At 45.1% G+C, this 72,089-nt stretch overlaps 1 protein-coding gene across 1 annotated transcript; it reads right to left on the reverse strand.

Annotated features, from left to right (window-relative positions):
- Positions 1–1,743: 1,743 nt before the first annotated feature.
- Positions 1,744–52,105, reverse strand: svila (supervillin a). Its single transcript, XM_071539822.1, has 40 exons — positions 52,048–52,105; positions 48,281–48,344; positions 46,752–46,843; positions 45,638–45,701; positions 45,391–45,533; positions 44,637–44,948; positions 44,222–44,600; positions 41,471–41,554; positions 39,626–40,543; positions 38,911–39,060; positions 38,133–38,167; positions 35,880–35,944; positions 34,998–35,134; positions 33,759–33,854; positions 31,322–31,652; positions 29,292–29,832; positions 27,435–27,618; positions 24,416–24,548; positions 22,149–22,202; positions 19,761–19,926; positions 18,736–18,819; positions 17,730–17,816; positions 17,122–17,299; positions 16,864–17,036; positions 14,261–14,416; positions 12,430–12,566; positions 11,497–11,644; positions 11,262–11,407; positions 10,844–11,019; positions 10,128–10,281; positions 9,334–9,613; positions 7,594–7,748; positions 7,287–7,392; positions 5,992–6,199; positions 5,241–5,374; positions 4,728–4,883; positions 4,445–4,588; positions 4,148–4,269; positions 3,552–3,707; positions 1,744–2,730 (listed from the first exon to the last, which is right to left on the reverse strand). The coding sequence occupies exons 1-40, from the start codon at positions 52,103–52,105 to the stop codon at positions 2,644–2,646; spliced, it is 6,993 nt and encodes a 2,330-aa protein (XP_071395923.1). The 3' UTR covers positions 1,744–2,643.
- Positions 52,106–72,089: the final 19,984 nt, after the last annotated feature.

Genomic DNA, 72,089 nt, shown 5'->3' on the forward strand with positions numbered 1-72,089 from the left:
TACTGTCTTCCTGCTGAGAGAGAGAGAATGAGAGAAAGGGAGAGAGAGACGTAGAGTCAGAGAGAGGGAGGGAAAGGTTGGAGCATCTTGCGCTGAGTGGGTGGGGAGGAGTGGGTGGGCGGATTCACATGTCGCACATCAAACCCCTCACAGGCCAGGGGAGTTCAGAGGAGGCATCTGCAACAGAATAATACACCACAGGCTCCGCATACAACAACTTAGCATGCAAGAGGGAGCGAGAGAAAGACAAGAGATGAAAACCAGCGAGGGGAGAGAGAACCCTCGCATCATGCCAACCCTTTGGAACGGCAACAGCTTCTTCTTCTCCTCGTTGCCGTTTCAGGGCAAGCTGTCAGGAAGGCTGTAAAGTGTTGTGCAACATCCAAGCAACGCCCCGCCTGTTGGATGAACAGAACAGCACTAGACGCCGGACAAAAACCTGCTGTGTATATTGTTCTACAGTGATTGCATGAAATTCCCCTCTAATTGCTCTTGTTCCTCCACACAGTCCAGCGGGTGATATTGAGAACATCTGAGAGCTTTCAGTGTTTCAGTGTGTGTGTGTGTGTGTGTGTGTAGATTTGGAGGACAGCCTGGAAAATGAGGCAGTGAGATTTGACAGGTTGGGCAGGGGGAGTGTAGCTTTCACCTGTGTGCATGCGACTCCACATAGGTAACTGAGCCTTTAAATCCCCTTTAATGGAATCCGCCTAATTGCCTGGCATATGGGGGCCATGCGGACCACATGGTGGCTCGCTGCTGCATGTCAAACCCCATAGGACCGGTGATGATCAGAGCCACTGATAGAAGTGTCTGTAGCACAGGCAATAACAGCTTAGTAGCATAATCACATAGTGCCTCGCTGTGTATGATTGCCACTATTAACGCTGTAGTAGCCAATAGAAAATGAGGAATTACATAATGCTTGGATAAACTTCATTTCTCCAGACAAACATGCAGTTTTCCATCAACACCCTGCTTCAAATTCACACAGTTACACACATTTTCATTGGGAGCTGCCCAGTACAACCACAGCCTTCTACTTGTGGCCACTAAGCAGCTCCATTGGACTAGTTGGGGGTTAAGTGCCTTGTTCAAGGGCATCTCAGCAGTAGTTGTTGAGGGAGTGGACAGCGTTAACACATTTTTCCCCCCATACACAATGTTTTGGCGAGCCTCTAGCCTCTTTATCCTCTTGGCGACTGCCGCCCCACATTCAACATGAGCTACGGCGCGCTCGTCTTTCTGTGTACTAGAATTTCTGTTTTGTCAATATCCAACAGTGAAACAAAAAATATAAAAGAAAACAGAAAGGGGCCTGCATCATGTCATGTTGACGACAGAATACTGGCACAGCTGCAGTGTGTTCATTAGAGCTACTGATAGTAATGTACAGTAATCTAACATGACTTAAATATGACTCACTATGAGTCCATTTGATCATCTGGGTTTCTGTGCCAGTAATGTCTCCAGTCTCCACCACTAGCTGCTTCCCAGCCATGGAAATTAGTATTGTACTGCCCTCTATAGGATGATCTGAGAAGTGTTCATGTTGTGATGGCTGATTGCTTAGTCCATTGTATTTCTGTGGAATAACATGAATTTAAGAGAATCAGTGAATCAGTGAATATAAAACCTAGATTTAAGCACAGTAAGCATGCTGAATTTGTAATATGATGAGATGTGCTCAAGTAAAGAAAAAAAAAGACAAAAAGGCTTTCTGATTTACAACTTTCAGTGTTTATTTCTCTAATAGTTCTTTATATCACAAAGAGTCTTCAAAATGCAGACTAGGATCTGTATATAAACTGTACACAAAAGCAAGGCACTATACACTGTAGGATTTAAAAATCACAATACATTTCCACCGCTCCTCCTCACCATGCCTTAATTCACGCCTGTAAAATGATCCTTCCTTCCATCTGAGCACCTGAACCAACAGTGACACTCGATACACCAGAACGAAGCTGCATCATTTGATCGGTAAATGGCAAATGGTTTACTGTACATGGTCTTGCGGCGAGAGAGTGAATCACCATACTTGTCCACTATTTATCAACATATGACACAAACCTCCTCCACGTTAATTATACAATTTATTTCATCATTCTTAGCTCAGTGAATACTCGCAAAGCTGTTTTTGAAATTCCTATATGGATTTGATATAAATATAAATTATTTGTAACGCACAAACATACATACAAGAGTAGCGGAGAGTTTGATTTGGAGTGTGCCGAACAGGTTGACAGGCCTGCTCCCACTCCAGTGCATGGCTGCATGGCTGACAATGTAAGGGCAATGGCTGGCCTGCATATACATATGTACATACATCAACTACATAGTGTAGATTTAAAAAGCCACATGAACAAACACACATCCACTCAGAAGAGCATCCGCTTACATTTTATCTCCTACCTACACAACCAAAACAACAACACAAAAAGGAGGGTGAGGAAATCGGCGCCGCAAAAGGCCGGCACGCCACTTGTTGATCCGTCTCTTCCACTCCGCAGCTCTTCTCGTCCGTCCTCATCCCTCCATTTGTTTGCTCAGGAGAGTCCAATCCTGAGCCTCTTATTTTCCAGAGGTAAATGGAACAACAACAAAAAAAGTTCTTGGTGGTTTATTCTGTTCCTGCCTGATCTAGAAAAGTCCTTTGGCTTTCTTCAAGTTCACCTGCTTCCAGCCGGGCAAACACTCGTACTCCTCTCTGCTCATCTCCAGGGCTTTCTGTGGGAGCAGCCATGCACAACAATCAACAATCAGCATACAATACTGTTACAGCCATCAGATAGTTCACCATACAGATCAATTTCAGACCCCTTATTTACAGACCACAAACCATATTCTGCCACCTGCAAGGTGAGGAAAGCAGAGACATAAGGAAAACGTAACCTCTGAGCACACACTCATGCATGAGTGAGATTAAACACACAGCCATCATTCTTCACTTTACTTCCCAATAAAATATGGTTTGACAATCAGCTCATAACTCCACGATTCAGTACAAGTGTGCACACCACTTTGTAGATTGTGAGTGAATGACATGCTGAAAAAGAACATACAATAGAGAAGTTAGAAAGGTCAGAACTAAATAGATTATGGAGGAAATGAGAAGAGTGATGGAGTAGAGTTGGAAGGAGGCAGAAGTATGGGTGATGTAGTCGAAGGAGGAGAGAGGATGCTGTGCAGCAGGACTTGTCTGGGCCACCCATGCTCATGTCAGAGGACTCACCTTCCCATAAGCCCCTACACCCTGGAGGGTGGAGTGAATGAAATAGGTAAGTTTACAAAAAGAGACAGATGATGGAGAGAGGATGACTTGAAAACATAATCAAACACTTATGCACAGGGAGAAAGGAGGAAGAGAGGGATGAACAAGAGGATATTCTGAAAAGACAATGGATCAACACAGAGGAGAAGTCAGGATGACCACACAAATCTATTCTATTCCAGACAGTGATGAGAAACACTATATGACTAAAATGCTACACACAGCACTTGAAAGTAAAACCAGAGTCAGTCTGTACACTGAGGGTTCTGGGTCTCACCTCAAAGTCTTCATCAGACAGGTAGACCTCCAGGCGAAGGGGGTCCACTCCCTCGGGCAGCGGCCGGGCCAGCAGGTCTGCCAGGGGGTACGTGGTCTTACACAGCCTGGCCAGCACATCCTCCACCAGAATGATCTGGTTACACACCTCCGCCTCCTGGTAGGGGACACACACACACACACACACAGTTAAATTATACACAGACCAAAATCACTCCCATGCAATTTCACAACATCAAAAACAGAAAAAAATACATTTCACATATACTTCAGGATGTATTTAGAGATATGGATCAATATATACAAAAACTGAAAATAAGTGTATTTGTACCTGTAGATTACACTAATTTGAAATATATTTTGAGTGACCAAAATATATAGTGTCCTATATTTATTTCAAATGAATGTGAATGAATGAAATGTTTCCAGTATATTTTGAAACATCTCTCTAAACACATTCTGAAGTATATTACATGTATTTATTTGCGGTATGGGACATATCAGTGTAGGCTGATGGCTTCCAGTGGAAACTATACTGTTCACTTATATCAGATTACATAGCCTGCAGTATTGAGATAATATTATTTTTCCACCCACCCTCTCAGTGATCTCAGCGATGTCCTCTCTGTGCTCCCAGCTGGGGAACATGTTGGTGAAGGTGAGCGGCTCCAGACCGGCGTGGATCAGATACGATTTGGGAGGCTTCTTCTCATTCTTTTCTGTGGGGAGGAAGCACAAAAGGTTGTTTTACATCCTCATACTACACTACAATCCTCATATTCCTTGGTTTTTGATTTTGTCTCTATTTAGCGTTTCTGCACTGCACTTCCCAGAGATCAGCTGTCAATCAAACAGTGTGTCCAGTACTGTGACTGTGAAAATATCAGACCATACCTCTACAGTACTGCAGCACAGTCTCCATGGCACACTTCCTGTCCGAGTCCCAGCGGATGCGAGCTGAGCCGGTGCTCTCGCTGTCCTGAGGCCACCAGCCCTGCCACAGGTAAACCTCATGGTGGTTGTCCACCAGGAACAGAGCTTCACATAGGAGAGAGACAACCAGAGGGAGATTACACCATACTCATAGTGGGGTTTTTTTCAGGGAAGGTTTCCTGAGCACAATGCAGTTACACAAATTTCTGGCTATTCATTCAGGCCTGTTCATTCATGTGTGTACCTGGCTGGGAGGCTGTGTAGAGGTCCTCCTGCAGGAAGGGCAGGGAGTTGACCTGCTGAGGGTCTCTGGCCGGGTAGAGAAACTCCACGGCTGAAAACTCCCCAGAGCTGCTGCTCAGCTGGTAGAGGCGCGGCGTGAAGTTAAACCTGCCTGGGTCTGAGGGTCAAAGGTCAAGAGAGACGCAGAATTGAAGTCGCTAGTAAATTAGACGGTCCACAAAGGTTGTGTTTTGGTTCAAGACACAGTTGAATTCAAGAAGAGAAAATGTGACCCAAGATGGACACAGGCAAATTGCTTTTCAAAAATGCTTTTCATACAGGATTAGCCTTTGCATGCAGTTCCTACAAATGGTATATTTCCATTTGTTAACCCCTATAATTATCAATTTTTAATTATTGTATCAAAAAAGTGCATTTTGACTAATCTTTTTCTGATGTAAAATGGGTCTCCAGTAAAGTTAAATGAGCATGCCGTCACACATGGGAACAGCTGGTGTCCGTTTGGTTCACCCACCTTGCAGCATGCAGTCATACGCTTTCCTGTCCCTCCTCCCGAGGGCTTCCCAGAATCCCGTGGGCTCGGCGCCTTCGTCACATTCACGGATGGTCACCTTGCTGCTGCTGTGGAGGCCCGCTTCCAGAGGACAACTGCACACAGACAAAGGTGTCACACGGACTGATGATAATGCTATATATTAATATTTCCATACGTGTAATGAGGTTCTGATCAATAGATATCAATAGTGGTCTCAGGAATTGATTTTGTTATCTGTTCTTAAGGTCAGAACTGAATTGGGCATGTCCTCGCTCTTCATGGAACTCACTGCATAATGATTTCAAGTTGAAAGAGCAGGTTTAAACTGCATGATTTAAATAGGTTTTGACCTTGTGAACATGCTGGTTTGATATTGGTCTAGTGGATTTTGGAGCGCTTATACAGAAGATTTTACTTTGTATGAAATCAAAATACAAGCAAAATCACATAAAAGAGAACATTGTTTCACCTTGCTCTTTCTTTTATGTGACTTTGACTGTATTCCCACTTTGTGCATTTTTGTATGTTACTGGTCTGCAGTGTTTGTGTTTGTCATGATGCTGCTTTCTTGGCCAGCTCTCCCTCAGAAAAAGAGTTTCTTAATCTCAATGGGACTAACCTGGTTAAATAAAGAGTTCCACTAGTTTAAAGTTTGCCTAAATAAATATAAAACCCACTGTGTAAATACTGACTATTTTTTGGGGGGAAAAGAAGTTAAGAAGCCACCCACTGTTCTTTGATCTTGTTGGCGGCGGTGCGTGCCACCTCCCGCGTGTGCGTCTGAGACTTGCAGCCGTGCCACAGGTAGATGAGCGCCTGGCTCACGCTCAGCAGCACCATGGAGACCCTGGAGCGCAGGCTGCTGCAGTGGCAGGCCACCTCCAGCAGGTGGCCCTCCACCGCCACCTCGCCCCGCACGCAGTACAGACGCCAGTCGTCTGGGAGGGAGAGGGAGAGAGGGAGAAGAGGGGGAGAGGGAGAGGAGGGGGGAAAGAAGGGTCAGCGTCAGTAAATGCTAGAATCTGAATCTAAAAATGGCTTCAGATGTGTTTGCATTAAGTTTAGCATTCCACAAGTCCTGCAGCCTAAACAACAACAGCTCAGTTGATTCGGAGGTGCGGATAAATACGGAGCGCCTGCAAAATGCAGGGTGCTGAAGAAGAGATTGTGAATGTTTATCCCTCAGGATAGTTTCTATTCTCGACATCCAATTCTTCTCTAAGGTCCTAAGCAGCTCTCAGCGGTGTGAGTCACTCATTATGGGCAGATGATGAATTTACATGGCTTCCGCAGAAGAGCATTCATCGCTGTGAATGCACGGCTAAAAAGCAATTGTGGTAGTCTCCTTCTTTCAGAGCCGGCATAGCTGATGTATCCAATTATAACTTGGAAGAAAAGATGGTGAAGAAAAGGTGTGGGAATTAAAGGGGCGTGAACACACACACACACACACACAGAATTGTAACAAAAACCAAAGGGGAATCCACACTTCAAAAGGAAGTGATTTGTTTAGGGGCAACGAACATTTTGCTCTTCTCTTTGGTGAGTTTGATTTCTTGTGTTTGTGGTGTGTTTAACTTGTCTGTTTTCAGTATGCCCATTTTTCCAATGATTAGATGAATGTGTCATTACTCAATTCACAGTTCTTGCCAATTCCCCCATAAAGACCAAAGTTTGAGCAGGAGAAGAGAGAGCAAACTGCTTTTTTGTCAGCTTGACGAATTACTTTTATGTTAAAGTTAAAGATTAGGTTAGCCAGCGTCTTCTTTTAAATCACTTTTAAAAACACACTTTTACCATCTGGATTTTACTCAAACCTTTTACTGGCTTTTACTTAATGTGTTTATAATCTCTGATGTCTTACCTTTTTATGTAATTTTGCTTTTTATTGTTATGTCTTTTTATGTACCTATTGTTCTCTCTGTTTTGTAAAGCACTTTGTAACTGTGTTTTTTGTCTTTGTAAAAGTGCTATATAAATGAAGTTTATTATTATTATTATTATAAAGTGCAAATCTGGGCTTACTCTGTGAGTTTTCCTCCTCCTCCTCTCTCTTCCCTGAGTGGACCACCATCCCTCCTTTGAAGCACTGCAGGAAACATGGAGGCTCCTTGCCCTGCTGGACCTGAACCTGGAGGAGGAGGAGGAGGAGTCAGGCTCATGCTTTCACATGCATGCAAATGCTTTGAATACCAGCAAACAAATGGACAGACAAAGAAAACAAGCTCATACCCACAGTGACCGTCTCTCTCACAAACACAAGTACACAGATAATGATCAGGATAGAATCTAACACTAACACACACATACACACACACACTCCCAGCTGTACCTGTGCTCCCCGCTCCTCATCCAGCTCCACGGTCATCAGAGCTGACGTTCCCTTCTCGCTGACGGTGGCGTTGCGGCCCTGCCAGAAGAAGTAGCAGCACTTCTCCTTCCCCGCTCCCGCCGTCCTCAGCTGCTCCGGATTCTGTCTCTTCCCAACTAACGGAGACACAAGTAGGAAAGGTTTGTAAGAAAGGCAGAAAGTAGGGATGTGTGTAAAACTACAATGCTGGAAAAAAAATTGTGATATTAGTTATGACTGTTCTGTTGCTTGCCACCTTCAATCAGTTTACCCACATTTTTATTTGTGGAATAGAGCTTAGCCAATTTTTCAGGCTGATATAAATCTTTATGAAGTAAATTCATAGTATACATCTCAGTAAGTAGTATCAAACTGATCCAAGTCATTGGATAGGGTCTTTTAAAGGGAAAATGTGGGGAGGGTATGTTTGGAAATCCTTTTTTATAGGTTTTACACTATTGAATGTTCCTTGTTCCCATAAAAAAAAGACAAAATTATACTATTTCTTCTTTGCCAATCAAAACACGGTTGGGTTGTTATATAGAAAGCTGACTTTTTTGGAGTCGACCAATCATATTATGTTTGGGGCAGGGGGCGGACGCTCTAGTCCTGCCAGCCAATCAGAGCAGTGGCTCTTACTGGCTGCTACAAACACAAACCCAAAAGGTCCTGTAGCTCTTTAGGTGGGAGCGGGGCAGCAGACAATAATTTACTAAAAATATTTACAAATAATTTTCACTTGGAAAAACTTCACAAGTACATTTCTTAGATTAAATTATAATAAAAGCACAGTGGTTGCTCTCCTCCACTGCTCATTAAAGGAGTGAGACAAGCCTTCTTTTCCTTCAACTCACGCCACTGTCTGTTGTCACATGGGTTTCTGTCTGTCTGTTCACTGAAAGACTGTGGCCTGCCATAACCAACTAGTGGGTTGGATTCCTTACAGAACACCTTGGAAGACTTTCCTCCGGAGTTTATGTTGTGGTTGACTACCATGACTTACAAAAACACAAGGAGAAGGAGGGATGGAAGAGAGAGAAGACGGATGAGAGAGAAGAGAATAGCAGGGGGAATCTAACCTCGCATGGAAACATGTCTCCACATGGTGTGTAAACGGAGAGGATTGGTGTCTAAATCAGAGACGGCCTCTGATATTCTTGGATGTGTTCAGAGTGAGTCAACAGAGGGGGAACGCGGTGTGCAGTTAGATTGGCCTAGATCTACAGTAACCCACATAAAATCTAGGTTCAACTAGTGGAACGGCTTCTGAGGAAGAGAGAAACTGTGAGAACACTGCAAAAAAAGTCCTTTAGTGGCATATTCACTCTTAAAATCTTGTTGTTTTTTTTAAATGGTAAAATGGGTTGCCAACATCTTGAAACAAGGAAATGGCAAGAAAATTACATTTGAATCAAGAAAATTCTTGAATCCAAGTGAAATAATCTCACTCCTTCGTCAGATTGTTTTACTTGTTTCAAGAAAAATAAGGCTTTAAGATTCAATACTAGACTACGTGTTAAAAGGGATATTTTTTGCAGTTGAGAGAGAAATGAAAAGCTTGATGTCAGAGGGAAAGGGCACAAGAAAGAGCCAGATGGAGCAAGCCAAAGACTGTGTGAGTAAAGAAAGACAATAAATCATGTGTGTGGTGACAGAATGTGTATAAGGCCTGGTTCATAATAGCCAAAAGACAAAAGATGCAGTGTATCCAGTGACACTAACCCGCAGTGCTGACCATGTACTTCCACTTCACCACGTACGTGTCTCCCTCGTGGAACTGGCCGATGCTCTGGCGCGGCAGGCGGCTGTAGTCGAACTCCAGGATGTGCCACACCTCCGCCGCCAGCGTGCTGACCTCGTAGCTCCGCCTCTCCTCGCCCTCCACCAGGCCGTAGCCCCGGCCCACGTTGAGCCCGTCCAGCACGGTGCGCACGGGCGCCTGGTGCAGGGGCAGCATCAGGGAGGCGTCGTACGCACGGGGCTGGTCTGTGGCGGGCTGCTCCTGGGGTGACGGAGGAGGAAGAGGGAGAAGAGGAGGAGGAGGAGGAGCGGGGATGGAAATAAGAGTGATTGCAGAGAGGGAATATGGGAATAGGAACACAGACAGGCAAGAAAAACATGTCAAAAAATCCTAAAAACAACCAAAAATCAAGTTGCTTTTATCCTTGACAGATTTTATGGAAGGTACTATTCTGTTTGATTTTGCCCACTTCTTAATTGTGTGTTTCTTCTTACGCTTTTGTTTTATGTTTAACCACTTTTCTCTTGAATGTCATCCAGTTTTTCCCCAGTTTATTTTATATTTCACTATTCACCCAGTTTCCCCATGGGGATCATTTAAGTTTCTATTTTTAGGCCTTCTTTTAAAGCACTTTCTATACTCTACTTTTAGGTAAGTTAATATTATTTATAGCATAGAGTGAATTTTTAAAAATGTTTCTGTGTCTGAAACTGCATAGACTGTAGCTCTCTGTGCCATAAGATAGAGGAGCAGGACCCTTTTTTTGTCTCTTTACCTTTTGGTCATTGATGTGCTCATTGCCATTCTTGGTGGGACTGGGGGATTTCCTGGACTCGCTCCAGTCCAGGAACTTCTCCTTGAACAACGTGGTCTCGTTGTGTTGGGTTAGTCTGCCGAACACCGCCCAGTCTGGACGGCCCTGGCCTTTCCTACAGGTGAAGAGGATAAGTCAGGAACAACTGACTGTATACTTCCAATGCTTCAATCTCTAGGATCATTGAAAATGATCTTGATGCAGCATTCACTTCTGTAGTTTTGTGGTATCCATTCAATAATAACAAAATGAGGTAGAAATTGATATTTATTGATACTGATATTTAATAAAAGGCCGATATCAGCTGGATACATCGGCAAACCAATCTATTGATCTAACCCTAATTTGTATAGCTTGGCAGACAATGTGATATCCAAGTTTGTTTATGGAATAAGGAGAGACAAGTTGCCTGAGTGGGGAGATGACAGTGTTGCCCATTTATAGCTTGTGAAATGCAGAGCCACAGCAACACTGTTCACACACACTGCTCTGAAATTGCTGGCTGTAGACTTTGCAGAGGGGAACAACACAATGTGGAAATACACAACCTGTGCTGGCATGAGAAGATCTGATGGGCACCAAAACATACAAGCCTCTGCAGTTCACCATGTAGCTCAGATGATCTAGTGTATATGTGTCTCTGATGCATCTGTGCTGCGGTACGTGCGTTTCCTTACTTGGGTATGAGGGGGTTGCACTCCCCCGGGTCTAGCGGATTGATGTCACAGTTTGTGTAGTCGAAGGTGCCGTTCCACAGGTGCTTGGCCAGCTGGAAGGCCACCTTCCTCTGCGCCAGCGTCACTTCCTTCCCGTGCCATATGTACATCTCACTGCCAAAGTCAAAAACCAAAACCTGCAGAGGAAACACAGAGGGGGGAGAGTTGCCATTTTTCAATCCAAGATGGTTGTAGAGTCTGAGATGAGAAATGAAGCAGATTGTTCAACAAGGCAGTTTGTTTTGAAAGGTGAAAACGGTGGCATGTGTGAAATATTTTTGAAGTACTGATTGATTGATTGACTGATTGATTTTAGATTTTTTCCATGTCAAATGAAACAAAAGATAGGTATCTAACTTTGCGACCCCAGATGTCTTACCTCCTTGGGATTGAGCAGGGAACAGCGGGGGACTTTGGCCCAAAAGTCATCATCAGGGACCAGTTTATCATCCATCAGGCGGTAAATACAGTTGGTCTCCACGATGGCACCTTCATACAGTTCATCTTCATCTGGTGTTCCTGCCGCTGCGAAGGAAAAAGAGACAGATTTACAAAGGTGCCAAGTAGTGAATGATTTATAGAAGGTAATAACATTCCCAGACAGTAATCCTTACACTGGTAACTGGCCTGCCCTCCCAGGATCTTCCAGAACTCCTTGGAGGCGTGGCTTTGTGTGTTGGCGCCCTCCTCGATCACCTGGACGTAGTTGGCACGGCAACCCAAGTCCCTCTTGGTCTGGATGAAGTTGGCCAACTCTTTAGTCTGCAACAAAGACAGAGAGAGACACTCTAAATGGAAAAAAACTCTCCTCATTACATATTCCTGACAAGTTTGTTTTGAATCTGATTGCAAAAAAGCACAGGGGTAAATTAATAGATATCTGTTTTGGGGGGGAAAAAATGAAGTTCATCATTCAAAATCTGTAAAATATAAAGGATTGAGTCTGTGTAAGTGTTACCCTTCAAAAAGTAAATTTACTCTTTTTTTTGTTAATCTACTGTATGTGCCATCTATCATTTTCTACAAGAGTAGACTTTTTTTTCCAAACGGGTGGATCTGTCATTTTGGATAGAAACGTTTTATTTATAACTACAACTGCTCATAAATAATGGCTATGGCTAAGAGCTGAACTAGTCAGATTGAGGTCAATGCTCTTTTCAGCCACCCAGAGGTCATCAGGCCGGGCCGGGCTCTGAACAATAGCCTTGGTCTGTGTGTCAGAGAGAGGCTTCCTGCAGCTGACCCCCCCCCCCCCTACACACACCCCCACATTTCCCTGTCTGCCCACGCACACCACTTCCTGTGCTGCGCCACTGCTACTTCCTCCCAGGGCTGTGTTTACTTCCTGCACGTGAAGCCCGACACTCATAACAACATTAGCCTCACTCGACCTGTGTTGGTATGACAGAGCTCTTTAAAAGGCTGTAAGTAACAAGTTCAGATCCACTCACAAATCTGAATTAAAATGTAAGCGAACCGAAGCTTTTTAAAAATTTTTATTGTAAAACTGTATTATTTTCCATCACGTAACAAAAATCAAGACTCACCTTGTTCTTCTCAATGACGTTGGAGAACTCCCCAGTCCAGATGAAGCAGTGGTGCGGCGTGATGAGCAGGAAGCAATCCCCGCTGTTCAGGGAAGACGCTCTGGGCTCCACCAGTCTGGTCTGGACGTGCCGTCGGCCTGGGCAGGAGTAAACAAACACACAGACAGGTGGCTTATCAGGGACAGTTCTGATTATCGCTGTCAGCATGCCTGGATTATCCTTCTAGGGGCTTCGGGGCAACCATGTCCCCCTTCACTGCCAGCCATCACCTTTTGACCCTGTACATGGTGTACCTGTAAAACCAGTACCGGTAAATCTTTCTAGCAATGGCATTGGCTTGCTAGAATGTAAACAACAATTTAAAAATGTCATTACAAAGTGCAAATAATAATAATTTGAATGGAGAGCTTGTGAGATTGTGATGGGCAAGCCGTCTCATTTGTGATTCCAACAGCAGAATAAAATGGAGCTAATATTGCGATTCATTTTTCTGCCCCACGATACGTATTGTCATATTTTTGTGTTGCGATATATCGAATTTTGATATATCGCATGCATGCAAATATACAATTAAAATTACAGATGTATCTACACAGAAACCCGGGGCATTCGGGGTCCCGTGGCCCTGCAGGTAATCCAGGCATGACTGTCAGAAGCCAGCAGAGCCTCTTCCAAAGAAACGGCTTTAGCACAATGAGTTTGGAATAGTTAACCCCCTAGTAAAGAGGTACCCCTGGTTTAGTGGATTTGGTCTGGATTACAGACAGTGGGAAGGTTGGGAGGGCGGATCAGCCCGGGATAGCGTGAGCTGACCTGGGGAGAATGATTTAGGGCCGCAGCTGTCACCGACAGACGCGTGGAGGAGGTGCAAAGACACCAAAATAGACCGCCTCCCTCTCGTCTCCCATTTTAGATATCCTCTGGAAAGGACACCCTTCAAGCAGCATCCTCCACCGCTTTGTCTAAAATGCCAATTATATTTCCACTCCTCGGACTTCTGAAATTAATTGCTGGTTTAAGAGGTTATCTTGAGTCATCAGTATGATATACTCTTATATTTCGCCAGACAAAAGGAAGATAAGTCTCTGCAGGACAAACAAGCCAATTTAAAAGATTAGCATAAAGTCGACGGACATTTTGTTCACCGTTCCCATTGGCTGGCCTCAACAGGGCTGATGGCAAATGTCTACGTCTGTCCAGTAAACAAGCTGCTTCTCCTGGTCTGTTTCTTCGAGGGGACTGGCCTCAATTTCACTTTTCTAGGCCAGTGCCTTCACACGGGACTGCAAGAGATATTTCTCGGTGCAGCGTGACAGCCGAGGAACGTGCCTTCTGAGGACAAACCATTATCGGTGTCCCAGCAGATAGCACTTTGCTCCCCAGAGTGTTTGTTGGAGTAGCAAGATCTGCAAGATGTCTGCTGCAAATCTGCCCGGTGCACCAGCTCTTCTTTAAACTGTTTTGCTGAGCTCTGTTGATTATATATCTCTAATAAGACAGTCCAGTGGAAAGATGGGCGAGAAGACAGTGGTTGGTATTATGGCCATAGAAGGTAAGATTAAGGGGATCGTGGTTGCCATTATTTATTATCAGTGCACATTTCAGCCACACAACTTTCACTGGGCTTTATCTAGTCTGGACTATCCCCAAAATGGGTTTCAGTGTGTGATTCAAGGTTATTATCATAAACTAAAACTAGGACAAAAACTAGGTGTTAAAAAACAATGAGAATTGTGAAAAAAAAAAGAAAAAGAAAAATCCCAAACTACAATAACAGTGGTGTGAGAGCAGGTGCGGCTGTTTGTCAGGGTGGTCGGCCCACTGAACTGACCTTTGACCTGTAACAGCATGAGTTTCTTGTAGGGCACGGCGCTGTTGTTGGACATCTGCTCGGAGATGTTGACGCTGCGCAGGTTGACGTTGCTGAAGTTCTCCTTGCTGGCCAGACCGGCCAGAGCCACCTCAGAGAAACCAGAGTTCTTATTCACTGCAGTGGACGGGACAGAGGACAGAGAGGGGGGATGAGATCAAACATGTCCCGCCATAATCACCATGATACATTAACAAACGCTCTATCATCCCCAGTGCTATCAAACTACTTAATGGCTGATATTGAACATTTGACTGCTATAGTGTTTGAGTAATGTTTTTTTTAATTTATTTTTCATAATTATTATATGCTTGTACTGTGTTTTTATGTGTGTTGTCATTTTTTATGAAATGCAAACCAAATTGCCCATAATATGAACTGAACTGAACAGAACCAGTTATGCTAATGACAGCATTAATTAAGCAAATTAATGTATTTATCAGCAAATATTTCTGTCAACATAACACATGGAAAGTATTAATATGAACTCTGTATCTTAAAGCATATTATAAGCACTTATAGTAGTTTGAAGAAAATCAGTTTTTCCTCATTAATATGCGGATTTAGGCAGCAATGTGCTCCAAAATTGAATCAGATCATCTACTCTATATGGGGAACCTGTGGTGTATGTATGAAGTTTCTATCATGTGTTGCTCATGAGTTATGTTCACAAGTATAACAACATATTGTCCCACATACAAAGTACCATGGTGGAGGGACAAAGACACACATACACATACAGAGAGACAGAAAGAGTATACAAAGACATGTTAGTAGCTCAGTAGATCCTGGCAAGTAAAATAAAGTTATTGTCACCAGCCAGAATCTGAATGGGGTTGCGGCAAACAGCGAGGAAATGGCACCCAAAACACTGAGCAGCACTACGGCCTGAAACCATTAAATTTTATCCCTGTACACAGATTTAGAATGAGACAAAAGCCAGACACACACACACACACACACACACACACACACACAGGAGCTCCCACTGAGTGTAATGATCTCTCAGGCCTGACATTCAAGGTCGCTGTACAAGAGCAACAGATATAGAACACTCTAGAGACATTTCACATGTTTTTATTGCTGTCAAAGGAGATGAAGGAGGAAGCCGAGTGTAATGCGGCTTTAACTTTGTGGGTTTAGTGACGTCACACTTAAAACAAGCTGCGGACCACGTGCAGCTGACAATGGTAGAAAAACAATGCTGAGCTTTTGAGGATTGCTCTGCACAATGCCAGGAAACCGAGACGAGAACTCCCAAATGTAGGTCAGTTTATTGCCGTTTATATGTCCCAAGTGGTGTGTGTGGATTAATTCATACACGGACAGCCGATGTATAGATTGCATATGTGTAAAAGCGAATGGACAACAGTGGCAAGTCCAGGCCATTTTGATTGGGGTAGCCGAGGTGGGACACAGACTAAGCAAGGGTGGCACTGAGTGTGGCATTTAGGAAGGATGTAGGCAGGTCCCGTTGCTGTGTGGGTGTTGTTGTGTTGAAAGGACGTGTTTTAATCACTTTTTGGATTCAACTGTTGGAGATTGTGTTTGCCTTGTGGGTTTATAGCCGACCTATTGGACAGCAGTGCTCCTGGCTATCTGGAGGTATGACAGCTCTACAGTGATGAAATTTTGAACAAGGCTACGGAAGAGGATTAGGGCCACGTGAAAATTTTTATTAATTTATTTTCATATTTTTCACATGTGGCCCTAATCCTCTTCCCTACAAGGCCCAGGTTGAAAACAACCAGAATTACCAGGCATCACTGTCTACTGTATATGCATATAAAAAAATGTAGGCTACTAACACTACCTCATGGTTTTTATCTTCAGGTGCGTGCTGCATTTATCTTTCAGTTTGGTCAGACATAGTTTTGTTTTTTTTCGCATTAAAAGATCCCCAATTTGGTCTTCACTTTGCTCCCCTTGGCGTGTTTCTTGGAACACAGGTCCGTAGTTTTGGAAAAAAAAATGGTGGTGATGGTCCCGCCTCTAACATGGCCATCAGGCAATCATAACTCAGGATTTTGGGGTGGCACCTGGGGTGGCCAATCAGATTTCAGGGGTGGCCCCCTCCACCCCCTAGACCCGCCCCTGATGGACAACATCACAAACCGCTGTCCCACATGCTCAGCAACTTTTCACAGCACAAACAGAAGTAAAGTGAGAAGCTGACGGTAGATGAATAAAAGCTCAGTGACAAAACAAATACTGCAGTTTATTGAAAATGTGCAAATTCTGTTCCCATGTGACTGGCCATGAGTGGAGGCTGATTGAAAACAATTAGATATCTTACACAAATTAGCCAAATTCAACAGATTGATAACAGAGATTTAATTTGTAAACATTCGAGAATTGAACTTGGTGACATCAAAAATTCTATTCAGTTGAGGCAGCCTTTTATCATGCAAATTTGGAATGTAAAATATTCATGATGCAAAATAAACTGAGCAACTGGTGGCCAAACAGCTCTCCCATTGAAAGAGCCGGTCACATGTCACATCCCTGAGTGTTTGGTCTCATTCGTTCTCCAGCTCCTCATCCATCCATCTATCCTCACTCACTCTTCTCGGCCTTCATCCTCTTGCTCTCCAGCAGGCCGACGTTGAGCCTCTGCTCTGTGTATTCGTGTCTGATGTCCTCCCTGGCGGCCAGCATCCTCAGCGGGTTCCTGGACGACTGGACGTTGCGTGACGGGCGCACCGCTCGCTTGTGCTGCACCATCTCCGAGGTCAGCCTGGGAAGGGGTCAGAGGTCAAAGGTCAGGGGTCAGAGGGCCGTGGTTCACAGAGGGAATTACTGAGGGTCTTGTGATGACTTACTTTGGGATCTGGGGGCCGAAGATGGCATCGAAGTCGTCGTCTATCTCCACCTTGCTGGAGACGGCGGGGAGGTCCTCCACATGGCGGTAGAACTTGGAGAAGGTCTCGTCTTCGAGGGTCATCACTTCCTTAACCTTCTTCTCTGTCACTGTGATGGTAGCCTCTGGTAGTCCACACACTGGGGAGGGACAAGACAGGCAGTGGAATATCAATATAAATACAATCAATATCAGTACAATATCAATTTACGTTGCAACTTTGATTCACTGTCAAAACGTTTTCATCATGAAAACAACATAAAAATGGGGAAAAACAACCTTTGTCTTATTTTATGTATGCATTATCAATCAGTATAAGTAGAAAATATTTAACACATGCAACATGTGCATCCTAATGTAATGCATCTGCAGTGGAATGATGCAACAATAACAGATTCTCTCACATGAAATGAATGAACTTATACTGGAGAGTAACACATTCAACGCATGAAGTATGGTCCCAGGTTTAGAGGGGTCATACTTCATATCAGTTATGAAGAGTATGATTAGTATGATGTACGGTGCCAAGCTGAGGCATGATAAGCTTACAGAGTGCAAAACAAGACTGACCTTTACTGTTGAGCTTGCCCAGGAAGGACTCCAGTTTATCCAGCTTCCTGTCCGTCTCCAGGTTCAGATCTGGTACGGCCTTGATCTCTGCACAGCCACACGCAGCAGTTAGACCCATACAGTTTCAGTGTGTTTGATTTTTGCACAGATCACATCTCTGAACAGGCAGGCAATCTGAGATTCTGTTGTTCAGAAAGTCACATTCAACACCACTGATGACTTTGGGTGACTTGAACAACTATTGAGGATGGGTAGATGCATACAATAGCATTCAAGTTAATCTGAACACATCTATTCATGGCCAAAACTGTCAGTCACAAGCATAGTTAACAGCCATTCAATGGAATAGTGTTGCATAATTGTTGTAAACATAATGTTTCCCCACAGACTCGTGCATTTTCATCCAAGACTGACTAAACACTATCCCACAGCTTAAATTCTATCAGACATTGGTAGCCAGATAGAAGCATCACTGCAACATCAGCCACATTAGTGTTGATGATATTCATGGCATTGATGATGATGATGTACATTGCATACAGTGCAACACCAAAAGAAACGGGAATACACCTTCGATATCAGACATCTCCTCCATGTCTTTTAAAAGAAAAGCAAAAGCAATGAATTACATACAGTAGTGTCCAAATGACATTTATATGAACCACAATAAAGTCAAAACCACAGTAAATTCTGTACCAAAGGGAAAACTATGAGCTCAATGTATTGACAATGACAATCGGAAATCAGATCAGGAATCTAGCTCTGTGCGTACAATTTGTTTGGGCAAATGTGTGTCTGGTGACAGTTGAGCACATAACAAAGTCATGTCATTAAGCCATCCAGTGTTCATTATTGCTGCTGCATGAGCTGAATGGCTCCGCATGACAGTAGGAAAGAAAGCAGAGGGTTCGAGAATGTAGTGAGAGGCAGAAAGGGAATATAAAAAGTTAAATAGGTGTTATGTGTGAGAGACAGAAAGGAGGAAATATAGCGGGACAGAACTGACCTTCATGTGGTTTGGAGATGGCGGGGGTGCTGTTCTTGGGTTTGGATTGCACTGGAGACTGGAGGGCAGAGGGGGACGCCAACCCTGATGCACCAAAACAGACGGGCACAAACAACGGATGATTCAATAAGCGTGACATGGTTACTCTGCTGTATATCCGCTACATCATTAACAAATGATGGAATACCTCAAAAGGTCAATATTTCCCTGAATTTAATTTCACGGATTATGGCACAGGAGAACATTGTTGATTGTGCTAGAATGTAGGTCAAGACTTACACGACAGAGCAGGTCTGTACCCATAATTAGGTCAACTCAAAGACACTTACACTCTGCTAGCCACTACCAAGAGCAGAATATAGTGGAGTAAACAGATTTAAACATTAAGTGGGAGGAACCTCTAGATTATTAAGAATTCAGGAGCATTGGGATGCTAAATGTTTAAGCACCACACCAAATGACGCACGGGTATGTAGCAGTAGTCAAGGTTTCTTTGTGTAGCAATTTTGTAGCCAAGCAGTAGTAAACAAACACTGGAACTAGTGCTGTCAGCAGTAGCTTCAAGGCAGATAAAGTAACACCATCTAGGACGCGCCTGAGGCCGGTTCACTGCCTCACTTCTCTGCCATTAGTCCTGATGCTAATCCTTCCTGCGCCACCCTCCATCAGCCGTAATCTGGCTAAACCCACCAAACAAATACTCCCCTAAACACAAATGAAACCCACCGCCAGCCGCCCCCTCTGGCCTGGCCCAGCGCTAATAGGATAACAGGCCAACCATTAAATCGTTTTCTGCCTGAGCGGAGGCCTCCCAGCGGCTAAAGTGGCCTGGTGTGTCTGGTGTAGCGGCTGAACGGGAGAGTTATTTTCCTTCTGGTAGCTAAATGAGCGGGGGGATTTGGGGAAACAAGTACTGTGATTGAACAATGGACCAAACTCTCCCTACTGTACCACTGCTGATGGAGTGCCTTGAGGATTTCATTTGAGGAGAGAAAGAAAGAGAGAAAGGGATGGATGGTAGATACCTTTCTTCACCATGCGTGCAGCCACAGTGAACTGGGTGGAGTCGTTGGCGGCTCCCTTGCCCTTGGTCTTCCAGGCCTCCTCTCTGGCCACTATCAGCTGCTTCCTCTCCTGGATGGACATGTGAGCCTCGATGCACTCGCTCTCCATCTCGCCCTCTGCAATTCTCTGGAAGAGAGAGAGGGGAGGACAGAGAAGTTACTGTCAGTTACTCTGAATCCTAACCAACTGTTGAAATTTAAAGGAAAAATCCACCCTCGGATGTTCTTCCACTTTTAGACATCATCAATCTGTGATGTATGTTGAGTCTAGCAGAAGTCCTCCCTCTTTGATTCTGAGGGACTGACACCAAAACCTTATGTTTACTGTTGATGTTTTAGATTGCTGTATTTTTTCAGGTATCAAACTCCATTGTAACCACGCTGGACATATTTAGCCACTTAAAGTGTTGTAGGGTGGATGTTTCCTTTAACATATGTGGGCCACATTCATTGGACAACAAAGCCAAGCACAACAAGGACACCAATGGATGCCAACAAATAAACATGGAGCACATCAGTCCTCGCCTTACATGTGAAATAACCCCTTACCAACATCCGAAGCATATGACTGATTTGTATTCTCTGCTGGTAGACGATTATGTAATTCACACCACTGAGGCAAAGCATGTGACATGGATTACACTGAACAACTCACACAGATTTAGAAGTTGTTTTGTTGTCAGTAACAGGCAAGACAAGGAAGAGAACAACATCTTAGTAACAGAGTATACCACAATTCATTAAGTAATAACTGGTGAACTGCAACGCAATGTGCTGCTTCGACTATTGAACATGTGTGCATGGCTGCAATAGGAAGGGGATATATGGGCCCAGTGAAGTGAAAGTGACAGGGCTGGGTGGGTCACCTTCCGTCTCCAGGGGTGTCTCTCATCCACCTGCTGTGGTCTGGGAGGTCTGGTGTCCTTCACAACCAGAGGAAGGGATGGGATAAGGAATGGAGGAGAGAGGGATGAGGATGGAGAGATGAGGATGAAAAGATGAGAGAGCAGCTGCCTATAGAAAACCATAAACTCGCCACGAGCGTCAGAAGCTGCAGGGGCTGCCATGCTGTTTTCACAGGCATGTAAACAGAGCTTTGGAAGAGTGATGAAAGCTTGTGTTTGACAAATATTCAGCGGCATACCACAGGAGGTGGGGGGTTGTGGAGGATCAGTGAGTGCTGCAGACCACAGTGTGCTCTTGCCAGGATGCTTTTGCACCAGCTTGGGTGCAGCTGAGGCAGCAGAAAGGCTTGCATTAGACAGCCCAGCATTTTTGGAGAAGGGGTCTCCAATGTGCAAGTGTGCCAATTAACAATGCAGGTATGCTTATACAGCAACCAGGAAAATCCCACTCTCTATACTGAGTGTTTCAGAGATGCTTGTTAATGCACATTCTCCATTTGCAACTACTGACCAATTGTTTCATTTGTTAAAAAAGGGATTTGTGATTTCAGAGCCTTGCTAGGCAGGCGGGGAGGCGAGCAGGCAGGCTAAGCGGGCAGCAAGACCTGATGCGACTTCCTACCTGGTTGTCTGGCTCATCAGGGGGAGAGGTATGGAGAGGGGGCTCAGGAGGAGGGGAGAAAGTAGAGGCAAAGACTGGCTCCTATGGATGTATGGCCATGGAAAGTGGGAATACACACAGAGACATACAGAGTGAGAACATGATCAAGAGAAGAAGCAGCCGGAATGGAAAGGAAGTAGGAAATAGGAAAGAAAATAGGGAAGTGTGCCAAATTGTTGGGATTCAATTGCATGGATCCACAATTCTGGCAAAGGAATGGCTCACTTCTTGAGTGTTTGGAAGGAGGCGTGTATCCAGTTTCCAACTCCCATACATCCCTCACGTTACCATTAAACATCTATCATCATCTAAGTCATGCCGTTTAGATTCAATGGAAACCAAGGGAAGCGCGTTAAAATTATCCTGAAAGACATCGATTTGCACAATCAGTGTGTGAGACACTGTAGTGATGAGAAAACCCTGAAGCAACCATGATTATGGAACCCAATGAGCAGCAGTAGGATGAATTAGAGTGGCTTTGAGGTCACACACACAAGCGTCAGTGCAACACCGTCACCATGAATGTAAGGGACACACACACACACACACACACACACACACACACACACACACACAGTATCACCACTGGTACCACCACATCTATGCACACACAAACAACTGTCTGTGTGTGTTACACCGGGGGTTGTATTTATCAAGAGTGTGCGTTAGTGTCCAGGAAGTCTGTGTTAAATTTAGATCACTAACCCAATTTTGATAGATTTGATAAATACCACCTCAGTGTGTGAGTGTTTGTGTGATTCTGGCCTCGCACACTGGCCTTACCCATAGCTGATCGGACACAGCGTACTCATCGATCATCATCGGTGCTTCGTTGTCCTACAGACAAGCAGCCGGAGGAGAAAAGGGACACATTGTCTGAAGAATCAGCTGTCCCAACAAACTGTACCATGGATAGCCCAAATCACACAACCAACTCCCTAGAAATCCTCAACATTAACTAACATCTTACCATGAACACTTTGCACCATATGGACATTTCATTTTTAGGCCCCTTAAGTAGAACAGTACAGTACTTATTTTTTTGGGCTGATATGAAGTCTACAGTATGTGTGGTGTAACAAGCTGAAGGATTGCCAATTCCATCAAAAACTGGCATCCTTGGGTTGAACAATGGGAGTCTTTATACGCCTGATTGTTGGCATTTGCTCCACTCTGCTCAGTTTTGTATTTGCCTAATCTTCAGTGTCCCTCTCTTTGATCTAAAACAGGAAATTGACTGAATTGGGCCCACTGGCTCTGGTGAATGGGAGGATGAAAACATGATGAACAACAACAACTGTCCTTCCCCCTGACCTCAGCTAGAACCCTAAGCCAGCCCTTGAACTTGATTAAGGAGTTGTTTTTTTTCATGTTTTGATTAAAGCATCATGCCTTTCTTCTGCTTTCTCAATCATTGTGGGAAAGGCCAGAAAAAGGCCAAACCCCAGTGTGTCTGATCTTTCACAAAGGCATAAGAACAAAAAAAGCCAAACCTCTTCCTGACCTTAAATTAATTGGAAAACCTAAAAGCATCGCTGCCCAGCAAAGCTGAACAAACCCAGATAAGCAGCTGAAAACAAAATTGTCCCGCTTTACGGAATGATAGCCGTTGTGAAAACTTCTAAACAGAGAGGTATGCGTACAGTCCCGCCCCAACCCTCCCTTCAAAAACACACCGTGGATGTCAACACAGAACCACACTCACCATGCAGAGGATGAAATGAGGTTTATTTTGATAGGTAAAGGACATGCAAACAGAGACAAAGGCAAACAGAAGAATGAGAGGTTACATGAAACATGCAGTCCAATGAAAAGAAAGGTTAAAGACGAGTCTGACAGAAAATACAGAGGTTAAGTTGGAAAGGACAGTCATTATACAGTTATGTCAAAAGTGCAAATCCAGTATGTTCCTTTTTCTATGATAAAAATATACTTTTAGTCTAAATAAGTGATTTACAGTTAAGGATGAGGCAACAGATTGTATACTGATGACTGCAGTCCTGTCAATCACAGTAGAACTTGAATAATTTAGGCAAATTAGGCTTAAGGTAATTCTTGATAATAATGTATCTTTCACTAAAACGAATCAAAACCACGGTAATAAATAAACAACATATACCTAAACTACCATAAGTGACATTGGAATATATGAAAGTAATTCCTGATACAATCCAAGCACAAAAACATGCAAAAAGCTGTTCATATGACAGAAGAGAGGAAACGACAAAGAGAAAAGACACAGACACACAAAGACAATACACAACCTCCCTGTTTAGAAATATCCAAAATTACTACCATGTGCCTTTGCATCTATCTACTGTAAAACAGATTATTAAATGGATGATCTTATGCCCCTGTGACTCCAGTGTTACGTGGCAGCAAAAAAAAAAAAGATTAAGAGCCTGACTTCAAAGGCAGACACAGAAAATAGAAGAGCTCAAGGTAAATTGTTATGATAATATAACTACCGTACAGAGCGGATCAAATCTAATTACCAAAGCCTCAGTGGCATGTTGGTGCCACTACTGTATATTAGGGCTGCATTCAAGTCACATGGGAAAAAACGTTGGATGACTTGACAGTTCAAAACAATGCCTGGGAAGTGTTCATGCATTTGAAACTGCCATGATTGGCGGTTTTCTGTAGAATTTGGTTGCTTCTGATTAGCTGTTCATTTAGTAGTTTTCCTGCCGAGACAAGTTTAAGAGTTGTGATCACAAAATGACTTATGTGATAAAAATCGTCCATTTTGTTTATACCATTCCCTACACTTGACTACAGGTAGTTCCTTGTTGGTGACGTCACAGTTCACAATATCAGAGAAACTGGGGTGCATCGCCAAACCCCAAGTTCCCAAGCAGTATTCACCACCTAGAAGCTGAAATTAATGGTATTTTCAAGTAGGAAGCTCCTATCTATCGTCTTTCCCATATGACGTGAATGCAGCATACGATCATAACTGCTTCATAAACATAAGACGCCTGTTGGACGCGGCTGGGCTTGTCTGCCGATGGGTTCTCAGTCAGTGAGTGTGTAGATCAGGTGGTTACCTTCTTCTTGAAGCTCTGCTCCGCCTCCCATAGCTGAGCGTGGCGCTCGCCCACCGCTGCCTTCACCACATCCTGCTTCTTATTGATCCTGTTCCTCCAGTCCTCCTCGCCGCTCTTCTTCAGCAACGCCAGTCTGAGGAGGGGAGGGAGAGATCGTGGAAAGCAACTTCAGTTTCTTATTAAAAGATGAAAATACAGTTCATACGTACAGTCTGCTAAAGCAATAAGTCTTGAGAGGTCGTGCTTTACATTATAATTTAGAGGCATTGTTCGACATGACTCAAACCCATGGCCTTTCATGGCTTATAAAAATCCAAAAATGTATTCATTTTAAATTAATTAAATAATGCTAAACAAATGTTCCTCTTCCACCAAGAAATATAGTTCTATTAGTGGTGCAAGTGGCATTTTTTGCTTAGCAAATAGTTCCAGTCATCACTTCTGATTGGCTGAGTCACTTTTGAAGCACAAAAGTGACTGTGTAACAGTTAATTCAAATATTAATGCGCTAACTGAAAGTGCAGACACTAATGTGATGAGCCAGTAACAGTGCATCAAAAGAACAGACAGCCAGGCAGGTTATCTAAAGGTATTTCTCCAGCCAACTAGCTAGCTAACTTGAAACTTGCTTCCCATTAGCTTCCACCTGGCCCTGTCACAACACTGAGGTGAACAAAAAACAGAGATGGCCCTACACGCCTTGTAGTCTTATCCAAGTTTGGGTCGAATATGCTTCCCCCGCCAGAAGCTAGCAGACACTAAACAGAGCTAGCCAGCATGTCATTTAGCAGCCACAGTTATAAATACTGTACATCTCTGGAACATGGATAAACATCACGGTGACAGCTAGAGTACACTTAAGAGATAAACATTACTTAGAGATGTCAGTCACTGTAACTGGAGCTGGGAGCGCGCTAAGCGTGTTAGCTCTTTAGCTTCTACTGTCTGGGGTTGTTTCCAAAATGGGAGTTAAAACACTAGAAGATGTGCTGACATTTCATTTTAGCTACTGAAGGAAATTTAGTAGAAATGGTGAAACAAGTAGGCTTTAATAAAGTTAGTCACATTGGCTACCAGTAGACATACTGTATCTACCATACCAAGTATGCAGTTTGTGTGTCTGTGCTATATACTCAGTAGTGAGTTTATATATTTATCTTATCATATGGTATTCCTATAGTATTTCTTCAAATCATATTATATTCCTATAGAGATAGTTGTGATATTTGTATGGTATACTTCTAAAATGCATTATAGGATTACATATGCACAAGGAGGATCACAAAAACATACTGAAGCATATTGTCTAAAGAACAGAGGTCCAATTATTGAGCTCTTATGTTTCAGTGGGGAGCGGATGGGCTTTGACAGAGACCCATAAGGGGAGGGGGTCGGGGCGTTGGCAGTGTCCTCTTCCCCTCTTACAACCACCCCTCTGTGACCCAGTGAGGGGACGTCCTGTTCTGGCCTGGGGCTTCACAACAACGGCAAAAAAACAGGATAAAAGTAACATTGAATGGACATCGGCAGCTGGATCGGGGATACAGCTGAAAGAGGAGGCCTCGCTCCGACGTACAGTGAAATCCTTTTAAAAAGGGAGAGGCTCAAAGACATGCGGGCATGATGAAAGAATGTGCGAGATGTGACACAAGTATGTTGAGTACACACAGCTATGGCTGCATACACACAGACATTGACAGAGGCAACACACACACACACATACAGTACATACATACATACATACATACACACACAGTCATTCTCACCAGTGTGTAGAAGAGCATGTAATTCCATTATGTCATCAATCAATTTACAGCCTGATCGCAGCCTGCCGTGTTTACTAGTCAAACCAGCAAGCTGTGCATGTTAACACAGTGAGCTGGCATAACTGGACTTACATAATCATTTCATTAGATGGGGAATCCAATACTGGGCTTCAATCATAAAGTTAAAATGTACTTGAAATAAAATCTAAGTAAATACTAAATGCTACCTTAAAGGACTTATTGATTTGTAGATCACATAAATGATGCACAACATGAAAAAATGATGCACTGTAGGACTAAACTGAATGTTTTATACCACAAACCACATAACTCTGCTTTTCAGAGTAGCTTCGATGATCATCCTATGTATGATCATACATAGGAAGAGCAGCGACAGTTAATAGAACCAGGCTGAGCAACAGCCTAACCCAGATTTCCTGCTCCCTCTTGGGCAAAGGAACAAGGTTAGAAACACAGAATGAGAATACACAGAATGGACAATCACTGGTGTATCACAGTAATCTCCTTCAGTACACCTAACATACCTGAAATGTGATGTTTGATAATGCCACATCATTGTCATGAAATGAGCAGCATGTGTGGGCAAAGTATGACACTAGGAAAGCTGAAATGACTGGACGGCCAGCAGGATATTCAGTGAAATTTCATCTCTGCCATGGCAAGTCATCAGCTGACACAAATGGGAATGCCCATTCTGTCCCTTCCAGCTCTGCGATTAAAGTGCTCCAACCTGCTGCTGCTGTTGATATTACTGTCCGTCTTCTTCCTGGGGAGCCCAGCAGCAGCAGCAGCAGCAGCTCGAAATAACAAACTCTAATAACCCACAAGCTCTCCCTCTCTCCCTCTCGTCCTCATGATCTCATTTTTCTTTCTCCCTCTAACCTACATTTCATAAGGAGAGTCAAAGTGAGTCTCTCTCATCCCTCAACCTTCACTTTTTTGGCTTCATTTACTACCAACTGATGCAGAACAAATGTATTGCATGCCAAGTTGACCTAAAAGGCTTTAATATCTGTTAAATTAGAGATGTAATAGTAATCGCACACATCATCAGTTCAGATTCATGAAATGTGAAAAATGCAACTTTAGCCTTTGCACACAATATTATTACTTATCAGTATAATGGGAAAACAGGTGATAAGATTTTCTCTCTGCCACACACACAGCCAAAAACAGACGTCAACAAAGTCATTAGAAACTAACAAGCTCCAGTGGTCTGTGCTGCGGCTCACCTCTCTTTGATGGACATCTGTCTGGCCATCATTGCTTCGGTCAGCTCGTCTCCTTGCTCAGGCTGGACCAGGCTGGGTGTGTGTTCGCTGCCCTCTGCGTGTGTGTCCACCGCCGGAGGCTGGCACACACTCCTGGGAGAACCAGACGCTGCTCTGGATGTTACCACGCTGAACTCCGGCAGCTCTGCGAGTATGTGCACACACACACACACACACACACACACAGGAAGGGGATGAGAGAGTGCAATCAATAACCGCTTACAAGGCAGCAGGTTGGAGCAGCAGCTGTACAACTCTAAACAGGGTTCCCATTGACTTTCCATAACTATCCATGACCTAAAGATTTTGTTAATGTTGTTTTTCAGCTCAGGGGTAAGCAGTCTGATTTCCACTACAGCTGGACCTGCCGTGGAGAAAACAACTAAAATCCAACATCTAATGTAATCAATGTGTGAAACATGTACAATACATTCTGCTATATTCCTGTAAAGTGACCCATGTGTAATAATCCCTGATATTCTGTGACTTGCCAAGAGAATTCATCAAATTCTATGACTGGAATACACCTCTCAAAATTCCACCATATGACCGGTGGGAACCTCGCATAAAAATACAGTCATCACTCTCACACCAATTTGCTCATACACACACACACACAAACACACACACACACACCAAATGCAAACTCAGCAGCAAAGCTCACAAAGCAGCGTGGGAGAAAACACCCTTCACACTTACCAAGAAGCTCTCATCTGCTGGTGAGAAGCCGCACAGACACTTTTCACAGCACCAAACCTCCCTGCCTCACTTCTCCGTGTTGTGTAACCAACAGTAATCAAATAACTTGCGTTGCTTTGTAGAAACCCTGTCGCTCTCTCTGTGGCTCTGTCTCCGAGGTGCTGCCGCCTGCTCTTTGTCTCTGCATCCCTACTACTCCTCTCTGTCAAGCTTGTGGCATATTTCATCTGACTGATTCTGCGCTAAAAAGGACAAGCGGAGCACGATACACACCGACAAACCAAGTGACGGGCTCAGAGTCACTTCTGCTCAGTCAAACGAAGGAAAGCCTGGAAACCACAACCTGCATGTAACAACATCTTCACAGACGGCACAGGAAATGTGGTTTAATGAAAGGTAGCTGTCGTCTGTCTCCTCAGTTGACAGCGGCGTTTGCTTTAGTCTTACAGTTTGCTCTATAAATACTTACAGAAGTACGAGTGCCATTTCATTCACGTATCCTACATCACAATTGTTTCATGGATGTTTTAGAGTAGAACCAAATAAGTATACTGTAAAATCAAAGTAACTCAACCTCAACCTCAATCATCTCGTTACCAGACAATTCCTTGTATCTTGTTGTGGATAAAAGACAAGTAAAACTTGATTTTTCCAAACAATTCTTCTTACAGATAGAGCAAAAATGCAGCATTAGATCAAGAAGCATTCAATAAAAGTGTGACTTTGACAGTGACTAAATCTGTACACCACAAAAAAAAACCCAAAAAAAACCCAATAGGCTACAGTCTTGTTTTCCCTAGTCTCAATGCATGATGTTGTAAATATGTATGAATATGGTTTAAAGTTCTTGGCACAGGGAGCATGATATTGCGCTAATTGGGTAAATTTGGAAAGAGGACATGAGATTCAGCTAATGTAATTTGTCAAATGTCCAAAGAGAAATTGAGAATACACATACAGTACAGAAAAAGTGAATTAAAGAGGGAAAGCAAGAAAGAGAGAGGATGACACATTAAGGCGTGACCTCTGCAATAGCAACAAAGACATAATTTTATAATAAAAAGAAAGCAGAAAGTACAAAACTCAATTAAACCCCTCAAACTCCCTGTCTGCTCTTACCTGCACTGGTGGCCCTGCTCCTGTGGCTGTCTGGGTAATGTAGTTCCTCCCTCAGAGAGCCCCTCTGCTCCTGCCTCTCCTGCAGCGCAAGGCTCTCTGCGCTCTGCACCGCTCCGTCTCCCCTCCCCCTGGCCAGCCGCTGCTCCTCCTCCTCCTCCTCCTCCCCCCCTCTCTCTCTTCCAGCACGGGGCTGGGGCAGGGCTGCCTGCCTGGCTGCTGCCTCGGGAGAGGGCAGCTTCCTCTTCCCCCCTCCTCCCAGATCGGCCTCCTCTCCCTGGGGTACGGCTCGGCCGGCGTGGGGCTGGCTCTGGTGGTCCGCGGAGCCGAGGGACCTCCAGCCGGGGCCCTCTGTGGGCCTAGCTGGGGGGCTGGGGTGGGACCTGTCGTAGTAGGCGGGGGCAGGGTGGGCCTGGGCCGCGACCCGGGTTAGGTGGATGTCTCCGGCGTGGTCGGTGGAGACTGTGCCTCCTGGTCTCAGAGTAGAAGAGGATGAGGATGAAGAAGGGAGGTGGCCGAACCTGGAGCCTGCTCCGTTCTGAAGCTGTGTAGCAAAGAGGCAGAAACAGAGCGAGAGAGAGGCAGAGGGAGACAGAAAGAAAGAAGTGGGTCAGCTCGGTGCAGGGGAAGCAGCCGTAGCACTGAGGCTTTCCGTCTAACTGAGAGACAGGCCAGGCAAGGTCACACACACACACACACACACTCGCACAATGGTAGAGAATCACGCTGACTAATCACTGCCTGACTCACTGCACTTCCTGAGCATCAAAGGGCAGCCTGTCTACCCGGTCAGTCGCAGCCCACGTCACAAAGCCATGCCAGCACCCCCCTTAACACCCATAGGCGACTACATATAAACCCTGGGCACAATGCATCCAGCTATAGCCAAAAGATTCAGTCTCCAAGTTCATAACCATTACTGAACACCAAATCAATTTGATCTCACATAATGATACAGACTGAGATTTCTGTTGATTAAAGAATAACGGGAAGCAAGCAAATATCCAAGTGCACAACTGTTGAGAACTTACCCAGCCTCATAAAGACATATTTCAGATCGGCAAACTACAGTCTTTTATGTTAAGAAGTTCCATTAACTCCTACTATGTTTGCTTCCGTTTTCTCTCCCGACTTCCCTGCCTCCCTGAAACAGTTGCAGTGAGCTGATGACAAATAGCTGCTTTCAGTCCATTCGGCGGTGAGCAAGGGTCGAACTCCCTTTGTTCTCCTCTCCTCCGCCACAGAGGCTTCTTTCATGCCCATGCCTTGCTGAAATATGGCCAGCAGCAGCATCATCACAGCCTCCGCGTTGACACAGCAGGCTGATGAAGGGCTGACGCTCAGTACAGTAAGCCACAGCAGCACTGAGTCACACTTACTTACAAGCTGGGCCATGCGCTGAATACGGCGTACATACATACACCATGAAATCACACAACATGGACCAAAACTTAGATGTTTTTTGCCGTACAACGCGTCATAAGGCATGTGGCCATTTCTGGGAATAGTTAAGTGTGTCGCCGCAGTTGCATCAGCCTCCATTGTCTCAGGCAAGTGCATGGTGCCACAATGGCCCGACATGGAGGAACCTTACTTGTAGGCGCTCTACCGGGCTGTCGCACAGCTCCTGTTCGTCACTGAGCTCTATGTCTGAGGGCTCCTGGAGCGGAAACACACACATGCTACAACGCACCGTTCATGTAGTTCCCTCTGGGGGAAGCTGGAATGGAATCTATACTGTACAGTACAGCATGGTTTTACAAGTCTGTCCTTAAAACAATATTTTTGCAGTGCGTCTTCAGCATAAAAAGGTTAGACATGTTAACACACACCCTGAAACAGTTGATGAGCTACATGATAAGGAGATGAATTGAAAGGAAACCTATCAGTTCTAAGACTTCAAACAAAAGAAAAAGGGATATGGTAGCACTGGTGTGAGAGTTAGAAAGACTAAGTTTATACGACTTCCAGTAAACCTGAGTAGGAAGAGAAAGTCTGTTTTTCTATTGCACATCATCTAGCTCCTCCCCCACCTGCTCCATATCGCCCAGTGTGATGGGCTGGGTCTGGTAGCGGGCGTTGGCCCTGCGCTGCCGCGTGTCCCCTCTGGTGCGGGTCACCCTGCTGGGAGGCTGGGCCAGCCGGTTGAACAGCGCCATCTTCTCCGCCAGGCTGAGGGTGCAGAGGTCCGGCTCCTCCTGACACTGACCCTGACCCTGACCCTGGCTCTGGCTCTGGCTCTGGCCCTTCACCTCCATTGGCGAGTCCTGCTTGGAGCGCTGGGCCTCCTGGGCGTCCTGGATCTGCCGGGCCTCCCGCGCCTGCTCCCGGGCCGCAGCGCTCTGCTGTGACGACGCCTGCAGGCTGAGAAGGGGGTGGGGGGTGGGGGGTGGGGGGGGGTGGATGACACCCAGAGACAGAGGAGGAGGAAGAGAGAGGGAGAGGAGACTTCTGGTAAACATGGAAGCAGCACATGCAAGCTAGCAAGTGGCATGCTACACACAGACAGCAATGTGGAGCTGTGTGCATCTGAAATCAAAAAGATAAAAAATGCAGGCTGAACAATGTGATCATTATGGTATCAAATAAAAAAAAAGTTATTATTAAAATGGTTGTTAGACATGCAGTGTGAGCCATGCCCACTACAAACAAAAGGGGTTGATAAAGTAAATCCCTATAGCCTTTTGAGCCATTCAATAAAACCTCATATACAGTTAAGCCCAAAATTATTCATACCCATGCCAAATTTTGATTTATAGTGAATTTTTATTTGATCAATAGGTTTCTTCTGGCTGGAAATGACATAAACATGTGACAAAAGACGGTAAGACATTGTGCTGGAGATATAAATGAAAACTTTTAACTATTTCTATGTTTTTTTCACATTTTTATGAAAAATGCCATGTCCAAAATTATTCATACCCTTTCTCAGTGATCAATGGCAAAGCCTTTATTTGCCATAACAGCAATCAAACGGTTCTTATAATTGCTAACAAGCTTTCTGCATGTCTCCACTGGGATTTTGGACCACTCCTCTTTTGCGATGATCTCCAGGTCTTTGAGGTTGGAAGGCCTCCTTGCCATCACTCTGGTCTTTAGCTCCCTCCACAGATTCTCGATGGGATTCAGGTCTGGACTCTGGCTGGGCCACTCCAAAGTGTTGATATTGTTGTCTGTTAACCATTTCTTGACCACTTTGGCTGTATGTTTCGGATCATTGTCTTGTTGGAAGGTCCAATGTTGCCCAAGGTCAAGTTTTTCTGCAGACTGCCTGATGTTTTCCTCCAGAATCTTAATGTAGTCCTCTTTTCTCATGATGCCATTTACTTTGACAAGGTTGCCTGGCCCATTGGCTGAAAAACAGCCCCAAAGCATTACACTCCCACCACCATGCTTGACCGTGGGGATGGTGTTCTTGGGGTTGAATGCTTCTCCTTTCTTTCACCAAACAAAAGCCACGTCCCTGTGTCCAAACAACTAAATTTTTGTCTCATCCGACCACATAATTGATGACCAAAAGCGTTCTTCTTTGTCCAGGTGAGCTTTTGCAAAGGCTAGGCGAGCTTTTGTGTGCCTGTCTTTGAGAAGTGGAGTCCTCCTTGGTCGGCGTCCATGGAGACCAGCCTTGTGTAGTGTCCGCTGGAGTGTCTGCCTTGAGATGTTGGTACCAGAATTGCTCAGATTCATCAGGATGGCCTTGGTGGTGATCCTTGGATTCTTCTTGGCCTCTCGCACTACCATTCTTGCCAGCACAGGGGTCACTTTCGGCTTCCTACCACTGTCTTGTGAGCAGCCACAATGCGCAACCGGAGGTCCTCACTAAGCTCTTTGGTTTTAGCCAGGACTTGCAATTGACTAGTAACTGACTAGAGAACTACTGCTTCAGCTGTTGCTGATGCTCTAGAACATGGTGGAAATTACCGAGACCATTTGGAATGGTATAGAAGTTTGCATTTTCTCAAAAATTTGTGAACATTTCAAGGGGTATGAATAATTTTGACATGGCATTTTTCATAAAAATGTAAAAAAAACCATAGAAATAGTTAAAATTTATCATTAACATCTCTAACACAATGTTTTACCGTCTTTTGTCACATGTTTATGTCATTTCCAGCCAGATGAAACCTATTGATCAAATAAAAATTCACTATAAATCAAAATTTGGCATGGGTATGAATAATTTTGGGCTTAACTGTAGATGTACAAGTCATGTAGTTTCCTCCAATCACACAGGAGGGCACCAAAACGTCAAAAAACATTAAGCATCACTACGTGCAAATCCACCAAGGACTTACATCCATTATTTCCTCCAGGGTAAAACCCACTAACACCATCAAACACACAGACTATTTTAAAATTGCTTCAGTTGCCACTCTGAGATGACAACGGTGTACGGTGTTCATGCCATTGTGTTAGTCACTTGTGGTCGGTGTGAGCCTTCATACCCATGCACACGCGTGTGCCGTGTACCTGTATGGCGGCAGAGTGCTGCAGACTAGGGTGGGGCTAGGCACGCGTGCTACAGCAGTGTGAACAGTCACTGCTTGTGGCACGGGAGTAGGGACACTACAGAGTGTAGTCAAGGACAGGGACACAGTCACACACATAGGTGACAGAGGAAACACACAGGTGACAAAGAAGGAAAGAACCAGATCACTCCCAGGTGATAAAAAAGGGGTTATTCTTTTACCACTGTGAACAAAGTATTGGATGTTGAATTGGTAAGAGACCCTCTGATAGCAATTCTTGGGATGAAACCGGATGTAATTCATAGTAGGAAAAGGATGTATCTCTTACAGATATTACTAACAGCAGCAAAGAAAGCAATTACAATAAGATGGCTTAAAAAGGATCCCCCCATCTATGATGAGTGGTTAACAATTCTAAGAAACATTTATACAATGGAAAAAATTACATATATGCTAAGATTACAGAGGGACATTTTTATAGAAAGATGGACACCATTAATGGAGGCAATAGGGGACCATTGGGATTGATAATGGAACGACCATATACTTTTATTTTTAGATAAATAATATGGATATCTTTCTGTATATTGGACTGAATATGTGTGTCTATGTGAGGTGAACTTGTATATAGCCCATGTTTAGTTTTGTTTTGATATGTTTGTGTTATTTACGTTAGTTATTTTCAGTATTGTTATTATTATTATTTTCATTATCTCAATTGTAACCCCTTGTAAAGGAAACTGTCAACCTATGTTGAAATATTTTTGATGTAAAAGGGGATGTGAGAAATAACCAAATAAAAAAAATAAGTTTCAAAAAAAAAAAAAAAAAGGGGTTATTCAAACTATAGGTGGGGAATATCTAGTATGCTGAGGGATAGACAGTGGTGATATCAATGTAATCAGTGAGGGTCTAATGCTCCAGGCAACACCAATGTTTAAAAGCATCAAGGAGGGTGGATGGAGGATCAATCCAAAATTTCATTTCATGGAGAATTTTGCACAGAAATGAAATTTCAGTTCACTTCCAGAACGGAAAAGGTGATGGATTAGGTTCAGGCTGACAAAGTGAGAAAATGTTGCTAGAGCTTAGAGCTTTAAAGTTTTCAGTTTCTGAAGTACTTGAGGTGTGCTGGATTTCAAATGGAGTTACTTGAAAAAAATGTGTCAGATAAGATAAATCAAGATCTTAAAATGTGCAGTATTTTGCTATGGTTGGAGGGTCTGGAGTAGAGACTTACGTGGCGGCGATGACCACCTCCTCGGTGGTGACTGGCTGGGTTCTGGAGCGGTCCTGGGTGCGTCTCAGCCGCCTCTCCACCGCTGCGTTCCTCGACCGCGGTTTAGGAGCTCCGCCATCGATGCTCTTCTCCAGCTCCTGGATGGGAATGGCGGGGCAGATAAGGAAAATCATTATGGATAAAAATCTAACTTGTTTATATTTCTCCTCACTGCAAGCCAGGTGGGATATCCCAGAGCGGAGTTTACTCAAGTGTTGTGGAGTTGGAGCCGAAGTGACTGTTAAAACACGGGGCTTTCATAGACTTATTTACATTGAAAGCAAGAGTGGATTGATGACTGAATAGGCTACCAGAGTAGATTAAAGTAATATATGGCTAAAAAAATTAGCATAACACTGACTGACCAAAGACAGACGATGATTGAGTGGGTTAAGATAATCTCTGTATGACAATGTGCAATTAGTAACTGCAGTATTCAGCGCCTTAAGCACAAGCAACTGAGACTACAGTGCATGTTTGGGGTGAATTCCACAAATGTGGATTGAAATGTGCTCCATTAAAACACTTGTTCCAGTGGAATTATCGGTCTCGTCTGATTCATGACTGTGATGAAACCGAGTCGAGAGTATTTCCAAGAGTCCGGCTTCGAAAGCCTCATTGTGAGGAGAGGACAGACTGATTTTCCATTTGGATGCCTCTGTCTGACACGGTGTCAATGTCTGTGTCCTTGATTGGAAGCACATTTCTCTGTGCTCGCTGTTCAATACCAGCATGTAATCCGCAGACATATGTGCAGAGTCAAAGAGGAGGAATGTTCGCTCACTGTGTGCATAAAAGGTCAAAAGAAAATGGCAGGACAAACAGGCGGGTGTTGAACTTTACCCTGAAGAGAGAGCGCTTGGCTGCTACACTCAGCTTGGCCCGATCATCCAGCTTCTCTTCATCGGCTACAGAGGGAGAGACAGAGAGGGCACAAAGACGTTGGAAACACTGGATGATTTCCTCTCCAAAGCACACGACTAAAACTAAGAAGTGCAAAATAATGTAAGCTTGGAGTTGAGGAAAAGCTTATTGAATGATCTGTCCATCACAAATGAGGCCAATATTACTTGTTTACAATTAAGGAGCAATATGTATGTGTACATGCATATAGTATAGAAAACAGAAAACTTCGTATTAGGTGTATCTCAGTCTTTTTAGTTTAGTGTTGATGTCTAAAAAAATTTAAAAAGGGAAAAGCTGTTTTTCAAGAAATTCAAAAGGTAGAAAATCCAATATGGTGTGCAACAATAGTCCTAGAGCAAGGTCAGCTACATGTTTGCACCAAATTTCATGGCAATCACATTTACAGTGTGGAGATATGGTTTGTTAAAATATTTTTTTTGATCTGCAATTGTAGCATCCCCCTTGGGTCAACCACTATACTTTTACAAATGCAGAAAGGCAGTGGTTTCATCAAAATTGGACCTGTAGTGTCCGAGATATCGCACGTTATGGACTATCAATTGGAATACAATAAGTGTTTTTCTTCTCTAAACAACAATGCAATGGTGTACTGTACTTCAATGTTTTTGTTTACATTCATCATTACCATCTGGCTTTATACCTGGGAGCAAAGATAAACCACGTCTCAACACTTGACTGGCGTCATTGGGAAGACTGTGCAGAGCTAGACAGGTGTGAGAGGCATGGCTACACACACACACACACACACGCACTCTGCAAGACACATGACATGACATCACCAAACAACTATTCCCTTTGACTGACGCCGCTGTGCTGAGCTCTGCTCCCTCTCACTGTAGTCAGAATAAAAAGCGTCCCGGGTGAACGTCTGCTTATAAGAAGCAGATGAGCTGGTTCTGCCCTCGCTGGAGCTGCTGTGCTGTTTTGCTACTGTGAGCACCAGTAATGACTCTATAAACCCCACTTCAAAATGTTGTGCTTTCCTATTAAAAAATAAGACCTTGCACAAAGAGTTTTGAGTCACGTTGCCTCCACCCTCTTGTCTATTCTTGGGGCTTTCATATAAACCCACTGGAAAGTCGCATTTTATTTATTTGCGTTCAGCCCCACGGCAATATTTAAACCCTAGATAACCACGTAATTCATGTTGTTTTCATTGGCAGATGAATAAATTAAAAAGGAATTCTTGTACTTGAGTATATTGGCCATATTCACAGACTGGGTGTGGTAACAGCATTGTTTGGTTAAGTAACAGTATTTGGCTGCTGAATGATAATACCAGCCCTCCAACACTGAAACACTGCAAAGATTAAGTTTAGTTCAAATGTAAAGCAATTCAGCTGATACAAATACTGAATTGGATGCTTACATCAGCATCATTAATGCTGCCAATCCCAAACTAAAGGACTGATGAAATTCAGTTTACTTAGATCACTGCAGTGATATGCACATTATCTGCACTGTGTGTCCAGTCTGTTTGGGCAACAATCTCACCCCTTAGAGCACCGACATACACTGTAAATGTTTGCTTTTGATAGCAAGTCAATCTAGTAAGATTTAAAATGTACCATATGTATTGAAAGCTGAAGCTAAAAATATAGTCCCCATGTGATAGAAATATTCACAGTGCTGCAAATGTTCCATCATACATTATGCAACAGGTTAGTCTCAGCCAAGCAATCTGATTGGTCAAAGGCGTGTCCCAACTGTGCTCATAGTTCCCATAAAGCTATACTGGTTGCTATGCCAACTCTTGCAGCAAGAAGGGAGCTAGTTATTGGTCTTTAATTTCTCTTGATGTATGCACACGTGTTTGTAGAAAACCTTCCAGTCAGCTCACATGTTGGTAACTCTGCTCTGCCTCATACCTGGCCACATTACAGTTCCTGGCCATTGCAACAGTAAAGAATGCCCTCTTGGATATTGTTAAGTGCTCTTCTTGTTTATTATATAAGCTCTCAATTATTTAGAATATTTTATGAGTGCAATACCTCACGGATGTTTTTAACGGTGTTCATAAACAAGTATGACTGCATTCCACCCATTTATGAGAAGACATTAAATCATTAATGTTCCGAACAGTGTTACAGATAGCTGTGAGAACCAAATTCTACCCTCAGGTCTAAAACACACAAATCTTTGTCAAGACATGTTCAAAGCACTACTTACCTTCAGTGCTGGCAAACTCTGAACTCACACAGGACCTTCAGAGGCACAGAAAGAAAGACACAATCAGCATAGGTTACTGATATCCATGCAACAACCAAAAGGTGATCAGTGGTTTAGGTGATCAGTGGGAAAGGAAAGAGAGGACTACGCACAGAGCCGGTGAGGAGAGTGAGTGAAAAGGAGCAGAGCAGAGGTATGTTGCTAATGTGACGGCGTGCGTTAGGGGAAGAAATTAAGGGGAAACCGAGTCTGGCAGAGCGGACTAAGCTGGAGAATTAGACGGCATTACAGAAGTCTGTGCGGTTCCACGGTCTCAGAGAGTGAACACCAACAAAGGCCGATTCATGCTTCCCTGGTACGGTCACATGTGATGGCTGCCAAGGCCCAATCAGCGGGACCTTTGGCCTTTAAGCTGCCCTCTTAGACTGACTGAGGGACAAAATCAAGGTGGAAGTCTACAGGAAAGTGAGTGAGAGTGCGCTTTTGCATGTATGTGTGTGTGTGTGTGTGTTCCTTCTTATGGCATTCATCAGATTATGGACTTACCACATACTACAGAATTATTTACAGTACACTACGTTAATAGTTGGGTTAGGTTACTGATTATTGATCGGCTTAGTTCAGCAAAACCTAATTTTTCCCCTTTATAAAACAAATATTACACAAACCAAACATTATGTAATGATTTTCTTTGACGTGCATGATCATATGGACATTTCCCAGCCTTCTTCGCTCTCTATGCAAACACAGCCATGCATACTTGAGTCCAGTGCAGTACCTATCGGTCTCCTGGCGCTCAGCAGAGGTGATGGGCTGCGTCCTAAACCTCTCTGAGGTCTTTCTACTCTCCCCGGGATAGATATACTGCCTGGGCCTGCGCCCCCTGTCCCTCTCCCCTCTCCAAGGGGCCTCGTAGCCCACGGGCACCCTGTCCACCTCAACCTCGCTGGAGGGCCACCCAGCAGAGGGACCAAGGTGGGCAGACAGATACCCAAAGGAAAGAGAAAATACAGTGTGGTAAGGGAGAGATAGAAAGGGAGTAGCAAAAATGGAATTGTTTAAAAACAGAGGCGTGGGTTAGATTTTGAATGTTCTGAATGTACAGCAACCACACCCCTGGTTTTTAAATTGAGTATGTGAGCAAGGCTATGTCATGCTAATTTATTAGTGGTTAGAGCACAGATTACTCTGGTAGATTGGGCACGCACAAACAGTTTGACTGGCCCCAGATGTGGACCAAACAAGACACAGTGCCAATACGCTACAAGGAATCATAGGAAGCTTACTGTTATGCGATTAATGCATGAGTACCATTTCTACAGATTAGAAATAGTGCAATAGAATCATTGTAGGCTGAGGTTATTATCACCCTAGCCTTAGTTGTTTGTTAGTCATTCATTAGCCAGGCGATGTTAGGTAACAAGCATCAGTGCGAGCTCCAGAGCAGCCAGCCAGCGGGCAGCACCAGTGCAGCGTTTTACTGTACCACCTACAGCTCAGGCCTGCGGCCGGTCGGGGGGGTGGTGGTGCTCTCCAGGTAGGAATGTCTGAGCTGGGCCACGGAGATCCGGGGGTCCTGCTGACTCTCTCCGTTACTGAACTCCTGTTTGCACATCTGGACCCCGTCACCCTCCCGGACCTCTCGGGGGTCCTGGGTCTGGTGGTGCAGGTGCCTTTGACTGGGCCCTCGCGGAGCCCCGCTCTCTGACACGGAGCGACTCAAGGCTGTGCTAGAGCTGGAACCTTCTGGCATCGCTGTATGTGGCATCGCCGCTTTGGGCTGGATGTGGGTGGCGGCCGGGCCTCTGTGGATGTAGATGGCGTTCTCCCGCTCCCTGGCTCTGCTCTCGGCTGCCTGCAGGCGGGAGACGTGCTCTGCGTGTCTGGGTGCTTCTGCTGCATCTTCCCACCTGCGCCTGCCTCTGCCTCCGTGGCCTCCTCTCGTGGGGTCGTCTGCCTCCACCTCTCTGGCCTGGCCGAGGCTTTGGGCCCTGGGTGTCGCATGCTCCTCTTCCCCCCGGCCCCTCCGCGGGTCCTCGGTGCTCCTCTCCCTGCGGCGGATCTCTGAAGGCAGCACTGCTTTCCTGCTCTTCAGAAGGCCCTCCGTCTTCACGCCCTGGGCCTCTTCCTCCTCTTCCTCCTGGGGCTGTTGCAGCGCTCTGGACGTGGGACCAGAGGCCATGGACAGATAACTGGGGTAACCGCTACCTTCCTGGCTTTCAAGTGGCCCAGATCGGGTGAGCTGGGGCTGGGGGTGGGAGTAGGCTAGCTGAGCGTCTGTGTAGTAGCGTGTAGAAGTCTGGGACTGGGGTTGAAGGTGTCTGCGGTAGACCGGGACTTCTGTTACATTTCCCAGCTCTGGGCTCCTCTGGCGGCCCTCCTCCCTGGCAAGCCTCTCCCTAACTCTGATTCTTCAGGGAAAGAGAGGGCCGGTTAACATTTGTAGCACAAGCGCACACACACACACACACTCGCATCATTTACAACTGTAAAAAGCTGCTGCCAGTCAATATGCACATCTCTTTATCTGTACATAATCAAAAGGATGATTATCAGTACCTTGGTTAAAAAAAGACAAAGCACTGCACTCAATTCCTGCTCTAATCTACATGATTTTTTGTATGTAGGCTTGTCAGCATGAAGACAGAAAGGGATTCTTTCCTTTGTTTAATATAGCATCTACCTCATCTTTTTCTTGCTACATCAGCAGAGAGAGTGACAGAGAAAGAAATAGAAAAGGACAGAGAGAGTGTGAGAGAGAGAACAAAAGAGAAAGGGATACAGAAAGGTGCTTACTGTAAGCAAAGCACATAGTCAAATCCATAGTCATCGATATAAAACCAGAGTTACTCTGGGAAAAGAAACTATACTGCGACATCACTGCCATCTATCTTATCCTGCGTTGCTTTTGTCTGCTGCATTTTTTCTATATAGTTCCTCAAACATTTGTTTCCACGTGGGGATTAATCTGAACACAGCAACATGTCCATGACACATGATGTTATGGTGCGCACCCAAGAGAACTGGGGCTTATGATGACTGATGATGATGAGGTGATGTCAGGTGACTCAATACACAAAAGCAGGGGTTCTTAAACTTTATCAGCCTTGGACCCAAACTGAGTAAATGTAGTTTCACCCTACAAAGACAGATCATTAAGAGATGTTAGTATTGGTGGTCTTCTAGGGAACGATTCTGGGTCCTGTCCTGACCCATAGTTTAAGAAGCACTGCTCATAAGGGTCGATGAGTTAGGGGTAGTCCAGATGAGTGGGAGGATGGCGGGTGATTGGGGGGGGGGGGGGTCAGACACAACCCCACGCCCCAGCCTGGGTGTACCTCGATGGCCAGTTGATAAGGGAGTGGGTGTCGCCCTCAGCATCGGTCTGGAGGAACCAATCGCTGCTCTGTTTCGCCCCCGCACTGCACCAATGAGAGCCCGGTGGGAGACAGCATGTGAGAGAGCGGGTGGGTGGGCAACAGTCTAGACTCAATGCTCACTCGTCTTCTTGGAGCACACACGCAGACAAGCACACACCATTGACTTCACATCGAGCTTGACCAGAGTGAGAATGGGCTGGGCGAGGAGCCGGATCCTACTTCGAATGCATGTTCAACTCCCCGGGGAGCCGTTTTATTGTTATTCTGGTATTGGGAGCGGCGTCATGCGCCATAAAATATGAACAATGGATCTCCTTTGTAACGTTTGTTGAAATGAACTGCAATGGCTATAAAATGCAGTGACCCCTTTGTTATATCAGAACGCACATGGCTACATACTGGTATATAGACAAATGTGTACAACTGATGAAACACTAAAAGTCAACCATGCATCAGTGAGTCCAGAGAAAAGCTTCACTGAAGTCAGTCCTGACTGTAACTAAGGCCTTATCTACTGGAGCAGATATTCAGAGGAAATGCCATCTCCCTCCACCAGAGCCAACAGGCAGGTGAGTCATGCTGGCCCTCTGACGCTGAATAACGACAAATAGCCGGAACCATTTCATTTAGCGCAGGCCCGAGCTAAACAGGGAACACGCCCCACTCAGAAATACACAAAGGGAGCCCATGATACAAAGAAAGAGAGAGAGAGAGGGGGAGAGAGACAGAAAGCCAAGTATAAGACTTTTTGAAACCTTTTTAAGGCTGCCTGGAATTGAATTTAAGAGCAATTTAAAAAGCAGAACAGAAACAAAACCAGCATATTTCCGATTGAACATAGCTAATGAAATTTCTGAGACTAAACAGGCTGTATAAGAAAAACAACAACAGGAAATTAATTGTTAAAGGAGAACAGCCCATTTACTGCTGTCTGTCTAGTTTACCTTTCCCCAATCATTTTGCAATGCATGTCGTATGTAATGTAGATTTTTTAAACATTTACTCATTTATTTACATTTACATTTATGGTGTCAAACCTAGCTCAAAATTAGCAATTGTTAATAACATTTTAATATTTTATAAAGCCTTAGATTTTAGCTAATTTAGTTTAAGTTTTCTTCTCAGACTTTTTAAGGGCATGCGGATACCCTGGAAAGACAAACAGAGGGTAGAGGGGAAGGTCTCTGTAACTCTGTGTAAGTCTTTCCCCTCGGGCCTCGCCGGTCTTGATCAGGCCCAGCTGTGGGTCACGGTTCTGACCGTGGAGTCACACTGAGCCGCCCAGTAACACAACACCCGCCCCCCCCCGCCACAAACACACACACACACACACACACACACACACCGGCCAAGTTTTGAAACCCGAGAGAGGGGGGACGGAGGAAGAGAGAGAGGACAGACAGAAACAGAGACAGATAGGGAATGACGGCCTGGTAGGGTGTGGAGTCGGAGCATGCGTCTCCAACTGTTCACTTAGCAACAGCAGACTGCAGGGCTGCAGCCTGGCCGAGACCCGGGCTGGGCTGGGCTGGCTGTTACATCAAAACTGAGCAGGACAGGATTATAACATGGGTGTTTAACGGTGTGTGTGCATATACACAGAATGTACAAAGCATTAGGGACATCTTCCTGATGTCGAGTAGCAGCCCCTTTTGCACAATCCACATCTTAAATTGTCTCAATTGTCTCATTCCTCTCTTTATCTACATCTCCTTTGTGATTGGTTTAGATTTAGTAAGGGAAATCAATAACGGATAAAGGTTTTACCTGGATCCACCTCATCATTGTACTTCATGGAAAGAGTAGGTGTCCCTAATATTTTGTACAGTCAGTGTATCTTTTTCTGTGATGTGCCATTGATCCTCAAAGGAGCAATTCTCTTTCAGGTCAGAGGTCAGAGTGCAGGCTCAGCTACAGAGCAGCAACCCTAACCCTATATAACCAAGTGTTTATCTCCATCTTTAAACGCCATCCTGGCATCTTGTGAATAACATCTAAAAAAGTAAAATTTTGCAATACGCTAACTGTGTAAAGATGGTTTACTCCGTCATCCAAGCAGCCCCCAAAATACAATCCCTTCCAATCAAAATGACAACAGCTTGGCCAATGACTTAAGCTTTGGGAATTACACATTACAGCAATTTGCTGTTCTAAACAAAGCCACCTGAAACCTCTGGAGCAGAAACACAAACACGAACAGACATTTTGTATTAATCTGTGTGCAGTGTGTTCAGTGGGCCCAGCTGTGGGTCTCAGTCGGACTTGGTCTGAGTTCAAAGATCATTCCAGAACAAGCTCAGGTTGCCTGACCTGGTATGAAGCCGTACTGCTGCCAAGAGGACGACCTTGGACATGAATTGAGAAAAGGGACAGAGACAGAGATGGAGGGAGGGAGAGGCAGCCTGATGGATAACGCTGTCACAGCTTGTCCATCTAATGGAGGGAATGATAAAGTAGTGTTCTGTCCCAAATGGCAACCCTCCATTGTGTATATAGGTCTGAGGGGAAGCTGGGATCTGGGGTTTAGAGCAGGTACGGGCATCAAAAACACTGAGAGAAGTGGAAGGACATAAAAGCTAATCTATTTTGGACAATTTCGCAATGCCTTTCCAATATATTTATGAAAGAAATGAGAGAGAGACAACTGAGGGGATAAAGACAGATTAAGAGATTTGAGGCCAGAGAAAAACAAGCATCAGGACCACTCACCCCTGTCTGCTGAGGATGCTGTGGGCCTGCTGCTCGATGAACAGGTCCCCAGGAGACGTTCCATGTTTAGGTGAGGGGAGGGACGGGTGCCTGCTCAGCTTGGGCGAGCTGGGTGGCACTCCTGTGACCGCATAGTCTTTAGCGGGCGCCCTGGAGGATGAAGACAGCGATGTCACATCCATGTAGGAGGAGGAGGACGGTGGCTCAGGAGGGACGGCCCTCTCCTGCAGAGCCCTGCGCTGATTCTCCAGGTTCATCAGCCTCTCCCTCTCGGTGAAGGAGTCCAACCTGGAGCGGCCCGGCTCGTAGCCGAGGTCGGGGTGGCCGTGCTGGGACGCCGCGCGGCTCGCCCTGGGGCTCGTGACGGAAGTGTTGGCGTCTCTCCCTTCCTCCCCCACGGACCCCGCCCTGCCGCGCCTCTCCGAGGCGTCCGACTCCTTCCGGCCACGAGCGTAGCGCGAGGAAACGTCCGCGTCCGGCTCCTGGTCCAAAGAGATACCGTAGCGCTCGGCCAGCTGCCGGCGCCGCTCCGCCTTGTAGCGGGCGATGCGCTCGGCCTTGGACTCCAGCTCCGGCGCGTCGGTGGGGGAGCCCGAGCTGTAGACGGGCTCGGTGTGGACGGAGGACTGAGGCTCGGGTCGGCATCGGGCTCTGGACTGACACTCCGGAGTGCTCAGCTGCAAGTCTGGGCTTTCCAAGCCCTCCAAGCCATACCGCTGGACTGTAACTACAGGCCAGAGAGAGAGACCGTTACTTCCACAGAGTGAAACAATCTATTCTATTCTCTATGTGTGTGTGTGTGTGTGTGTTTTGGGTAAGCCTGTACGATTATCTTGGCCAAAACTACACACACAATAAAAAATTATCTCGGTAGTTATTAATAAGATGAAAACCTTAACAGTACTGTAATATGTCTTCAATTACTTAAAAAACAATTTATCATATCAATCACAAGTAATAAAAATTAGTGGCGGTAGGGTTAGGTTAGGGTTAGACCGCGATATATAGTAATACCAGTTATTGTTCCATCCCTAATTTTGGGTAAATTACTTGATGTGAAGTGTTGATATCCATGTCCATCTACCTACATACATAAAAGCTCTATATGCACTTTCTCCATTTATGTCTGTGCTGTAACACTAATGTAAGCCTGTACTGTACTGTCTCACCACCACAGGGCTCACAGGGGTCGGAGGCCCTCGTGTAGCGCGGTGTGTCCTCCTCCAGAAGCCGGTTGGCCACCAAGCTGGGCAACAGAGACGGGTGGACCTCACCCTCTATTCCCTCCAGCCGCCGGGCGATACGCTCCTTCCTACACACAGACAGGACAGACAGGAGAAGAAGTGGTTAAGAAGTGGGCAACCTCAGACATGCCATCATCCTCCTCAACATTATCAATCATCATCATCTTCTCACCTGTTCATCTCCCAATCACTTGCGCTCGTAGTAATGCCTTCAAATCGCTTCCTCAATTCAGAGACTAGAAAGGAAGAAACAAAAAAAAGAAAGACATGAGAAAGCTGTTAGAGCTCAACAAACAGAAAACAAATGCATCTGTTCTTGCGTTGCTGACTTGTAAAAATGTGACAACCGCGACTGTGTTCCTGCCAAGACAGTGATAAATAGTTACGGACATTCATGGGTTTTTTGTTTGCACTCTTTTTAATCACAAAATGTATTGTCTATTATTTAGACTTTAAGTCTTCATGTAAGGTGAATACAAAACAAGTCTGACCACACTCCAGAGCATAGGAACTTTAGAAATTATTAAATAAAAACCTCAAAAGCATCATACAATATAGGACGATAAGTTATGTTTACATTATTGAAAAAATACAATGAACAGTTTATATGGATATATGGATTGCCTACTGCCATTACGACTAGAGTATAATGATGTACAATAATAGTGTCTGAACTGGACTGAGCTGAATAACTCCTCTACAATAGAAGAATCCTCTCCATTAGTGAGGTTACGCAACACACACAAGTCTGTTCCACTGGGTTTACAGCCCTGCAAAACATGCTCTGCAATGCCCAATTCTCCTTTCAATCTGATCCAACTCAGTTTTACAGAAGATTTAGAGACTTCTACACTACAGCGAAGATCATTCCTGCTCCATGCCCAACCCACAGTATGGATTTAGTGGTCTGGACATGTCAATAACAACTCAACGAGTGGCCTTCAGGGCCTTAAACAGCTCATCAAGTCATTGTATTCACCATCCAGTGGGACTTCACAAACAGACCCAAGGACCTCTAACAGACTGTATGTCTTTACTGGACTTGGATGAAATGGAGACTGCATGAGAAAATGGAGATTGCAGCACTTGATATTATATGATATGTGAAGATTCTGCTGTTAGAAAAACTAGTTTTAGCCAAATCTGGACTCGAATCCACCTGGCAAAGAGGCTGCTGTTGCACAATAGCAAAACAGAGAGCCTACCCCAAACCTCCCGAAACCCTGGGAAAGTGGACATTGCAAGGGTCGTTTGCAAGCAAGCAGAAATCAAAAACCCTTACTCACCTTTGGGGAGATTGGCCAAGAGACTGACATCTATATCCTTGGTGCTTTTGGCTGGGTCGTCTTTTTCGTCAAATGAGAACTCTTTCTGGAAGCTGAGGGGTGCAGGAAAAATATCAACTGTTATTGAAACAGCGCTGAGCTGCGGGGAACAGGATTTGTTTATAGACTGGAAGTGTAAGCAATTGTAAGGGGCTCATTGACTGAATTTGAATTTCTCCAAGATCAGAGGGTCATCCAAGTCATAAAAAAAAAAGAAGAAAAATGTTGCTGGAAGCAGGATCGCTTTTGAATGATGTTCAAGAATCTAGTAAATCAGCCAGCGGATTGCGGATGGAGCTGCAACAACAAGCAATTAATCTTCCAAACAATATATTCGCTTCTCAAATCCCGTCATACATTACTGTAAATTGCATCAAGTCTTGAATCCCCCAATATTTATCCAGATTTTATGAGAAAGCCTTAAACCCCCCCTCCCCCTCCACCCCCCACACACACTCACACAGAAAATCTCTCTCTCTCTTGCACAAATATTCTGAAGTCGTTCGTGGACCCGATTCAAAAACCATAACCAAAGTTATGATACAGCTATAAAAATTTGGCAGTGGATTATCAATGGGAAGAAACAGTCAAGAATTGGGAAAACATGATTTTGCGGCTTTGTCCGTTCCAACACTCGTTCACCACAGAGTAGTGAACACACTGATATGCTGTACGAAGCCATGAGTGAGGACAAGCATAAGCCTTTCTTTTTTTATAATAGCAGCATCTATTTTCATAGTTGAACATCTTATCTCTTCCAACATATAACCCCCCGATTCCTGAATGCACATTGTTTTCTAGTCCAAATCACACCCATGCAGTTTGGCTTCAGCTTGGTGTCAGTGTGTCCGTGGTTCTCACTGGCGTAAAGGAAACTTTATATATAGAGTGGAGGCTATGTGTGTAGGCCGGGTGGAGTATTTGACACCCGGCCAACAGTGTGATGCTGAGCAATCCCGCTAATGCTGCAGTAGGGAGCTTTTACACAGCCCAGCAGCACAGTGACCTTATCTTTCACTTTCTCACTCAGCTTGGACGCCGGCCCTGTCTGAAGCACCAGAGCTTTGTCTGATACTGTCTGTGTCCAGCCACACTCACAGATAGCTGTACATACATTAGCGATACACTCGTCGTTCCATCAACTGCCATTGCGACAAACTCTAGCCTTTTCCTGTTTTGTGCTATAAAGCAATCTTCCTTTGCGTGGCAGTAAATTCTAACCTGGTGGCACACAATGTAAAATGCAGCGTAGAAGCCAGAAGAGGCTGCCAATCTTCTCAGCAATTGTCTTGTTTGTTTATGGTAATTACACTAATGTCTCAAAATGTATGTGGTAGCGATTTATTGATGTTAAAATGATACATGTAGCACCTTTAATATTTAAATTATCACTTATGTGGTCACACGTTTTCGAATGTGACTCAGCCAATCACAACTGAGAACTTATGAAAACATTAAAAACAACATTCCGCCCCCCCCCCATATCTTACCTCAGAGCCCTCTTCTGTAGCAATCTGGGGTTGCCAAGTTTTATGGGGGTCTCACTCCCAAGCCCTATGGACAAAACAAAAAGAGAATAACATTCAAAGTCAGGTCACATTGTTCATTGGCTAAGTGCAATTTCAAACTTCAATTTTAGCTTTTAATGAACAAGCGCAAATTGCAGATAGGCATCTTAAGGTGAAACGGCCAGTCTGTCAAGGGGGCCTTGGCACCAAACCACATTCATTAAGTGGACTTCCACAGAGAAATTAAATGATTTGGAAAACAATAATCTGCCTGCCTGACTGAATCACATCAAATAAGTGAAGTGTGCAGCCAAAAGGGTTGCACACCCTCCCCACACACACACACACACACACAGATCACAGTGCACTTATATACAGAGACACAGTCTGTCTCCATCTTAAGTGTCAGTCTATGTGCTGTGCATGAGGTCATAGCTTAAGGCGTTTGATAGAGGAGTGACTGGCTGTGTGTCACTGAGACAGACGCTGTAAAGTCTGATCACACGTCAAGGTTGCCTTGCTGTATAGCTGGGAACAGTGCCAGCAGCCAAACACATCATCATCTCTAAAACTAGCCATGAATACAGAGAGGGGAGACAGCATGGAGAGAGCAGGGCCGGGAAATGGTTAAAATACAAACACTAAACCACAATGTCCAGTACCTACAGCCTTTAAAAACATGTCATCATGAAGCGTGATGTGATAAAACACTCTGCAATTAGATTACAGGTACACACAAGAGTCCCCATTCTAACCTATTAAAGTCTGGTATCTATTAGGAAAATGTCCAGAGTCGGTAAACAAGGGCAAAATGTGATATAAACACCTGCCTACAGAGAAATACAACCTCATTACCTAGACAGAAAAGGCATTAATGGGTAGTTAGCATCATAAACAGCCTTTCAAGGAATGCGAGTTCTTTGCAACATCCCTTTAAGGAATGTCTGCGCCTGGTTCGGTTATTGACTCCAAACCTCAAACGTGCGGTTTTGGCTGCCCCGGACCTCCGAGTGGCCACAGCAGGCAATTTTGGGACAAACATGTGGTCCCACTTCCATCCAGAGACCAACCCCTCCGAGTTCACCTCAGGGCCGCCCTAGAGCCCCCCCACCCTCTCCCTGAAGCCACCCCTAACCCCCCCATTCCAGATCCGTTAGTCCTTATTAAGGATGTTTGGGTTGATGCTTAAATCCCTCCTACTTAAGCAAAACATCATTTGAGAAGAAAGAAGAGGGCTTATTTGGAGAAGGCTGCGTGCCGGGATCTGTTTGGGATGGTCGTGTATTGTTTCAGCTGGGTGGAATATACGGCGGGTGAAAACACGGCTCGTTCCATGCGAGCCGTGAATCATAATCCTGGTTATCGGCTGCTGATGCTATCCTCTCTTGACAATGAGATTAAGCTGACACAGCTCTAAGTAGAGTACCGGAGTCTAAGAATCATAGTCTCGTAAGCGCTACTGATTCCTAAACGGGACAATCACATCGCATAGTTGCATATTATTATGCAGCAATCTCACATATCTAGCCATGTGCGGGCGGCAGATGAAAATCTCATCTCTGCGGAGAGTAGTCTTTCCAAGAATTGAGAAAATGTGACTGATTTTTCCATTTACACCTACGCATTATCTGGAACTACAAAATTGGCTTCGAGTGGGGTTCATAAGCCCTGGGGTAATAGAACTTACTCAGCACATAATTCACCTTCCATTCAACTGCAAAAAAAAAGAGTTACAAGGTTTTCACACCACATCGTTGACATAAACTGAGAGTGTGAAACAAAGCCAGATACCAATGTAAAGCCATAATGAGCTGTTATGCACTGGTGCTAGTGTGCTGTCCCTCTGGGGCAGCTGGCTGTTGTTTGGCCCTCTGGCCTGTCAACCATATAGAGTCATCCACAGCCCAGACCTGTGTTCTTTTAACACCTCATACAGCCTATATGTAATGGCATGCAGGCCATCAGGGGCGACCCTTTTGAAGAGTGCCTGTATGCATTCGTCATTCCAGACACAGACATAAAAACCTTCTGCAATGATCACAGATGTCGCGAAGCCTTTGATGCCTGCTGTAATCTACAGAAACACTATGGCTGGTATAGCCGGGAGGGAATGCGCAAAAAAAATTCCTCAGCACCGTGCCCCGTGAGTTGACGGGGCTGTAAAAGCGGCTTGACACTGATAAAACAAGGGGATAAAATGATTTCATGATTCACTGGAGTGCCATTCAGCCTCTGAAGTGAGGAGGGCCTTTTATGTCATGATATCAAAGGTGCAAGGCACAAAGACTGACTGTACAGAAGGAAAGATAGTTATGTTTGGCAATCCTCCACTCTGATGAACTGTAGTCTAACCTGAGGCACTGATCAAACCCTGCAGGCTTTATACACGACAAAAAGATGGGTGACTGCATACAATAAAAATGAAGCTGATGTCAATCTAATTATAACCAGCCACACATACTGCTTGTGCTCACACACACACACATACACACACCCACACACACACTGTGGTTACCAAAGAGGCGTTGGGGGTGAGCATATGTCCAAGTTGAGATATGGGATTAACTTCCACGCCTGGGATTACAGAGAGCCCAAAGGGAAATGTGTCACTCCTTAACCATGGGCATTACATCACACTTTATATGGGTGTGTGTGTGTGGAAGCCTAAACAGCTCCCCCCCCCTCCCCAACAGTTGCCCACCTGCCCTGCCTTCGGCCTGCCTTCTCTGAATCCCAAGTGGTAACTGAGGACTAACAGAGGGGCTTATGGAGTAAAGCGATAAAAAAAAAAAAACACAGAGGGGAATCACAAATTAGGTGAATCACAAATTAGGTGAGGCTGAGCCAGACAGAACAAACAGTAGATTTAACAAAAGGAGGTGACAATAAGCCAATTACATCCTACACCAACGACAATGAGTAAACAAAACTGCTCAGCCTCAGTAGTCAGGCCCGCACTGAAACGTGTAAAAGAAACAGAAGGCAGTGGAGAGCTAAGTGCATGTTTTGACACAGTTATGCGTAGTAAATGTGGAATGATAACATAAACCCCCCAAATGAGCTTTGCGCAGCTCCCTTCCCCCGAAACCCGGCTCCCTGCTCGCGCAATGGCCTGAAACTGCGAGCCACCTGTTGTGGATTCCCAGCCAGTTAACCATGAAGAGGCCAGATCTCAACACTCACTCCGCACTCTGGAAATATTACTGAGAGGAGTGGGAACGAGAACCACTGGCAGCCCAGCACACACACCGACCTGTGGCCAGTCAAGAACGCATAGTCATTTGTCACACACAGGTTCACGTGTGCACACACAAGCACGCGCAGCCACGAATGCGCACGTAAAAGCCTAAAAATATGTCCATACATGCAGAGTCCGTGTACAACCACATAACTCTCCTAAATAAGTCGGAGACAAAGTAAGCTGCGGAGCCCAGAAATAGCTGGCTCCCTGAAACCGCCTCCTGCAGCGTTAAGAGTCCCTTATCTCTGCTACGTTGTGTGTCCTTGGAGGCTACAGCTGCAGTGCAAGGACAGCTGGCTGGAAACCGGGGCAGTGAGCAGAGAGGAAGGGAGTCTGCAGTTTGCTGCCTGCCAACTCCCTCCAGCTCCAGGCTCAGCCTCCCAGTCCCTCGCACAGCTCCAGCGCCCGTCCCAGGCTCCCAGCCCAGGCTCCCAGCCCAGGCTCCCAGCCCAGGCTTCCAATCTCAAGCTCTGCCCCGAGCCTCCCAGCACCGGCCTGCTTCCCTTACCTTGGCTGCAAAACTTGACGTGGCTCAGGTAATTCGAGATCCACGGGTTCCGGTACATTTTGGCAACAAGATGAGGGGGGGGGGGGGTACAGACGGAGAGAATAAGAGTGAAAAGGAAGAGAGTGAAACAGATGGAAAGAGGGGGTAGAAAGAGGGGACAGAAAGCTGCCTGGGAGGTGATGCAGCTACAAAAAGCAGTTCGTCAGTGCCCCGGGACGGAGAGAGAGGAAGAGAGACAGAGAGAGAGGGAGGAAGGGAGGGGAGTCAGGTAGCGCTAGAGTAGAGGGAGAGGGAGGGGAGAGAGAGAGAGAGAGCTGATCCACGTTCCAGCAGCAGTGCTGGAGAAGTAGCAGTGGTCCTGGTAGGCAGAGAGGAGCGGTGAGGCTGTGGCTGCAGCTCTGCCCCTTCTGTGATCCACTCCTCCGCTCTGGCCCCGCTCCCGAACCACTGAGGGCTAACCGCTGCCCGCTAAAACAACCTGCAGGGCTAAAAGCTGCTCAGCACGGGCTAAGCTCATTAGCCAAGGCAAGCAAATTAGGCCCCATCCCTACTACACCAACAGATTGGTGTCCTGCATCCTGCAGAATGAGGCTCACGGAATAAAAGAGTGCGTGAGATAGAGAGAAGGAGCAGAGGGAGAGAGAGAGAGAGAGAGATGGAGAGGTAGGAAGTCCCAGGAGGGTGCTGCCTTCCCTTGGCTCGCAGACAGGAGTGGGATGCCAAAGAAACCGGTGCAGAGCGGCAGAAAGAGAGAGAGAGAGGGGGAGAGAGAGGGGGACAAAGCAGAGAGGGCGGGTGGGGAGAGGAAATAAAAGTGAGCGGGAGAAGAGCAGAAAGTTAAAATGACCCTCTTGGCCGGATGAGAAATTCCAGTCATCTCTCAAAAAAAATAAAAAAGGGGCAGCATGCAGAGAGAGAGAGAGAGAGAGACAGAGAGAGAGATGGAGGGAGGGACAGGCAGGAGGTGGGAGAGAGGAGAAGAGAGGAGAAGGTGAGTGGGACAGACAGCAATAGTGCAAGAGAGTGAGGAAGAGAGACGGAGAAAGAGAGCGTGCAAACTGAGAGAATGTGAAATCAGCTGTGCACTCTGCTATGGGAGCTTGTGAGTAATGGTATCATTACGCTAAATGCTCTGGTTATCCCTAGAACGGACAAAAAGAGGTGCTGGGGGAAGAAAAATAGGCTGATTTATTGACAGTCTCAGAATTCTCCACTCTTTTTTTTAATACACTCATCAAAAGTCTGCGTGTGTGTGTCCCAAAGAGCGTGCAAATTGATATTCCCCGTGAGTCGGAGGGAAATGAGCCTGTGTAAACCCGCTCCCTCATATGATTAGGCTGTAATTGAACGCCAAGCACAGGACAGAAGCACGTGCAGACACACTAACACACACACACACACACACTGCCGCAGAGCCCAATAACGCTTTTCACATGCTGTTGGGGGGGAAAACGGTGACCGCTATCTTATCTTGCTGCAGCACACAGGCCGAAAACCTGTCACCGCCAAACACACGGGGATCGACAAACGCCAGATCAAACGGATGGGAAGCGGGGGTCACAAGTAGCTTCTCAATTAGGATGAGGAGGAGCGGTCAGGATAGCAGCAACCGGAGAAGAAACGCATGAAAGAAAAACTTGTGTTCTTCCAGAGAAACGAGAACATGAACATTGATCTCAGCGGACTTTTAAAAACGTCTTGTAAATGTAAGCCAGGTTGTTGGAGCGTTTCAGCAACACCAATGCAGAACAGTCTTATCACATCATAACATTTGTCAAATCATATTAATCTGTCTAGTCTCACTATCAAGGTCTATCCAGGTGTGTGTGTGTGTGTGTGTGTGTGTGAGTGTACACGATGCAGCCAGACGGGGGGGGTGTGTACGATTTAGAGGTGGCATATCTGGATGATTCGCAAAGGTGAGCTCATCTGGCCCAGTGTGTGATCTGTGCACACACACACACACACACACACTGCAAACCTGCCAATTCACACTAGGGGTGAGAGGATGGGAAGAGCGCTACCTGCACGCAACACTTGAACCCTGTTATTTGCAGCACTAGCCCTAGGGGGTGAGCGGGGGTCCTGCCCAATATTTATTTCCTAGTAAAACACACTGTAATTGCAAATCATAAATGTCAAACTAGATTCAGGGTGGCAGCAGACTGATTCATGCTGCTCAATTCTGATGACTTGCCTGTGACTTGCAAATCCTAAGAAATCTCTTTTTTGTCTAATGTTTGGATACTAAGGCTGCAAGTTCGATCCCTTGTTGGAGATCAGTGGTTCTGCTTATTACATGCTACAGGATCTAAAAAGTCGTCTTCATGATCTGCCTCAAAGGTGCTAGTATTTTGTGTTTTTCAAAATTAAAACCATATTTTCCCATAAATCCCGGTGCTTCCTGGATGTCACTACCTGTCCCCTTCCCCCTCTATCTGGTGTCGGCCCATTTGTTTTGAAGAGCAAGAAGAAGAATCAGGGCCAAAAATAGCCAATGTGCATGCATTCTGACCAGGTAAATCAACATGAAGATGAAAATATTCAGTTAAGAGTAATGGGACTGGAATAAAGTTGTGTATAGTTCCCGTTTTGTGCCGTAAAGCAATTCAGCAGATTTCCCATGGGATCGGTTAAATCGGCCGCTGCAGTGTTTGGTTGGAATGAAAACCTGCAGACTCATGGGCCTCGCTGGCAGATGGTTGAGAACCACTGATGTAGAGTCCAGCAGAGGCTGCCAATGTTGTCGGCGATGGTCTTGTTTGTTTACAATAATTATACTAATGTCTCAAAATGTATGTGGTAATGATTTATTGATGCTAAAATGCTCCAAGTAGCATAAAAATAGGATTAAAAAACAGGATCACTGTCGATTTCAATCAAACACATATCACACCTGGCCTCACCATCCTCGCCATCGTCATCGTCACTACGCCTATCACTATGTGCGGTCTGGCTGTCTGGCAGTCAGAGTTGTGGCTAATGTTTGTTTCGATGACTCATCTGCTACAGGGATGAGATCAGACCTACAAAACCACCTGACTGCTTCTACCCTGTCATTAACGATGACGACTCCTCGCTGCCAAGGACTGGCAAGACCGAACGGGCCGCCGCTGTGATGCAACACCGCTCATGTTCTCTGTTCTTTGAGGCGGACTGGAGGATTTATTGAGACAGCAATATAAGGCTCCTAAAGGAACAGACGCAAAAAAGTATATACAAGCATCTAGGCAAAACAATACGCACAGATGGCCCCGAGGAACGCAGCCCCATGCTCATAGAGGTCGGTGTTAATTAGTAGCTATGCAGCAGCAGATATGAGGAATGTGAACATCTGTAGTGCTGCATTAAGAGGGATTACTTTAACTGCACATCACAGCCAAACAGGCAACCGCACCACAAACAAACTGAGGTAAACCAATTGAGAGTTTACTCTGAGAGTTAACCCTAACCTGTCCGTTGATTATACAACTGAAAACATAAAAGGGCTTAAAACTATTTGACTCGGTGGAGTCTGGGTGTAAAAATATAGGCCTTTCAAACTATTGGTTCAGTCTATCCAGTCAAATGCACATTATGACTCCCACAACCTTTAGGTAGGGAATCATCTATTTTGTTTACAAACTTCATGGAAGCAGATTTAAGTTTGCTTCTAAAAATGCTTACACATCTACAGTAAACTGGCCTAAAATGGTTTGAGGCATAGAAACTAGATCACAGGTCAATGAGAATGAAAACTTCAAATGTTTTTGAAGGCTGATACAGAACCGATATTTTTGGATTGAAGCTGCCTATAATTTATGCGTCTGAAATTGCCTTTAGACCATGGGAAACTAAAAATCTACATTGGAACCGGGATAATACACACTAAACATTATTAATGCATACTTCTGTGGGATCCAATCGAAATATTGCATTGGAAAAAAAATCAGGTTAATGACCACAGCACTGGTCAATCATATAATTAGTATGTATTCAAAAAAACTAACTGCCCGATTTTTAATAAAAGGCCAAATCAGCCCGCTATATTGGCAGATTCATATATATTGGTCTAACCCCACAAGAAAGGCACTTCTGGATCTTGAAATTAACCAGCGCAACGAGCAAGGCGAGCCATGTTTAATATCATAACACCACAGAGCCACGCCTCTCCACTAATCATCAACCCAGATGTTCAGTCAGCCACACATTCAAAGTGGAGCTATTTCAGCCTGGACAGCTTCACATGTGCAGTCAGTGGGTCATTATTAGATAAACACTTCCAGACAGGTCCGTGTTGCACTTAAAATGACCTCTAGCACGCCGAGGCATCCCGACAGGTCTGCCGGGGTTAGAAATACTTAATGGCTGCACCACCTTCACGGTTGGAAAATCTTTTAGGGAAGAGAGGGAAGAGAGAGAACGACAGAGAAAGAGAGACAGAGAAATAAGCATCAGCAGGGCTCGTCTCCTGCTCGGCGCTCTTTCACAGCCCTCTTAGAAATAAAGTCCAGATTTATGGCACCCCACAGGAAAGATATCCGTCTTTGCTGGCGAGAGAGCGGCGGAGGGATCCAGCGCGCCCGGCCATGCCGTCTCTGCAGACGCATAACAGATTCGCGCCTGCGCTGCACGGCCGTAAATTCAGACAGGGGAGGCGGGGAAGGGAAGGTAAAGATATTCATACTCACGCATAAAGGGAGTTAAGAGGGAGGCGGGGGGACCGAGGCTAAAACTCCATTTGCAATATTGTTTGGTGTCTTTTACTAGGCATCTTTTACTAGGCATGATTGGATTTCAGTATGAAGCCCTTTGCCCTTTTGAATAGAAAAAAAGGTGTGTTCAGAAATCCCTCCAACACCTCAGTGATGATTCTGTGGATTTGAATACAGGGTCTAGGTTTCCTGTGGGACCAAGAAAATATCACAGTATTCACGAAATATCGATAATATTGAATATTGGCCCAAGCCTAGCATGTATAGGTGGTTGGTTTGAAATGTACTCAGGCTATACCTCTGCCTATATAGAGAAAGTGTTAACAGAGTTCGTCGGCCAGTTTAAATATCATGTGTGTATGTAGTTTTACTGGCACCCTGACTCTTGCTGAGGCCTCTGAGGTCAGATATGACAAACCTCTAAACTTCAAGACACACTCGTGGACCAGAGGCTTCAGACCTCGTTATCAACTTCCTTTCATAACTCCCTCAAGTCCTTTGAAACTTTACAGTTGCGCCGCTGCAAATAGATGCACCAAGATAACGCTGACCTTCCAGAAACACACACATCTCAACATGGCTTTCCCAAAATAAAACCGATAAGAGGTCTTCAGCAGGGACCTCAGCGCTCCGAGGGGTGCAGCAATGTGTGGCTCTCAAACCTAGCAGGGCCTCGCACAAGGCTCAGCATAAACCCAGCGCTGTGCAGCAGCTACAGCCAACATCTTCCTCTGCAATCACTCGCTGGAGGACTGAAGATCCCCTTGTCCAAACAGTTACAAGACAGTGCCCAGAGATAATTGAGTGGTTAAAGGAAAATTTCACCCTCGGATACTCTTACATTGTTAGATATCATCAATCTGTGATGTTCAGTGCAACATCACAGACAACCCCCAGAGAACGAGCATGAACTTGCTGCATTCTGCTGTGGGTCATACATGTAGGTGGACAGAGCAATAGTGATAGCAATAGCAGAGCGACAGGTTTTCCAGTTGAGAAAAAGTGAGTCACGCCCCTTACTCAAAACACAACATGTCTTGTGGCTGCATTGCATTCTGGTCTATTGAGGCTTCTGTCAGTGGAGAAATTGGTCTCTCTGCCTCTTCTACGATGTATTTCTCTCCTGTATGATTGTTGAACGTCAGTGCAAAATGGTGAGGATAGAAAGCTCTTTGATTCAGAGGGACTGACACTGCAAACCTCATGTTTACCATTGATGGTCTAGATAGTTTCAAAAATTTTCTGCTACAAAAATTCATTGTAGCCACACATTTGGCCAGTTATCACTGGGAACAAGACAAATACACCACTAAACAACAACAAAATGGATCCAGGAATGCAACGTACATTGCCAATGGGTGATTTTTTAAGTGTTTAAGTGTTTTAGGATGGATTTTTCCTTTTTCCCCTTTACTTTCCATGTATAATTAAAGAATAAAAATGTGAAATATGAGTGGACTGCACACTCTTCAAACAAAATAACACATTACTCATGATTGTTATGCATGAATAATCTCTTAATATTATAGCCTGTATAGTACCATCTGTTGCTGGTGCACAATGATGATGTGATCCTTGAGGCATGTGATGCACCTGAGATCCTGGAATACACGTCTACAGTATCTGATTCAAACGGAGCCCTGGGGAAAGATCTGTACCCAAGTCTGCACACACACACACCCCCACAGAACGTTCTGCTGTTAAATGAGCACACGTGTGCATGTGTGTGTGTGTGTGTGTGTGTGTGTGTGTGTGTGTGTGCTTGAGTGTGAGACGGTACAGCACATCTGGTCAGGACAGCTACAGCAACCAGAATCCTTCACCGATCCCGCCTGCCAGGGAATTCCTGGTGTCGTTTCCATCCCCGCACACCTTCCCAGGAGCTGTCATCCTGCTCCGTTTAGAGGGATGGGAACGGTAAAAGGGGATGGAGACGCTGTTGGAAAAGCTTGTATCTCTCTCATTTCCCTCCAGAGAACGGTCCGGATCAGACGACACAACGCGAGGTGAGCCAGCGGAGGGGAGGCTGCCATTTGGTGGACTGAACCAAGTGCAGCAGCAACAGCAGCAGCAGCAGCGGCGCCTGGCAGAACACACCTATTTCCACAGAAAGAGCTGGGAACTCAGTGAACTATGAGCTCAATAGTGCATGTTTCTGCTATGTTCAAATATTGTAAAACAAGCATATTATTATTGGCATAGATCATAACACATACTCCATAAGTTAAGGATGTTTGACCAGCCTGGAGAAACTAGAATAGTCATATAAGTTACATGAAGATCAGTATGAGCGTATGATCATTTATGGCCCCTCTTTCTCCGTATTCAATTTTACAATTTTTGCCTGGATATCTTTTTCACCAAGGGATCCAAACCACGATGAGTCCTCCTTTCCACAGCGATGTCCTGTCCAAGGTTGTGTGCATGTGTTCGAGTGTGTGTGTGTGTGTGTTCATGAGTCTGTATCTATAAAGACAGTGTTGACAGATTGTCAACACACAGCTGGCTGTATGGCCCCACAATGTCGCCACAGACTGACTGTTCACCCTCACTTTCTGTCTTCTTCTTCCACCTCCTCTCCTCTCTTCAAATCCCATTGCTGAAGCCCAGTGCAGCCGATGAAAGCCAAAGTGTAAAAAAAAAAAATCCAACAGTACTTCATCCAAAATAGAGGCACTTCTAAGGGAAAGTCCAAAACCCAATCAACATGAAGCTTGTCACATGGCTGTGCCTCTTTTCATTTCCACAGCTCAGTTGGGACAGGGCTTATGATGTTAGTGCTGTGATAACTACAACCAGGCATACGACCAAGCTCGAGGGATTCTGGGTAAAAAAAAGAAGAATCAAAGTGTACTGGAGTATGCCTTCTCTGATCTCCCTCTGCACACCTGTACAGGATGTGTGTGTGTGTGTAATGTGTGTCTGGTCTGGTTTTCAATGGATTATAAGGTAAATTTAACAATGTCCTATCTTTTGTATGCATGCAGTTATGTGCCACAGCCATGTTTATGTTCCTCCATACATGTTTTGTTCTCGGACTATGACCAAAGCATAATGAATGACTAGCCACACTGTACTGCAACTTGTGTCAGAGCTCAAGTCTGAGGTCAACGCCAAGGGCAGAGACCCCAGCTCAAAGTACTTTGCGCTATTAGTAGCTCTTCATAAAGCACCGCTAATTAGATTGCAAACTGGGGGTGGTGGGTTAAAAATAAAGAAAAAGGTATCATGGAGGAGTAAATCTACACTTAAGACCCTACGCGTCTAAGACCACCAGGAATAAGCCTCCTGCAAGGCTGTGGGTGTTGCATAAAGCCTGGAGGGCGTCCATAAGCACGTCCAGGGTCTGCAGACAGCTGAGACATGGGACACTTCTCCCTCATCCTAGCCTCGTCTGCCCCTCTCGGTCTCAGACGGGCTGTCGAGGGATGGGGGTCCGGTTACCATAACCAGGAGTGAGCGAGGTCAGGTGACCCCAATACTCATCACAGCTCTTGTCTGTAGTATGCTAGTGCACTAAACAGCCATTTGAAATAGACACAATTCTGACAAATGGTTTAAATTAACAGAATGGTAAGTCTGCATGGAGCAAATGGGGTGAGCGTTTCCTAATCAGTCTTCGGCGCTCGCTGTGAATGCCCGTCTATGGTGACAGGCAACAGGACTGTAAACAAAACAAAGTCTTAGCACGGTCTAAGCCCTATTCAATTTGTCAGCGCTGTGTTTGAGGCCACCCCAGGGTGCTGACAAGGGGACGTCCAGGCTAAAATAAGGGTTTGAACAGCAGTATGAGACATGTGTAGCGGTGGTGCCTCCGTCGACCCTTCCGTGAACGCCTCCTCTTTGAGATGTGATGTTCATCCACATATAGGCTCGACCACTGCCTGTAGGCACACTCCCAACACACTGTCAACCACTTTTACAGGCAGTTATTAACAGAGTAGTTCCTGGTAAACACATTGACAAAAAGGTACCAATCTATCCATCCCCAACAAAGACAATAACACACTGGCTCTCAAAAGGATCGGCTGGCCCCAGGGTCACAGATGCAGCTACAACACAGATACATCAATACCTTGTCTAACTCCAACACACAACCCTAACTCTGACATGTGAACACAGTCCGCTTCCCCTAGTCCCCTGTAACCATCATATCCAAGAACTAGGAGATTAGATGCTCTGGATCCAAGCCAGTGAAACCCGTGTGATTCCCCCAGCAGCGTGACACAATACAAACAGCTGAGGAAAGTGACGGTGACACAGCCGGGCCGACGGTCAGCGATTGACAATGTGTAACACAAGACAGCGACAACATCACAGCTCTGCTTTACCTCCCCCAAGCCGGAAATTAGATCAGCCCTTAGCCAATTAAGTAACTGTGAACTAGGGCTGGTGTATTTTTGGAACGGCCCCCTAAAAATAAACCCATCGCTCAGGGCGTCATGATTAAATGATGCACCGAAATGCAAACAGAGATGAGTGTGTGTGCACACATCTGGGTTATCGGTGCTGTCATAACAAGACAGAAGCAACAGAGCAAAATCTGCACCGTGCTTGTGCCTGTTTTGATGTTTTTCCCTGAGAGTAATCAATCACATCAAAAGAAACTTTTCACACCTTAACAGAGGCAACAGATGAATCATAACATGTATTTTGATTGTTGAGTGTTTGAACTTAGTGATAAAACCAAAGTGGACATGACTAGTGATTAAGGACAGAGGGTCATATGCATGGAAAAACGTGTGTGTGTGTGTGGGAGTATGTGTGTTGCCCTGTTATACACAGACAGAAATAGAGCGCTGCCTGACAGAGTGAGAGCAGGTGCGGTACAATGAACAACTGTAGTTTCCCAGCCAGCCATTCACAACTGAATGAATCGCACATGGAGGAAGCTCACTACCCCAAAATCCAAATCTCCATTTCAACCATTCTTAAACTTTTCACTTTTCAACTCAGGCTGAGGTAAATGCAATTACAGAAGTATCCAGTGAATCACTTCCAGTCAAGTGGCTGGAACTATGAAACCATTTTACAAAGCAGAACTCCACATTTGAACATAAATACCGGAACATGTAATCAATCACAGAGATAGCAGACATTAAAAGTCACATGAGGACGGTTATAATTTGATGCTGGGCGGCTCCCTGTCAAAATATGTACAGTAGGATCCAAAATGGACCTGAAACCCTCATCAGAAACCTTTAAATGAACCAGACTCTTTTATATCAACATACCATAATTCAAAATCCCCTCCCCTCCAGGCCACTACATTAGATAAGACAAACACTGCCATCAGATTCGTTTTTCTCCTAACACATAATAAAGAACTACATTTTTATATCACTTTTCTTAAATCTACAAAGTACATAAAACACCAAGAGTGCATCACTATTAATGATACTCTTAAGAAGCATGTGTAATCTAATAGATACCAATCACAATAAGAGACAATGGAAATGCTGAAGCAGAAACTTTCACCACCAAAGTCACTCTTCAAACCGTTATGAAACCTCTGAACAACCAAACCTGTCATCGAAACAAAAGCAACATACCTCTTTAATGCAGGTTATCTTCTCAGGCTGTATTGAAAGCCATTGTGTCCGAGGGTTCAAGTCTTGTTGGGGGGGAATGTAAGGGTACGAAGTCTTTCGGGGTTTTTAGGGGTCTAACTGGTTCCACCGTCCTGGGGAAGGTCAGAGCTCTGGAGGCTGGCGGGACGGGGACTACTGGGACATAAAGCTAGACTGACAGGCCCAGAGGCGCTGCCACCACCCCTCAACTCGGCCACCCCCCCCCACCCCCCACCCCCCACCCCACCCCCCTCCACCAACCCCTCCACCAACCCCTCCACCAACCCCCAGCATGTGTTGTGGCTAGAGGTGGGGGGGCTGATAAATTTAGAACGGTGCTTTCCCACTCACATCAGAGGCCAGGCCAGATCAATCAAATAACGAGAGACAGGAGCGGCGGTCATGAGTGGGCGATCAAATGGGGAGCAGTGACAGGCAGATGGAATGGGGAGAAAGAAAGAGAGGAGGCCAAGATGCAGGAACACAGCATTAAAAAAAGAAAGATTCCAGTGTGTACTTCCACTCCAAAGTAATAAATAGTGGAAGTACATTCATAAAAAGTGACCGTAAAATATATGGCAGCTTTACTTGAACTATGTGTCATATGTATGTTTCTGCTAGAGTAATAGAATGTTTTAAAGAGTCTGGGTCTTCGGTTGAGATGAAACGTACCCAATTTAAGTTCTGGGATGGAAAGTTTTAACAAAACCCAGATAAACTTCCCTGGGTGTCAAAGTGTTTTTGCACCCACAGGGAAGAGACAGATCCATAGGTATTTTATTTATCCCAGGGTGATATTCAATTGTCACAGCAGCAACACACACTTTAGACACAACAAACATACCAAAATGCTGCAACAGAGCTAAAGAAGCAAATGCTATAATCACCCAAGCTGTTAATTCTTAACTCCTGTCCTCTCACATGTACTTGGAGCCGTGAAAGGTACCCTGTTTTTTTTAATGGAAGGTGGCCCAATTGGAGCAGAGGGAGGAAACTGGACCCAGTGGGCAAAATCCATTTAAGGTCCTCGACACTGAGGTTTTGATAGCACTCAATCTCCCCAAAATAGACCCCATGCAGCTCACTGGGATCAAATCAGCTGTCGGGCCAACAATCCCTCCGCTACACGCAAACAAGCCATTGACATACCTATGCAACAATTACGTGCAGACAGACTTCCTTTGCACCAAACCTGAGGCTTGAGACACAGTATACCATACACTATACCATAACTGCTCCATGAGACTTGTACCTGCGTCTTTGCTCCATTCCCACTGACAGGGCAACGGACAGTGGAAAGTAGTGTACTCTTCAGAGGGTGCAGAGGTGACATGCACCTTTGTGGGTCAAGGTCTACCAACAGGAAGCTGCAGCAAAGTTCAGTAAGGGGGCTATTTAAAGACTGGCATTGCAACAACAAACCATAGGCTCAGTCATACCAGTGGGATGCATAGTACTAGGAGTAATGTGAGCGATGTAGGCAGTAGGGGTTGATGTGCTGGGTTATATCTATCAGGTGACTCGGTGACAAGGCGGAGTTATGCCACAGAACTAGGCCAACGCAGCGTGGCTGTTCTCACAGCGAGGGGCACAGGGCTTTTAATGCTGACATGCAGAGATCAAACCTAACGGCCACACACTTCATCACCTAGACTGGAGATGGAGACTGAAGAATTTTCAAGTGCTAAAAGGGACATGAAGGTACTGCAAGGGTAACGGTGGTAATCATCAATATAGACGCTGCTAGAAATTAAGTTTCTCTGGGGAAGACTTCTTCATCCATTTTGATTTTTGGGGAACTCAGAGCAGTCCAAGACATGAGAAAAGAAAACAATCCCAAGCTCAACAAGCAGACAAACCTCTCATTCATCATGCTGATGATTACACGTTTGAGGTCCAAAACCCCAGCGAAGGACAACATTAGCCAGATGGAGAGGAAGGAAGGGAATCGAACACACACAAAGACCCAAAGATAAGGACGGGGCTCCGTTTCAGCTGGCCGCTGAACAAAGGACACACTGGGCAAAGGAGAGGCCACTGGGAGGCTGCCAGTCAAAGAGATGAGATGGAAGAGGGGAGAGGTGGGCAGCGAGAATGAAGCAGTGATTTCTCATATACTCATTTAGTGGAGGGCAGTGTATGGGACACATGGGCTACATAATCATTAGAATTATTGGTATGCATTTATCACCATACAAAGGAACAGACTTCACTTCTAATTTGGTTTTAGATTGAGTTTCACAACAAATAGCACCATCTAGTGCTCACAACCGGGTATAGCCACAGAATCCCTCAGCCTCCACTCCAAGCCTCACTGACTTGTGGTCTATTCAGTTGGCTTTAAGGCTCAACACCACCTCCTTCTCCAAGATATCACACCGATTGATTTGATTATGGCTGTGTGAAAAGGTAAACCCTGAAATTGATTCATGCTTTTTCGGCTGCCTTGAGAAAGCAGGCCTGGGTGGGCACCAGGCCAAGTTTTTTTAGGTTCTCCAGTGGAGGCGAGGAGACAAGGCTTTGTACTTTCAATAAGCTTTGAAAGGGGTTCAGCCACTCCGGCGCTAATTAGCAGTGGAGAAACATTAGTGCTTTAGCAGCCAGCAGAGCAATGTGGGAGCGAATGTGATTTCAATTTAGCCCTTGTTAGGCGAGGGCTGAATGTTGATTGCTAACATGCCCCGACCGCACTGTACTGTCAGCACAAGTGAAAAAAACTGAGGGCAAAAGAACTTGCCTCCTGTTTTTCCATAAACAGCTACAGATGGACCACAACAATGTCCTGGGATGCAGAAAAACTGGAAATATTTGTACTTTTAAAACCCACCCTCCTTCAGTTCCTCGCTTTGAGAAAGGTCAGTCACGCAGGCGATCTCACACTCAGCGGCTCTGGTTTAAAAGGGAATATTGTGTAAAACTTGATAGAAAAACCTCTAAAGTGTTCCTCGGTGCAGAGCCCTCACACACGCAAAGGCAGGCATGGAGACAGAACGGACCAGACTGGGCCTACTCAGCCCCGGACCCATCCGACAGCATGGGTCGCCATTCACACGGAGCATTGAGCATGAACTACCAGACCCAATTAAACTGAGACACAATAAAACTCTGTTTAACAGTGTTCAGCAAAGAAATAACAGATGGGAAAGGGGAATAACAGCACGAACAGGTTGGAGGCAGAGAGAGAGAGAAAGGGAAAAAAACAATTGCTTCCTGCTCTAGCTGCTTTTCTGCCTATCAAAACAAAAAAAAGTTCCATCTCCTCATTACCATCATCTGAAAAGTAGCTTGTTATTGCATATTTGCAAGACTCTAGGTTGTAAACAGAAAGGCGGACTCATGAGTAAACCTTAAGAGTCAAGTTTTCTCAACGTTTGTTTTTTTACAGTGTACCAAACTAAAAAAGATGAATCTCAACCATACCATCATCTGAAAAGTAAAACACTAAAAAACACTTTTGGCACATTGCATTGCATACATGAATGCAATCCAGTCAATGCCCTGCCACTGTCTTTATCCTTGATTGTGAATCTAACCTGAAACTCAACAGTTTTCATTCAGAAATACAAGCATATGACATGACATGCCACAACCCCAAATTCCCTCTCTTTCCCTCTCTTTCACTCCCAACATCATGAGACATAAACAAAGTTGCTTCAGCTGAGTTGTGCACTCACAAACCGCATGGTAAGCAGCCAAAGAAGCGAGAGCAGTTTTGGTAAAAGCGTCTTCCTCTTGCTTAACACTCCACACACTCCTCGTCTCACCCCTGATGAACTGCCCATCAGGCCCACACACACACACACACACACACACACACACAGCACAAGCTCGGGGGAAAGTTCACCGTCGAACAGCCATCGCTACAGTCTTCAAGATGTCATTCACTGGCCACAAATAGACACAGTGCGTGAGCAGATAAGGACTTCAAAAAAAAGGGCGGGAGATAAAGAGGTTAGAGGGTGAGAGAAACTGAGAAGAAAAGAGAGAAGCGGGCAGGAGAAGAGTATGCAACAGAGAGGGCGATAGAAGCACAGAGCCAGAAATCAATAGAGGGAAAGAAGACAAAGATAAGACACAGAGTGGAGAATTTTCTTTGACAGAAGCTCTGCTCGTACAGGAGAGCACCTTATCTTGACAGCACCCATTGGTGACAGCTCCGGCCCTCTCTACTCCCCTCCATCCCTCCCCTACTATCAGCCTGTCCAGTCTTCTCTCCCTGACTCACCCCCGCCATCCTACACTGCCATGACCTACATGTCTACTCAACGCAAAATTGCCGCTACACAAACCAGACCCCCTTCCCCATGCACCAAAGCCTGCCGCCCAGGCCCTGTTGGCCCCGTTGGCCCCGCTGCAGCAGATAAATGGGCTTTCACAGTGCATTAACGAGCGGATACGTCCGCGGCGGAGAGTGATGAGAGCAATCGCACAGCCCGAGTAAGACAAAATGTAAAAACAGAGGCCCGAGATTGAGAAATTCGATATTGGACCGGAAGAGAAGGAGAAGACAAACGGTGGACTGTACCTTTCATAGTGCCCCTCTTTTCGATTGGGTGGCCGCTATCTTTGTTTTAGAGTAGATTATCTCCGCTAAGAGTGAATATCCACAGCCAGATGAAATAAAAGCCAGTGAGAGAGAGAGAGAGGAGACAGAGAGGAGAGAAAGGGAAAAGAGATAGCAAGAGCATGAGAAAGAAAGGCAGAAAGAGAGGGACAGAGAAAGAGTGAGACTGCCAGAGAGGGTAGGACTCCGGACTGGGAGTCACGTGAGCAGACTGGAGGCAACTGGCGGCTCACCAGTAACCGCGGCCCACAAAACCACGGGGCGGGTTTGGCGGTGACACCAGTGTTGGCCCGTTAAGGCAGCAACAGGGGAGGTTAGACAGTCAGTCTGGCATCTGGGTGTGGGTCGCCGGGATCCGGGCCAGCGATTTATCACAGAGGGGGAGACGTACACCTGGAGTGTGTCGAGCAGCGCTAACGGACATAATGGCGGGGATGAATAGAAGCGTCCTAATGAGCTCCAACGAAGGGCAGGGAGGGGAGGGAGCGAGTCGACCGCCAGAGATAGAAGAGGAGGAATCCCTCTATGCTGCTTCCAACGGCCTTGACGAGCCAAACAGAGGGACAGTAAAACCAGAAAATAGCAACAACACAGAGGCAGAGGGAACAACTTTCCCACATGGGTGAAAGCCAACGGCCCTAACTGACAAACGCAGGCACAAACATGATTCCCGTTCCTCCAGGAGATAAGTGGGAGTGCTACATCACTCCCCCTGACAGTTTGAGAGGTATTTTTCTTCCAGGTCAGAGGTCAAGTACACTGCTGGTGGGTTCTACATCAGACCTCAAGCCAGACTGTGCAAAATCAGGTCCCACGTACTGAAAGCAAGTGACAACAATCAGGAACATTACTCCCGCAGAATATTAGTCTTGTCAGGGTGGGAAAGCATCTGAAACAGCATTGGGACCATGGGACACCTCATGGGAAGAACCTCCATCATAATGGAAGTGGGCAACACTGAATGGCTGATGAACATAGCTGAATAGCATTATTTCTCCATTCTAAAACACTAAAGTGACTATTGAGTAGGAAGAAATGCGAGTGGCGCACTTTATCGTCTCAGTCAGTCTAAGCTGACCAATAGTCCCAGGAGGAAAGGGCCAAGGTAAGCCATTAAGGAATGGAGGGAGAGAGTCTGGAGAGAGTAGCAAGCAGTCTTCAGTCTTTTTTGAATCACTTCTTAAAACTTCTGTTTATAGGCATGTCTTTTATCCTATTTTATTACTGTTTTTACCCTTTATTCTTCTTTTATCTTGAGCTGTCTTCTTGTTTTTATTTGTTTCAATTTATTATATTGTATGATGTTTTTTTTTTTATTGTTGCAGCATTCTGTAAAAAAGGTGTTATACAAATAAAGTTAATTATTTATAGCAGAATTAGTACTACATTTGTGTTTTTTGTAGCCTAACCAGGTTTTGACATGAGTCAGAGTACTAGGAAGTGCTGTAGTTTATTGCATTAACGATAGATAAATGGGTAACTCTGATGTGATGAGGTGTTCAACAGCCACTATGAATCTGCCTTAAGGTATTTAACACATGGGTATACACAGACACGTGTACACACACACACACACACTCTTACCATCCCAGGCATTCTGTGTGAATGCTTTCCTATAAAAGGCAAGCCGTTAGGTCCAGCATGGCATCGGACCAAAGGCAATGACGAGCAGCACCAGGTGTAGGTGTGTGTCCATGTGAGTGTGTCACCTCAAAACGGTTACCGAGTCAGTCTTCTACACATGATGACTCCCTTTCACCTTGTCATCACCCACCCCTGGCCGCTGCTAACAGGCTAGACATGAGGAAGATGTCTCAAAGAGAGAACAGCATCTGAATGGTAATGCCACACACAACCTCACGCCATCACTGCCTTTTTTATTGGATGACCTAACCCGTGTTGAGCGCCAGGTGGGAGGGGTTTACCACATCAGGACGGGTCCGATGGTGTCAGGTTGAGAATGAGTAAACTGTGCCTGAGTCAGGTCTAACTCATGCTAAGAGTAACAGCCTTCATCACGAGCCAACTATGACACATGAATCTCTCACTAACACACATGGAGGGTTGTACAAAACACACCCCCTGGTTTTACAATGATGGGTAAATGTCATAAATCATAAGGTTACATGCACAGCACACACACACACACACACACACACACATAATTCAATCTGCTCCTAATCTATGGAGGATGAATATGGGTGGATTTTGTGGTGGGGTGCTTATTTGTCTAGGGCGTGTGTGTGTGTGTGTAGTTTTGAGGGGCTCGAGGGGCTGAGGAGTGAAACACTATGCTTTGGGCAGGGTGACATGCAGCTAACAGCAGGAGGCTGTGAGAAACTGTCAGCAGAAGTCACACTGCTCAAATACCTGTATACAGGTCTGGATGACCTGTATACAAGCTGGGCTTTAACCCACCACTAACCAATAACTATTATTGTTTATAATACCAACAGTAAAAAAGGAGGGCACAACTACTACTTGACCTATGGATACTCTGAGAAGAAAAAACTGAATAGGATTGATGAAGAATCCAATACAGCTCCTTGGTCTCTGAGAACATCAGGATTACTTAGGAATAAACTGGTCAACAGGCTGGAACAAAGTCCATCAGGGTCGCCACTAAAGCACTCAGTGCACTCTACCACTCGCTCACTGATACAATTAGGCCACTCAAACCTGTGTGTGTGTGTGTGTGTGTGTGTGTGTGTCTACTTGGCAACGCACCACCTATTGTGTCAACACAACAGCTGCTGAGCTCCAATCATCACATCCACATCTACGAAGACAAACAAAACAAACAACGGAAAGTTTGTGCAACAATGCCAGTGCGGGTATTAGGTTATTAATATTTAAGGACCATGTTATCCACATGCATTGACCACATAATAAGTTCTGTCTGAGAATTACCTACAGTGGAAAACACACGCACGCACACAAATTTGCCCTTATAGTTACACACAGACACTCAATCCAACCACATACACACCTATGTGACACAGCGAAACCCCACACAACCCCTGCCCCAAATGCTAGCAGTAGGATGAGATATCGCACTATAAATTTTAACTGGCTAACTTGATTTACGTAACCCAGGTATCCATGTTGACATGGAAGAATGTGAGCGTTGCGGTGGCAGGGGCTGAGTGTGTGTTCAGACTGTGAGCTATGCCGAGCGCTCCTCAGCTCACAGCAAGGTGGAGCGAGAAGAACAGGACAGAAGAGCAGAGGAGGCCTGCCAATTACCAACAATAAAAAACAAACAGGCAGCTGGGTCCAGTTCTCCCAGGTTGTTAAACACTAACAGACCTTTAGCGAGCGGGGAGTGAAATATGGAGGTCTACTGGCAAAGCCCTTCAGGTCTTCTGGCATGGGATCCCTCTTCACCGTGAACTCACCTCCCTTCAGGCAAGGGACTGAAACAAGGCAACTAACACGGGCCTTCTGGGGCAGCACTGGTATATAACCACAATGCTCAGATGCCACTAAACCATTCAGTACAACATGAATGGCATTTTGAGAGCGTCTTGCTTCCACAATTCGACATGGAGCGCTTTCAAGTGACGTAACGCACCCTCTGGCGGCCATATTGAAGATACTCAGGTCTTGGGCAACAACAGCTGTAACAGCTGATTGAGTTTCTAAACGTTCAACTCAGCTGTCTCAACCATAGACTGTAAAAAAAAAAAAAAAAAAAAAAAAAAGGTCCCAACAAAATTTTATAGACATGGTTAATTTCTGTGCCATTTTTGAGAATATCATTTTACCACTGATAGTCTACATTTGATCTTAGCTTGTTAGCTAGCTAAGAGTATACGGTCATCTACCATCAGTGTCTTGTTGTAAACACTGAACACATATGTTTTGCACATTAGCTAACGTATCTAGTAGTCTAGAAGCTAATGTTAGTGGTGGCTAGTAAATGTTAGCCTGCTGGCTCATTAGCTAGGTAACAATATCAAAAACTAGCTGTTTGTTCAGGTTAACTGGGCTGACTCTTCCAGCTACATTTTTCTGTGCTTTGAGACTGTAGACCAGAGGCCAGGGCTAAAGACAAGATAGTTTCTGTATCACAGTAAACTAAATTTGGGAACAAATTTTCCAGCAGGCAGTGGACCAAAGCCTCAGAGTGCAGGAAGTGGATGAGGGAGAGGAGGAAGATTTTGTCTGTGGTGTCGCAACCCATAAGTCACGTCACTTAAGTTGTTAAGTTTATAATTTTTTGGGCGTTGTCAAACACGTGTATTTTAGGACATGTAAAATTATCTAACATGGTGAAAAAGATATTTTTCACTTCATTTTGTCTTTAAGGGGTTAACATGAACCAACTAACAAGGATGGAGGTGGCGTAGAAGAGGCTGGATCCAATAAAACCCCACGCTGTATTGTAGGACACACATGATATGCCCAAAGCGTCCACTTGGTGATGACCACAGAATCCCTAATCCTGCATGGAGGTAAAGGTGACACTCAGAGGGCCTTAGCTAAACCTTTAGCGTCTGGGTCAGTGAGGGGTTTGTAGGTTTGGGTTTTCCCCAAGTCGAGTCCGTCAGGCTCCAGAGGACAGGCTAATTGAAAGAGCATGTGGAGGGACAAGCCCTACTGAACAAACAAAACAAAAGAGCAAACAGCAAGCAAGGTTACTATCATAAACTAAAACTAGGTGTTAAAGAACATTGTTACAAACTAAAATAAAAATAAAAATGAGAATTGGTGGAAAAGCTAAAGCTATCTTGTGTATTTGTAATTTTGTTTATGTGCAGGGTAAAAAAATATTTGGACAGAATTTTGGCTATTTGTAATGAATATTAATTGAAAAATGTATGTAAGTAATGTATGTTTTGCCACCTCCATCCTTGTTAGTTGGTTCACATTAATCCTTAAAGACAAAATGAGGTGAAAAATTACTTTTTTTTTTAACCTTGTTAGGTAATTTTACATGTCCTATACCCATTTAATAATACAAGCCCAACAAATGTATTTATTTATTACACAATACCTGTTGCAAACACATCCAAAATGCCATATACCAATATAACTAAAACTTTAAATTTATAAAAATTAAACTAAAACTACCAAACCCACACTGAAAACTAACTAAAACTAAGCTGAAATTTAAATTAAAAACTAAATTAAAATCAAGACAGTCCCCCACCCCACCCCACCCCCCTCCACCCACACACACACCAACATGAAGCCGTTACCATGGGGAGG

This window comes from Centroberyx affinis, unplaced genomic scaffold (genome assembly GCF_046629955.1).
Source record: "Centroberyx affinis isolate AG114_WGS23_722 - 3 ecotype Tasmania unplaced genomic scaffold, CSIRO-AGI_Caff_v1 ptg003526l_1, whole genome shotgun sequence".
NCBI lineage: Eukaryota > Metazoa > Chordata > Actinopteri > Beryciformes > Berycidae > Centroberyx > Centroberyx affinis.

Excerpts from the sequence above, each read along its gene's own strand:
- svila (XM_071539822.1), bottom strand. The coding sequence starts at position 52,105 with ATGTACCGGAACCCGTGGATCTCGAATTACCTGAGCCACGTCAAGTTT. Across the intron at positions 9,614-10,127 it reads AGCACATCAATGACCAAAAG|GAGCAGCCCGCCACAGACCA; the intron begins GTAAAGAGACAA and ends CCGTCACCCCAG. Across the intron at positions 2,731-3,551 it reads TGTCTGATGAAGACTTTGAG|AAAGCCCTGGAGATGAGCAG; the intron begins GTGAGACCCAGA and ends CTGCTCCCACAG.